The following is a 72,089-nucleotide window of genomic DNA, read 5'->3' as shown; positions in this document are numbered from 1 at the left end:
GCTTGGGAAACTTCCCTCCTGGAGGGGGAAATCGTCGCCATCGTCATCACCAACAATCCTCTCATCGGAGGGGACTCATCACCATCAAAATCTTCATCAACACCATCTCATCTCCAAACCCTAGTTCATCACTTGTAACTAATCACCGTCTCACGACTCCGATTGCTACTTGTAAGGTTGTTAGTAGTGTTAATTACTCCTTGTAGTTGATGCTAGTTGGATTACTTGGTGGAAGAGTTCATGTTCAGATCCTTGATGCTAGTCATTACCTCTCTAGTCATGAACATGATTATGCTTTATGAGTAGTTACTTTTGTTCCTGAGGACATGGGATAAGTCAAGCTAATAGTAGTCATGTGAATTTGGTATTCGTTCGGTATTTTGATGTGTTGTATGTTGTTTTTTCCTCTAGTGGTGTTATATGAACGTCGACTACATAAGACTTCACCATTATTTGGGCCTAGTGGAAGGCATTGGGAAGTAGTAAGTAGATGATGGGTTGCTAGAGTGACAGAAGCTTAAACCCTAGTTTATGCGTTGCTTCGTAAGGGGATGATTTGGATCCACTAGTTTAATGCTATGGTTAGACTTTGTCTTAATTCTTCTTTCGTAGTTGCGGATGCTTGCGGGAGGGGTTAATCATAAGTGGTATGCTTGTCCAAGTAAGGGCAGTACCCAAGCGCCGGTCCACCCACATATCAAACTATCAAAGTAACGAACGCGAATAGTATGAACATGATGAAAACTAGCATGACAGAAATTCTCGTGTGTCCTCAGGAGCGTTTTTCCTCCTATAAGACTTTGTCCAAGCTTGTCCCTTGCTACAAAAGGGATTGGGCCACTTTGCTGCACCGTTGCTACTTTTGTTACTTGTTGCTCGCTATGAATCATCTCACCACACAATCACTTGTTACCGATAATTTCAGTGCTCGCAAATTTTACCTTGCTGAAAACCACTTGTCAGATCCTTCTGCTCCTCGTTGGGTTCGACACTCTTACTTATCGAAGGACTACGATTGACCCCCTATACTTGTGGGTCATCAGGTGGCGGTGGAGCTCGTGGTTCTCCGGCAGAACTTCGCTAAGCACTACGGAGGAGGAGGTGCACGCGGGGTAGGGCTGCTGATACGTCCCAAACGTATCTATAATTTCTGCTTGTTCCATAATCTTTTGGGTGACATTGTTATATGTTTTGCTACACTTTTATATCATTTTACACATACTTGGACTAACCTACTAACTCAGTGCACCCAGTGCCAGTTTCTGTCTGCCCATGTCGATTTTGGAGGGGCTTTTACCCAATTTTCCGAAGCCCGAAAAATTCCAAGAAAAATATATAAAAAATCAGCGTAACGAAAACTTCCATATCACTGAAGATGGGCCAGAGGGGGGCCAGGGGCCTCCCAGGCGACCTGTGGGCGCGGCGTTGCCCTAGGCCGCTTCAAGAGGCCGTCTGGGTGGCTCCCACCTCCTCCGGTGCCCTCCTTCGGCCTATATTTAGTCCTCTGCGAGAAAACCCTTCCATCACATACAGAATCACGAATTTCTCCATCGTTCCGCCGCCGCAGTGCTTCCGAGATCGGGAGCGTCAGGAGACCTCTTCCCGGCACCCTGCCGGAGGGAGGATTAACCTCCGGGAGCTTCTCCACCACCATGGACACTTCCCAGACGTGTCGTGAGTAGTCCTCCTTGGACCATGGGTCCATGACCAGTAGATATGTGATGTCTTCTCACCAATCTTGTGCTTCAATGGTTAGTCCTTGTGAGCTGCCCTACATGATCAAGGCATCTATGTAATTCTCTTGCTATTTCTATGCTCGGTTTGTTGGGATCTGATGGATTATGAGATTATGTTCAGATTGTTACGAGTTATATATTTGATTATCCTTTTGTATTATGTTCCTTAGTGATTCATTCATGTTCTCCGTTGCTATTTATTGCTTTGCCCGAGTAGTAGATTGTAACTCCAAGGGGGAGCGTTATGCATGATTGTGGGTTCATGCCCCTCGATGTCTAGCTTGAGTGATAGAAACATGAGACTAGGGGATGTGCTGTTGCCACCAGGGAGAAAGCAACGGTGCTTGTGACCACGGTTGCAAAAATTGTTTACCTTACGCATAGTTCATTAATGAAGTCGTCCGTTGCTTTGAGTTTACACTTTGGGTGGGGCTCGCAACTTAATACCGGCGAGTTGGTGCAAACTCCGCCGGTGCATCCAAACCCATGACATGATACGCTCTGTCATACATAAGCCTCATCATATCTTTCTTTAAAACAGCCACCATACCTACCCATTAAGGCATTTCCATAGCCTTTCCGAGATACATGGCCATGCAACATCCACCATCTCATGACTTGATCTTCATGTCATACATGCTTTTGCTTGATCGTAGAGCCGCATGATAGTTGGGCCTTGCCCCAATTATTGCTACATGACGCACTAGTATCACTGCATATCATGCTACACTGGCAGAGGCATACATTTGCATACATCATGATAGTTTTCACTTGTCTTTATGTTGAGTACTTCTTATAAAGTGTGATGATCTTCTTTCTATTCATGTAAAACATAGAGTGTTGCCCTTAAGTGAGGAAAAGATCCCAAAGAGGACAAAACAAAAGATCCCAAAGAGGAAAAATGAGAGATAAAAAGAAAGAGCCAAAGAGGCCACACAAAAAAGAGAAAAGAAATAAAAAGAAATAAAAAGAGAGAAGGGGGAAACACTACTATTCCTTTTGAAAGATCCACACTCGTACTCCATTGCTATATTTGTACTACATAGAGATTATGATTCATGCATAACTATGTGGGAACCCTTACACTATAGAACCTGGTTTGCATATTCCAATGATGAGCCTCTTCAAATGAGCTCTAGGTCTTCATGAGCAAACAAGTTGGATGCACCCCCACTAGTTCCATTGGAGAGCTTACCTTAGCTCATTTGTGCATCCGTTCCATGGCAATCCCTACTCCTCACATCATATCTATCATTTGTCTTTCTCTCGCCTATGGTTGTCCTCATTGATGTGAGCCTTTCACACCTTTTTGTCTTCCTTCCCCATCATTATTCTATTTGCCATCCTAAGTGCCAACATATCTTACTTAAGCTCATCCATTGCATGAGTGCTCAAAGTCGAAAGGGAGAGGATCATTTTGACTTGTGCCTCACTAGTGGTCTGGGGATCAAAATAAGATTCCGAAGGAGACCAAGTGTGAGGTTTAGTAATTTGAGTTCTCAATTAAAAATATATATTTATGATCTCAAGCCATCTCCCACTTCTTGCACGCAAACACCATTTGGAGACATTCAAGTCATGGACAGCGAGAGCTCTTGCACCTTTATGTTCTTACTTTGCTAAACTCAGTACTAGATATAGACTCTTGCTTGTTATTATTTCGACTTGAGTTGCATATCTTACTTGCTTTACTTTGAAGTTCTTATATGTGTGTTAGCATGTCACCACATAAATTATTGTGTTATCATTTATCTACTCGAGGACGAGTAGAAATTAAGCTTGGGGATGTTGATACGTCCCAAACGTATCTATAACTTCTACTTGTTCCATGATCTTTTGGGTGACATTGTTAAATGTTTTGCTACACTTTTATATCATTTTACACTTATTTGGACTAACCTACTAACTCAGTGCACCCAGTGCCAGTTTCTGTGTGCTCATATCTTTTTTGCAGGGGCTTTTACCCAAATTCAAAGAAAAAAATATAAAAATCAGCGTAACGGAAGGTTCAGATCACCGAAGATGGGCCATAGGGGGCCAGGGGCCTCCTAGGTGACCTGTGGGCGCGACTTGGACCTAGGCCGCGCCGAGAGGCCACCTGGGTGGGTTCCACCTCCTCCAGTGCCCTCCTTCGGCCTATATTTCGTCCTCCGCAAGAAAACCCTTCCATCACATACATAATATTGAATTTCTCCATCTTTCCACCGCCGCAGTGCTTCCGAGATCGGGAGCATCAGGAGACCTCTTCCCGGCACCCTGTTGGAGGGAAGATTGACCTCCGGGAGCTTCTCCACCGCCATGGACGCTTCCCGGACGTGCCGTGAGTAGTCCTCCTTGGACCATGGGTCCATGACTAGTAGCTATGTGATGTCTTCTCTCCAATCTTGTGCTTCAATTGTTAGTCCTTGTGAGTTGCCCTACATGATCAAGGCATCTATGTAATTCTCTTGCTATTGCTATGCTCGGTTTGTTGGGATTCGATGGATTATGAGATTATGTTCAGATTGTTATGAATTATATATTTGATTATCCTTTATATTATGTTCCTTAGTGATTCATGCATGTTCTTCGTTGCTATTTATTGCTTTGGCCGAGTAGTAGATTGTAACTCCAAGAGGGAGCGTTATGCATGATTGTGGGTTCATGCCCCTCGATGTCTAGCTTGAGTGACAGAAACATGATACTAGGGGATGTGCTATTGCCATGAGGGAGAAAACAACGGTGCTTGTGACCATGGTTGCAAGAATTGTTTACCTTATGCATAGTTCGTTAATGCAGGTTTCCGTTGCTTTGAGTTTACACTTTGGGTGGGGCTCGCAACTTAATACCGGTGAGATGTTCTGGATAGATATCTCAAGGTGGATGATTAGTAAGTAGATGCTGATGAATAAACGGTCTACTTGTCTTGGCGTACTACCCATTACTATTGAACCTCTAACTATCAAGTAACATAATTAGCATTGTGGTGCGTTCATAATTCTGTCAATTGCCGAGCTGTAATTTGTTTACCCAAGCATAGTTGTTTATCGTCTTTTGGGAGATAGACATCACTAGTGAACATCATGTGACTCTAGTCCATATCACCATCATTACTTACACCTCCACCATTTAACGTTTTCATTTATTTTTCCGTTGTAATCACTATTACTTTCCCGCCTGTGTTTTGATCCTTTGCAAACTACAAGGCCGGAGAGATTGACAACCTCTCTGTACTCGTTGGGAGCAAAGTTATTTATTGTGTGTGCAGGACCATTTCTTCTGCTAGCGCCAGGGAGGAAGACACCTACTTGTTGATCCTAGGAGTCCTCCTGGTTCGATAAACCATACAGTCTTTGTGTGAGGGAAAACTTGCTACTGACTACATCTCAACCTTCAACTTGGGGTAACCAACGAGGTGCGAGAAGTATATGCATCATCTCGTCATCAGTTGCGCCAGGGGGAAGGGTTTCAGGTGTGCCAGAACCCTCTCACCCCTCATCTATTTATAGGGGGAAGGAGAGAGGGGGCGAGCCACCCTAGATGCCTCTAGAGGGGGCGGCGGCGGCCAAGGGGGAGGCTTGCCTTCCAAGCTGATGGGAGGAGCCCTCACGACCTAGGGTTCCCAACCCTTGGCGCCTTGGACCCTCAGGGGGGCGCACCAGCCCACTAGGGAGCTGGTTCCCACCTGTATTCAGCCCACTTGGTTCTCCGGGGCCCGTGGCCCCTCCCGGTGGACCCCCGGAACCCTTTCCGTGGTCCCGGTACAATACCGATAAACCCCAAAACTTTTCCGGTGACTTAAACTGGACTTCCCATATATAGATCTTTACCCCTAGACTATTCTGGAACTCCTTGTGATGTCCAGGATCTCATCCGGGACTCCGAACAACTTTCGGTAACCACATACAATTCCCATTCCAACTCTAGTGTGTAGATCCTACGGGTTCGGGAACCATGCAAACATGACCGAGACACCTCTCCGACCAATAACCAATAGCGGGATCTGGATACCCATATTGGCTCCCACATGTTCCACGATGATCTCATCGGATGAACCACAGTGTCGGGTATTCAATTAATCCCGTATACAATTCCCTTTGTCCATCGGTATGTTACTTGCCCGAGATTCGATCGTCGGTATCCCTATACCATGTTCAATCTCGTTACCGGCAAGTCTCTTTACTCATTCTGTAACACATGATCCCGTGACTAACTCCTTAGTCACATTGAGCTCATTATGATGATGTATTATCGAGTGGGCCCAGAGATACCTCTCCGTTACACGGAGTGACAAGTCCCAATCTCGATTCGTACCAACCCAACATACACTTTCGGAGATACCTGTAGTGCACCTTTATAGTCACCCGATTACGATGTGACGTTTGATACACCCAAAGCATTCCTACGGTATCCGGGAGTTGCACAATCTCATGGCCTAAGGAAATGATACTTGACATTATAAAAGCTCTAGCTGACGAGCTACACGATCTTGTGTTATGCTTAGGATTGGGTCTTGTCCATCACATCATTCTCCTAATGATGTGATCCCGTTATCAACGACATCCAATGTCCATGGTCAGGAAACCATGACCATCTATTGATCAATGACCTAGTCAACTAGAGGCTCACTAGGGACATGGTGTGGTCTATGTATTCACACATGTATTACGGTTTCCGGTTCATACAATTATAGCATGAACAATAGACAATTATCATGAACATGGAAATATAATAATAACCATTTTATTATTGCCTCTAGGGAATATTTCCAACAACCATGAACCACGAAGGTATGTGACTTTTGGAGAAAACTCCAAGGGTAAGGTACTAGGTCTTGCTAAGGTGGTCATATCTCATGATAGTTCTATTCAAAATGTCATGCTTCTTGAATCCCTTGGCTACAATCTTATTTCGGTATTTACACTAGTCGATTTTGGTTTCAATGTGCAATTTACTAAAGTAGATTGCCAAGTATTCCGTCAAGATAATCATAACATGGTCTTTACTGGTTTTCATAGAGGTGATCTATACATTGTCGATTTCACTAAAAGAGCCAAACGTCATACTTGTCTTATTGCAAAATCATCTAAAGGTTAGCTATGGCATAGAAGGCTAGGACATGTAGGTATGTGTAATTTAGACAAGATTATCAAAGGTTATCGTATACTTGGTGTTAAATATGTTATCTTTGACAAAGATAGACTTTCTAGTGCTTGTCAAGCAGGAAGACAAGTGGGTGGAAGTCATCCCGTAAAGAACATCATGACTACTAGGAGCCCACTCGAGCTGCTTCACATGGATATCTTTGTTCCAAATGCTTACAAGAGCCTCAATGGAAATTCTCTTGGTCTAGTTATAGTTGATGATTTTCGATATTTACATGGGTATTCTTTCTTGATGACAAGTCACGGGTTCAAAAGATCTTCAAGAACTTCACTCGCAAAGCCGAAAATCAATTTGAAGTGAAGATCAAGAAAGTTTGGAGTGACAGCGGATCGGAGTTCGGGAACACTAATGTGGATACCTTTCTTGATGAAGAAGGTATCTCACATGAGTTCTTGGCTACGTACACCCCTCAACAAAATGGAGTTGTTGAGAGGAAGAACCAAACTCTCATAGAGATGGCTAGAACGATGCTCGACGAGTACAAGATGCCAGGACACTTTTGGGCAGAAGACATGGAAACAACTTGTAATGCAACAAACCGACTCTACCTACACAAGATTCTCGGTAAAACGGCATAGAAGCTAATCACCGGTAACGAAACCCAAGTTGGATACTTTCGGGTATTTGGCTCAAAGTGTTACATTCTTCATAAGCATCATCGTTCTAAATTTGCTCCTAAATCTCATGAAGGTTTACTACTTGGTTACGGAGCAAACTCTCACACTTACCGTGTCTGCAACAACTTTAGTCGTAATGTTGAAGAGACGGTAGATGTGAAGTTTGATGAGTCTAATGGCTCGCAAGTCGAACAATTGCCAAATGATGTAAGAGATAAGGAACCTTTGGAAGCCATTCTAGACTTATCCATCCACAAGATACGTCCCAAGGAGGTGAAGGACATTACTTCATAAACACAAGTGGAAGCTCCTACCTCGTGCCAAGGCGAACCACAAAATGAAATGGATGCATCCACAAGCGGTACACGGCAAGATGAAGAGGAGGAAGAAGTACATTGTGATGATATACTTCAACCTCCTTAATTCACCACCACCTCAAGGAGATGACACCTTCAAAACAACGGAAGAAGATGATGATGAGGAAGCTCCACCATCCAACAAGCAAAAGCTACCATGTGTTCGAGCAAGAGTGCACAAGAATCATCCCGTAGAACAAATTCTTGGCGACATATAAACCGGGAGAATCACTCGCTCTAAAACTTATTTAGCAAATTTTATGAGCATTACTCATTTATCTCTACAATTGAGCCTATGAAGGTAGAAGAAGTACTTGAACACCCGGATTGGGTAAATACCATGCATGAAGAGCTACACAACATTGAGAGGAATGTAGTGTGGACACTAGTGGAGAAGCCCAAGGATGAGCACAACATCATTGGTACGAAATGGGTGTTTCGGAACAAGCAAGATGGAGATGGTAAAGTGGTATGTGCTACTGCAACAAAATACCTTCCACGGTGCCAGAAATAGGAGTGTTGCTTGATACTCCTCAACAACGGCACCAGGAATCCTTCAGCTGCGGCTACGCCTTAAGGGACTTCCTAGGCAAGTATGCAAAGGATTTCCCCGATGACCTTGGAGCCTTGCGTTGGTGTTCCCTCGAAGCGGAAAGGGTGATGTAGCGTAGTGGTGGTAAGTATTTCCCTCAGTTTGAGAACCAAGGTATCAATCCGACGGAAGAGTATCCCAAGATCCTGCACAAACACAAAAGCTTGCACCCAATGCTATGATGGGGTTGTCAATCCCTTATAGATTGTTTGCCAAGTGAGAACTGAAAGCAACAAAGTAACAAAGCAAAGTAAAAGCGGAGGTGTAAACGATGGATGTGAATAGACCCGGGGGCCGTAGCGTTTACTAGTGGCTTCTCTCATGAAAGCGAGTAGACGGAGGGTGAACAAATTACTGTCGAGCAATTGATAGAACTGTGCAGAGTCGTGACGATATCTATGCAATGATTATTTCTATAGGCATCACGTCCGAAACAAGTAGACCGATACTGTCTGCATCTACTACTATTACTCCACACATCGACCGCTATCCAGCATGCATCTAGTGTATTAAGTCCATAAGAACAGAGTAACGCCTTAAGCAAGATGACATGATGTAGAGGGATCATCTCAAACCAATGATAAAACCCCCATCTTTTTACCCTTGATGGCAACTGCTTGATGTGTGCCTTGCTGCCCCTACTGTCACTGGGAAAGGTCACCACATGGCAGAACCCAAAACCAAGCACTTCTCCCATTGCAAGAATCATAGATCTAGTTGGCCAAACAAAAACCAAGACTCGGAGAGACTTACACGGATATCAAATCATGCATATAAGAAATCAGCAAAGACTCAAATATATATCATAGATAATCTCATCACAAGTCCACAATTCATCGGATCTTGACAAACACACCGCCAAAGAAGAGTACATCGGATAGATCTCCATGAAGATCATGGAGAACTTTGTATTCAAGATCCAAGAGAGAGAAGAAGCCATCTAGCTACTAACTACGGACCCGTAGGTTTGAAGTGAACTACTCACGAGTCATTGGAGGGGCGATGATGATGATGAAGAAGCCCTCCACGTCCAAAGTCCCCTCCGGCAGGGCGCTGGGAAGGGTCTCCAGATGAGATTTCGCGGAAACGGAAGCTCGCGGCGGCGGAAAAGTATTTTCGAGGCTCCCCTGATTTTTACGGAATATTTGGGAATATATAGGCGCAAAACCTAGGTCAGGAGGCGGCCAGGGAAGCCACAAGATTGCCCACCGCCGCCTCCCCCCTGGTGGTGTGGTGCAAGCTTGTGGGCTCCCTGGGGCCCACCTGGTTTGGCCCAAAGGCTCCCTGGTCTTCTTTCGTTTGGTAAAAAAAATCTTTTCGGGGATTTTATTCCGTTTGGACTCCGTTCCAAAATCAGATCTGAAAAGAGTCAAAAACACGGAAAAATAGGAACTGGCACTTGGCACTGAATCAATAAGTTAGTCGCCAAAAAGATATAAAAAGGTACATAAAACATACAAAGAAGACAAGATAATAGCGTGAAACCATAAAAAATTATAGATACATTTGAGACGTATCAAGCATCCCCAAGCTTAACTCCTGCTCGTCCTCGAGTAGGGAAGTGATAAGAATGAATTTTTGATGCTTTCATGCTACCTAGCATAGGTGTCCTTTGTAATTCCTCTTATGTGACGTGAATGTTCAGATCCATTAGATTCAAAACAATAGTTTGCTATTGACGTGGAAACAATAATAATTCAAGCAAACTAGCAAAGTAATCATGAACTTTCAAAATAACAAGGCCAAAAGAAAGTTATCCCTACAAAAGTATATAGTCTGGCTATACTCTGTCATCATTGCAGAACGAATTTAAATCATGCACAACCCCGGTATTGGCCAAGTAATTGTTTCACACCTTTACTTTCTCAAACATTTTCAACTCTCATGCAATACATGAGCGTGAGCCATTGTTATAGCACTACAGATGGTGTGGAATGTGGTGGAGTTTGCAAGACAAAAAGGAGAAGATAGTCACATTAACTAGGCATATCAATGAGCTGTGGAGATACTCATCTATAGATATCAATGTGAATGAGTAGGGATTGCCATGCAAATGATGCACTAGAGCTATAAGTACGTGAAAGCTCTTAAAGAAAACTAGTGGGTGTGCATCCAACTTGCTTGCTCATGAAGACCTAAGGCAATTTTGAGGAAGCCTATCATTGGAATATACAAGCCAAGTTATATAATGAAAATTTCCCACTAGCTATATGATGGTGACAAAACGAGAGACTCTCAATCATGAAGATCATGGTGCTCAAAATGCACAAGTGTGGAAAAAATGGTAGCATTGTCCCTTCTCTCTTTTTCTCTCATTATTTATTTATTTATTTTATTTTGGTGTGCTCTTTGGCCTTTTTTTTATGGGCTTCTTTGGCCTCTTTTATTTCCTCACATGGGACAATGCTCCAATAATGATGATCATCACACTTTCAACTCAAAACTTAGAGCAATTATGACTCTATATGGAATGCCTTCGGTAGTGTACTGTGGCAATGATCTAGCATGGCATAGACATCAATGGAAACATCATGCTAGCTATCTTAAAATCATGGAATGGCAATGTAGACGTGGTGGCACATATCATGGTGGTAGTTGCATGGCAATATATCTCGGAATGACTTTGAAAAAGCCATAGTAGGTAGGTATGGTGGCTGTTTTGAGGGAGGCTAATGGTGGGTTTTGTGCACCGGCGAAAGTTGCACGGCACTAAGAAGATAGTGATGGTGGAAGGTGAAAGTGCATCTAAACCATGGACTCAACATTAGTCACGAAGAACTCATATACTTGTTACAAAAGTTTTATTAGTAATCGAAACAAAGCATTCAACGCATACTCCTGGGGGAAGGGTTGGTAGGTATAAACCATCGCGCGATCCCGACCGCCACGCAAAGGATGACAATCAATAGACTAATCATGATCTGATTTCATCACATAGCGGTTCACCATACGTGCATGCTACGGGAATCACTAACTTCAACACAAGTATTTCTAGATTCACAACACCTCACTAGCATGATTTCAGTATTACCATAACCACAACTCAAAACTAATTGAGATGAATCAAACTTCTCTAACTATTCAATGCACATGAAGGAGGAAGTTTTCGTATCCCTTTGGATAACTAACCCTTTTGAGACTACTTTCAAAGCATAGATCAACTACCAAGCCACGCACCGCTGCGCTCTAAAATATATAAGTGAAGCACATAGAGCAAAAGTATCTAGCTCAAAAGATATAGGTGAAGCACATGTGAGCTGAATTGTCTACCAATATATATAAGTGAAGGTCGAAAAAATCACGGTGTGTGCATGTCTCTCTCTCTAGGTGTTCAGCAAGGATGATTGTGACACATAAAAAATAAAATACTCCTACGATACAAGACGCTCCAAGCAAAAACACATAACATGTGGTGAATAAAAATATATCCCCAAGTAACGTTACCGATGGATTGAAGACGAGAGAGGGGATGCCTTCCCGGGGCATCCCCAAGCTTAGGCTTTTACGGCATCCTTGAATCTCTTGGGGTGCCTTGGGCATCCCCAAGCTTGATCTCTTGCCACTCTTTATCTTTTAGTCCATAAGAACTTCACCCAAAACTTGAAAACTTCACAACACGAAACTTAAACAGAAACTCGTGATAACATTAATACAAGAAAGCAAACCACCACTTCGTTAGGTACTGTAACAAACTTAAATTCTACTTGTGCTGATGTTGGGTTACTGTAGTTTCAATCTTCCATGGCTAATACCCCCCGATACTATCCATAGTTTCATCAAAATAAGCAACCAACACAACAAAAACAGAATCTGTTAACAGCAGACCAGTCTGTAGCAATCTGTATGTTTCGTATACCTCTGGTACTTCACAAATTCTGACAAATTAGTACAGTCTGAAGAATTTGCGTAGCAATCAGCAGCAAAAAGAATCAACTCAAAATCTCATACAGAAAAAGAATGAAAATTATTTTCGTGAGCAGAAAGTTTCTGTCTTTCCCAGCATGACCAAACGATCATCCTCAAGACTAATCATAACGGTTTTGCTTGGCGCAAATGCAAAAAGAAACACAAAAAACACAATCATAAAAGAATTATGAAAGTGTGGAAAACACAAAACATAAATAAAAAGGATAGATTCGTTGGGTTGCCTCCCAACAACCGCTTTTGTTTAACGCCCTTAGCTAGGCTTTGATTTCAATGATGCTCACATAAAAGGTAAGGATTGGAGCACAATGAGAGCATCATAAAGCATGTGAAAATCACATCTAAGTCTAACATACTTCCTATGCATAGGCATTTATAGGAAAACAGATTGTCAAGACAACCAATAGTTGCCAACATCACGAGAGGTGATTTGGTAACATGAAAGTTTCTACCAAAATATTTTCCTCTCTCATAGCAATTACATGTGGGATCATTTTCAAATTCAACAAATATCTATCCCATAGGATATTGTTTTCATGATCTACATGCATGCAAAGTTGACGCTCTTCAAAAATAGTGGGATTATCATCAAATAAAATCACGACTTCTCCAATCCCACTTTCAGTATTGTTGGAAATATCATATTCATCATGAGGTTTGAACAAATTTTCAAGATCATAAGAAAGATCATCACCCCAATCATGATTATTGCAACAAGTAGTGGACAAAGCAAAACTAGCATCCCCAAGCTTAGGGTTTTGCATATTTTTAGCATGATTGTCACTAATAGGATTTATAGTGAAATCATTGCAATCATGCTTTTCATCCAAGGAGCCCTCGTGAATCACTTCATGACTTTCTTCCTCACAATTTTCAGATTCACGCATCTTACGCAAAACTCCAAAGGAATAGGCAATTTCCCTCAACTCAATAACAATTTGTTCCACACGAGTGGGTCTCTTAAAGAGACTAGCAAGTGGATGAGGATCCATATCACTAGATTTTCAGCAGGCGAAGATGCAAGCATATTGAGGGCACATGGCACACAAAAGAACAGAAAGCAAGCGAGAGAAAAGGGCGAACGAAAAAAAACCAAATGAAAACGGAAAATGTGAAGTGGGGGAGAGGAAAACGAGAGGCAACTAGCAACAAAAGTAAATGCAAGAGATGAGTTTGTGAGACCAACTTGGATAGATCTTGATTTCTCTTCCCCGACAACGGCGCCAGAAATTCTTCTGCTACTACAACAAAAGACCTTCCACGGCGCCAGAAATAGGAGTGTTGGTTGATACTCCTCAGTAACGGCACCATGAATCCTTCAGCTGCGGCTACGCCTTAAGGGACTTCCTAGGCAAGTATGCAAAGGATTTCCCCCGTGGCCTTGGAGCCTTGCGTTGGTGTTCCCTCGAAGCGGAAAGGGTGATGTAGCATAGCGGTGGTAAGTATTTCCCTCAGTTTGAGAACCAAGGTATCAATCCGGCGGAAGAGTATCTCAAGATCCTGCACAAACACAAAAGCTTGCACCCAACGCTATGAAGGGGTTGTCAATCCCTTACAGATTGTTTGCCAAGTGAGAACTGAAAGCAACAAAGTAACAAAGCAAAGTAAAAGTGGAGGTGTAAATGATGGATGTGAATAGACCCGGGGGTCGTAGTGTTTACTAGTGGCTTCTCTCATGAAAGCAAGTAGACGGTGGGTGAACAAATTAGTGTCGAGCAATTGATAGAACTGTGCAGAGTCGTTACGATATCTATGCAATTATTATTTCTATAGGCATCACGTCCGAAACAAGTAGACCGATACTGTCTGCATCTACTACTATTACTCCACACGTCGACTCCTATCCATCATGCATCTAGTGTATTAAGTCCATAAGAACAGAGTAACGCCTTAAGCAAGATGACATGATGTAGAGGGATAATCTCAAACCAATGATAAAAACCCCATCTTTTTACCCTTGATGGCAACTGCTTGATGTGTTCCTTGCTGCCCCTACTGTCACTGGGAAAGGTCACCACATGGCAAGACCCAAAACCAAGCACTTCTCCCATTGCAAGAGTCATAGATCTAGTTGGCCAAACAAAACCCAGGACTCGGAGAGACTTACAAGGATATCAAATCATGCATATAAGAAATCAGCAAAGACTCAAATATAAATCATAGATAATCTGATCACAAGTCCACAATTCACCGGATCTCGACAAACACACCGCCAAAGAAGATTACATCGGATAGATCTCCATGAAGATCATGGAGAACTTTGTATTGAAGATCCAAGAGAGAGAAGAAGCCATCTAGCTACTAACTACGGACCCGTAGGTCTGTAGTGAACTACTCACGAGTCATTGGAGGGGCGATGATGATGATGATGAAGCCCTCCACCTCCAAAGTCCCGTCCGACAGGGCGCCGGGAAGGGTCTCCAGATGAGATCTCGCGGAAACGGAAGCTTGCGGAAGCGGAAAAGTATTTTCGAGGCTCCCCTGATTTTTTGCGGAATATTTGGGAATATATAGGCGCAAAACCTAGGTCAGGAGGCGGCCAGGGAAGCAACAAGCTTACCCACCGCCGCCTCCCCCTGGTGGCGTGGTGCAAGCTTGTGGGCTCCCTGGGGCCCACCTGGCTTGGCCCAAAGGCTCCCTGGTCTTCTTTCGTTTGGGAAAAAATCATTTCGGGGATTTTATTCCGTTTGGACTCCATTCCAAAATCAGATCTGAAAAGAGTCAAAAACACGGAAAAACAGGAACTGGCACTGAATCTATAAGTTAGTCCCCAATAAGATATAAAAAGGTACATAAAAGATACAAAGAAGACAAGATAACAGCGTGAAACCATCAAAAATTATAGATATGTTTGAGACGTATCAGTACGCAACAAGGCGTGTCTCGTAGCTCAAGGTTACACTCAAGTCGAAGGTATGGACTACGGTGAGACTTACGCCCCCGTTGCTAGACTTGAGACATTCTTATACTTCTTGCTAATGCCAATCACCATGATATTACTCTTTACCAAATGGATATCAAAAGTGCTTTTCTAAATGGTGAAATTGAGGGGTAAGTTTATGTTAAAAAACCTCCGGACTTCGTGAACCATAAGAAACATAATCATGTTTATAAACTTTGTAAAGCTATATATGGTCTTAATCAAGACCCTCGAGCTTGGTACAAATGCCTAACGAAGTTTCTCATTGAAAAGGGTTTTGAAATTGGTAAAATTGACGCAACCTTGTCCACTAAAAGAGTTAATGGTGAATTATTCATGTGCCAAATTTATGTGGATGTTATTATGTTTGGATCTACTAACCCACATTTTATTGAGAAATTTGGAAGATTGATGTCCGAGACTATGAGATGCCCATGATGGGTGAGCTAATTTTTTCCTTGGTTTGCAGATCAAGAAAACGAGAGAAGGAATATTTATCTCTCAAACCAAGTATACCAAGGACTTGATCAAGAAGTTTAACATGAGAATGCAAAGGTATGAAAACTTCCATGCCTACAAGTGGACATGTTGACCTTATTAAGGACAACAAACCGGTTGATCAAAAGGTTTATCGATCAATGGTCGGTTCAATGCTATATCTATGTGCCTCCCGTCCCGATATCATGCTAAGTGTTTGCATGGACGCCCGATCTCAAGTGGCACCCAAAGAGTGTGATCTTAAGGCCGTGAAAAGAATTCTGAGATACTTAATAAATACACCAAACTTTGGCATTTGGTATCCCAAGGGATCTTCTTTTAATCTTTTTGGCTATTTCGACTCGGACTATGGCGGAGACAAGGTTGATAGAAATTCCATCTCAGGTACTTGTCAATTTATTTGGAGATCTATTGTATCTTAGTCATGCAAGAAACAAAACTCAGTATCTCTATCCACCTTCGAAGCGGAATACATTGCCGCCGGATCGTGTTGTGCGTAATTGCTATGGATGACACAAACTATTACTATGGCATACATGTGAAACATGTTCCATTGCTTTGTGACAATGAAAGTGATATAAAGATTGCTCATAATCACATGCAAAATTCTTGAACTAAACATATTCGAGTTTGTCATCATTTCATTCGTGATCATGTTGCCAAAGGAGATATTAATCTCAAGCATGTTCGTGCTAACGAACAATTGGCCGATATCTTTACTAAGCCACTTGATGAGAAAGTGTTTTTTCACTTGAGGAGTGAGTTAAACATCATTGATGCTTCAAACTTGAGCTAGACTCACTCGGATGCATGCAAGGGCATGAGCTTACGTGATTATTCCTTGATCACATTGATATAACACTACTTTATGCCTTGGAAATCTATGGTCCCTTGTATTGCATCTAAATTTTTGTAGGTACTTGGATGAACCTTATTCCACAAGATTGCCATCAACTCACACATCATAAGAAATCTTGTCATGGCCAAGTATCAACAATCCTTCTTTGATGATGGAGGAAGAAGACAACACAAATAATATCCTTGACAACTATTTGTTGAACAATTTCACTCTTGTCATTTGGATATATGATGTTCTTCCTTTCTTTACAAACCCATGTAGGTGACTGATACGTCTCCAACGTATCTATAATTTTTGATGGTTTCATGCTATTATCTTGTCAAACTTTGGATGTTTTGTATGCCTTTTATATCTTTTTTGGGACTAACTTATTAACTCAATGAGTGCCAGTTCCTGTTTTTTCCGTTTTTTGACCCTTTTCAGAGGAGAATTTTAAATGGAGTCCAAACGGAATGAAACTTCCAAAAAGATTTTTTTCGAAACAAAAGACGATCGGGAGACTTGAGAACCAAGGCAGGGGGTCGCCAGGGACCCCACAAGCCCCCTAGCCATGGCCAAGGGAGCCCGCGCCTCCCAGGCTTGTGGGCTCCCTGAGCCTCCTCTGCCCTAGGTCTTTCATCTATATATTCCCTAAAATCCAGAAAAAATCAGGAGAGCCACGAAAATACTTTTCCGCCGCCGCAAGCTTCTGTGTCCGCAAGGTCCCATTTGGGGCACATTCTGGTGCCCTGCCGGAGGGGGGATTCGGATACAGAGAGATTCTTCATCAACACCATGACCTCTCCGATGATGCGTGAGTAGTTCACCATAGACCTACGGGTCCATAGCTAGTAGCTAGATGGCTTCTTCTCTCTCTTGGATCTTCAATACAAAGTTCTCCATGATCTTCATGGAGATCTATCCGATGTAATCTTCTTTTGCGGTGTGTTTGTCGAGATTTGATGAATTGTGGATTAATGATCAGATTATCTATGAATCTTATTTGAGTTCCTTCTGATCTCTCTTATGCATGATTTCATATCCTTGTAATTCTCTTCGAGTTGTGGGTTTTGTTTGGCCAGCTTGATCTATGATTCTTGCAATGGGAGAAGTGCTTGGTTTTGGGTTCATACCGTGCGGTGACCTCACCCAGTGACAGAAGGGGTAGTGAGGCACGCATCATGTTGTTTCCATCAAGGGTAAAAATATGGGGTTTTCATCATTGGTTTGAGTTTATCCCTCTACATCATGTCATCTTGCTTAAGGCGTTACTCTGCTCGTCATGAACTCAATACACTAGATGTATGCTGGATAGCGGTCGATGTGTGGAGTAATAGTAGTAGATGCAGAAAGTGTCGGTCTACTTGTCTCGGACGTGATGCCTATATGTATGATCATTGCCTTAGATATCGTCATGACTTTGCGCGATTCTATCAATTGCTCGACAATAATTTGTTCACCCACCATAATATTTGCTATTTTGAGAGAAGCCTCTAGTGAACACTATGGCCCCCGGGTCTACTTCACATCATATTTTCAGCCTTACACTTTTACTTCGTTGTACTTTCCACCTTCAGATCTCACTTTGCAATCAATCTTGAAGGGATTGACAACTCGTTTATAGCGTTGGGTGCAAGCTCTTTTGTGTTTGTGTAGGTACTCTGGACTTGACGCGATTCTCCTACTGGATTGATACCTTGGTTCTCAAACTAAGAGAAATACTTACTGCTCCTGTGTTGCATCACCCTTTCCACTTCAAGGGAAAAACCAACACAAGCTCCAGACATGATAGAAGATTTATGTCACCGTAGCAGAAGGATTTCTAGCGCCGTTGCCAGGGAGGATTAAGTCAAGAACTCATCCAAATAAGTGTCGCAAACTCATCTCTTGCATTTACTTTTTTTTGCCTCTCGTTTTCCTCTCCCCCACTTCTGAAAAACAAAAATTTACAAAAAAATGCCTTTTTTCCTTTGCCTTTTTCGTTCGCCCTTTTCTTTCGCTTGCTTTCTGTTTGCTTGTGTGCTATGTGCCCTCAATATGCTTGCATCTTCGCTGGCTGAAAATCTATTGATATGGATCCTCATCCACTTGCTAACCTCTTTAAGAGATCCAATTATGTTGAACCATTTGCTAGTGAGTTGAGTGCACTTGACTTTCTCTATGGAGTTTTGCTTGAGATGCGTGAATCTGAAAATTGTGATGAAGAAATTCATGAAGTGATTCACGAGGGCTCCTTGAATGAAAAACATGATTGCAATGGTTTCACTATAAATTCTATTAGTGACGATCATGCTAAAAATATGCAAAACCCTAAGCTTGGGGATGCTAGTTTTGCTATGTCCACTACTTGTTGCAATAATCATGATTGGGGTGATGATTTTTCTTATGATCTTGAAAATTTGTTTAGGCCTCATGATGAATATGATGTTTGTAATAATATTGAAAGTGGGTTTGGAGAAGTCATGACTTTAGTTGATGATAATCCCACTATGTTTGAAGAGCGTCAACTTTGCATGCATGTGGATCATGAAAAGAATATCCTTTGTGATAGCTATATTGTTGAATTTGATTATGATCCCACATGTAATTGCTATGAGAGAGGAAAATATTGTGGTAGAAACTTTCATGTTACCATATCACCTCTCATTATGTTGAGATTGACTTTGTCTCTTTCTTCTTCCTTGCATATGGTAACTATTGGTTGTCTTGACAATCTGTTCTCCTATAAAATGCCTATGCATAGGAAGTATGTTAGACTTAGATATGTTTGTCACATGTTTCATGATGCTCTCTTCGTGTCCGATTGCTATCTTTTATGTGAGCATCATTGAAATCGCCTTATGGCTAGCTAAGGGCGTTAAACAATAGCGCTTGTTGGGAGGCAACCCAATGAATTTATCTTTTTATTTCTGTTTTGTTGCGTCCACACTATCATAATTCTGTTACGATTGTGTCTTTTGTGTTTCTTTTTGTGTTTGAGCTAAGCAAAACCTTTATGACTAGTCTTGGTGATGGTTGTTTGATCCTGCTGGAAAAATACAGAAACTTTTCGCTCACGAGATTATTTTTATTTTTTATTCCAAAAGAGATTTTGAGTTGATTCTTTTTGCTGATAGTTTATATGCCTTTTTCCCAGGCAGTCGTAATTGTTCAGAATTTGTTAGGTACCAGAAGTATACAAAGTATACCGATTTCTACAGAGTGGTCTGTTTTTGACAGATTCTGTTTTTGTTGAGTTGGTTGCTTGTTTTGATGAAACTATGGATAGTATCGGGGGTACTAGCCATGGAAAAGTGAGAATACAGTAATGTAACACCAATATAAATAGAAATCAAGATTGCTACAGTACCTAGAGAGGTGGTAGTTTGTTTTCTTGTGCTAATGATATCACGAGTTTCTCTTTAAGTTTTGTGTTGTGAAGTTTTCAAGTTTTGGGTGATGTTCTCATGGACAAAGGGATAAAGAGTGGAAAGAGCTCAAGATTGGGAATGCCCAAGGCACCCAAGGAAAATTTAAGGACACCAAAAAGCCTAAGCTTGGGGATGCCCCGGGAAGGCATCCCTTCTTTCGTCTTCAATCCATCGGTAACATTACTTGGAGCTATATTTTTATTCACCACATGATATGTGTTTTTCTTGGAGCGTCTTGTATCGTAGGAGTCTTTTCTTTTTGTTGTGTCACAATCAACCTTGCTGCACACCTTTTGAGAGAGACATGCACTCATCGTGAATTTGCTAGAATGCTAATTGTGCTTCACTTATATCTTTTGAGCTAGATAATTTTGCTCTATGTGCTTCACTTAGATCTTTTAGAGCACGGCGGTGCGTGACTTGGTAGTTGGCTTGTGCTATGAAAGTAGTCCCAAAGGTGATAGGTGCCCAAAGAGGATACAAAAACTTCCATATTCATGTGCGTAGAGTAGAAAGAAAAGTTTGATTCCTCTCAATTAGTTTTGAGACGTGGATTTGGTAATATTAAGAGTTATGTTAGTAGGGTGTTGTGAATCTAGAAATACTTGTGTTGAAGTTCGTGATTCCCGTAACATGCACGTATGGTGAACCTCTATGTTAGGAAGTCGGAGCATAATTGATCTATTGATTATCATCCTTTGTGTTGCGGTCGGGATCGCGCGATGGTTAACACCTACCAACCCTTCCCCTAGGAGTATGCATTTAGCACTTTGTTTCGATTACTAATAAAAACTTCCGCAGTAAGTATGTGAGTTTTTCATGACTAATGTGAGTCCATGTTATAGATGCACTTTCACCTTCCACCATTGCTAGCCTCTGTAGTGACGCGCAATTTTGTCCGGTGCACAAACCCACCATATGCTTTCCTCAAAACAGCCACCATACCTACGTACTATGGCATTTTCATAGCCATTCCGAGATATATTGCCATGCAACTCCCACCGTTCCATCTCATGACTTGTGCCGTCACTCTCATATTTCCATTGCATGATTCTAAGATAGTTAGCAAGATGATACAATGTCATACGCCAAGCTAGATCGTTGCACATCCCGGTACACTGCCGGAGGCATTTCCTATAGAGTCATCATCGTTCTGAGCTTTGAGCTGTGAGTAAATAAAAGTGTGATGATCATCATTATTAGAGCATTTTCCCATGTGAGGAAATAAAAAAAGAGGCCAAAGAGCCCAAATAATAATAAAAAAGAGGCCAAAGAGCCCAAATAAAAAAAGGGAGAGAAAAAGAGAGAAGGGACAATGCTACTATCTTTTTCCACACTTGTGCTTCATAATAGCACCATGTTCTTCATGATTGAGAGCCTCTCGTTTCGTCACCACCATATACTAGTGGGAATCTTTATTATATAACTTGGCTTGTATATTCCAATGATGGGCTTCCTCAAAATTGCCCTAGGTCTTCGTGAGCAAGCAAGTTGGATGCACACCCACTAGTTCTCCTTTTGAGCTTTCACATACTTATAGCTCTCGTGCATCCTTTGTATGGCAATCCCTACTCATTCACATTGATATCTATTAATGGGTATCTCCATAAACCTTTGATACGCCGAGTCAATGTGACCATCTCCTTTTTTTGTCTCACAACCACCACCACACTCTATTCCACCTATAGTGCTATATTCATGGCTCACCCTCATGTATTGCGTGATAGTTGAAAAAGGTTTGAGAAAGTAAGAGTGCGAAAACAATTACTTGGCCAATACCGGGGTTGTGCATGATTTAAATTAGTTGTGTGGGGATGATGGAGCATAGCCAGACTATATGATTTTGTAGGGATAACTTTCTTTGGCCTTGATATTTCAAAAGTTCATGATTACCTTGCTAGTTTGCTTGAAGTATTATTGTTTTCATGTCAATAGCAAACTATTGTTTTGAATCTTACAAATCTGAACATGCATGTCACATGAAAGAAGTTACAAAGGACAATTATGCTAGGTAGCATTCCACATCAAAAATTCAGTCTTTATCACTTCCCTACTCGAGGACGAGCAAGAGTTAAGCTTGGGGATGCTTGATACGTCTCCAACGTATCTATAATTTTTTATGGTTTCATGCTATTATCTTGTCAAACTTTGGATGTTTCCTATGCCTTTTATATCTTTTTTGGGACTAACTTATTAACTCAGTGCCAAGTGCCAGTTCCTGTTTTTTCCGTGTTTTTGACCCTTTTCAGAGGAGGATTTTAAATGGAGTCCAAACGAAATGAAACTTCCAAAAAGATTTTTTCCGAAACAGAAGACAATCGGGAGACTTGAGAACCAAGGCAGGGGGTCGCCACGGACCCCACAAGCCCCTAGCCGCGGCCAGGGGGGCCCGCGCCTCCCAGGCTTGTGGGCTCCCTGAGCCTCCTCTGCCCTAGGTCTTTCTCCTATATATTCCCTAAAATCCCAGAAAAAATCAGGAGAGCCACGAAAATACTTTTCCGCCGCCGCAAGCTTCTGTCTCCGCAAGATCCCATCTGGAGCACGTTCTGGTGCCCTGCCGGAGGGGGGATTCGGATACGGAGGGCTACTTCATCAACACCATAACCTCTCCGATGATGCGTGAGTAGTTCACCATAGACCTACAGGTCCATAGCTAGTAGCTAGATGGCTTCTTCTCTCTCTTGGATCTTCAATACAAAGTTCTCCATGATCTTCATGGAGATCTATCCGATGTAATCTTCTTTTGCGGTGTGTTTGTCGAGATCCGATGAATTGTGGATTTATGATCAGATTATCTATGAATCTTATTTGAGTTTCTTCCGATCTCTCTTATGCATGATTTCATATCCTTGTAATTCTCTTCGAGTTGTGGGTTTTGTTTGGCCAGCTTGATCTATGATTCTTGCAATGGGAGAAGTGCTTGGTTTTGGGTTCATACCATGCGGTGACCTCACCCAGTGACAAAAGGGGTAGCAAGGCACGCATCGTGTTGTTGCCATCAAGGGTAAAAAGATGGGGGTTTCATCATTGGTTTGAGTTTATCCCTCTACATCATGTCATCTTGCTTAAGGTGTTACTCTGTTCGTCATGAACTCAATACACTAGATGCATGCTAGATAGCGATCGATGTGTGGAGTAATAGTAGTAGATGCAGAAAGTATCGGTCTACTTGTCTCGGACGTGATGCCTATATGTATGATCATTGCCTTAGATATCGTCATGACTTTGCGTGGTTCTATCAATTGCTCGACAGTAATTTGTTCACCCACCGTAATATTTGCTATTTTGAGAGAAGCCTCTAGTGAACACTATGGCCCCCGGGTCTACTTCACATCATATTTTCAGCCTTACTCTATGGCCCTCGGATCCTCGAAATTAGGAAAATCGTCTTCACCGATGCAACAAATAAACTGCTTAGAGTTACTTTGGTACAACCGACATAAAAATCTTCGGTGTCACTGATTTGTCCTACAACCCAATATTCATATCGGTTCAACTGATCTATATCAACTCGGCGCCTCCGACGTTTGCTACTTGTGTTCTTTGCCATTCTCTCAACTTTTTCAGTAGAAGTTCTCAAGGACCCTTACTCTCAAGGATTTGTTACCTTTGACCCTTTTGGACATTAATGCCAAGGGGGGAGAAATATAAAAGCGTATGCTTACCCAAAGGGGGGAATATTAAGCTCACCCAAATGGGCAGTGACACTACATTAAGGGGGAGAGGGATATCAAATCTACTACTTATCTTTAAAGTAGAGAGAAAGTGTGTTTTAGATTGCCTAAATGTCAGACTTATCTCACCCTAACTCTCGTGGTTTTGTCACGACAGATGTCCTAGTGGAAGGACTTAGGCGCGAGGAACTAGCTACTCCCAATATCTGCATGCTAAGATTCAGGGAGGAGAGGAGAAACTAATGTTCATATTCAGGGGAGAAAGTTCTAAATGCTCTTGGAGACATACCAATCTAAAGAAGTATAATTTCCTATATGTCTTATATACCTTGGTACATTTGGATTCTTTTGCATTTGGATCGGAAGAATACTCTTGTGTTATCTAACAATTGTTTTCTCAAGTATGTTCCTATTGTTAAAATGCTCAATAACCTCAATGTAAGTATATGCGTCATATCCTAGGTCAGAATGATCTCTTGGTTCTTGCACATATAGTTTGCAAGAGTGCACCTTGAACATGGAGACACCTTAGTCACATATATTTGACGCACGTAGCCAAGGTACACATGACTCATCATGTCCTCTCTACAATGTGCGTGTCCATGCATTCCAAAGCAACTGGCCTTTAAAAAGGATTGCACACATTTAGGGGGAGCTTGTATTAGTCATGTCTCCTTCAAAGCTATCATATATTACTGCCTATCTTAATTTCAAGTCTTGATTGTATGTTGTCATAAATTACCAAAAAGGGGGAGATGGAAAGCACATATCACTAGTACAGAATCAGGAAATAATCCCGGTTTGTAAGGACATTTAGTGCTGGTTCTGCAACCGGCACTAAAGGGTGGGGACTAAAGCCCCCCCTTAGTGTCGGTTCGTCACGAACCGGGACCGAATGCCCACCACGTGGAACGAACCAGCGCCGGGGGGCTGGGGGCCTTTAGTCCCAGTTGGTTACACCAACCGGGACTAAAAGGTTTAGGGGTTTTGGGTTTTTGGTTTATTTTTCCTTTTAATTTTGTGTTTTCCATTTAAATCGTTTTCATTTCAAACATATTTTACGCTACTACATATTGTACACGTTATGCATATATAAAAGTAGAATTTCTCGTAGAACCGATCATATATATATCATCGAATTTCTCGCACGACCATTCACACATACGCACATGTATATATACAATTTCTCCTACAATTTGCAGATCATTACATGGAGGCATTACAGCTTGTAATGGTGTTCTCCTTTGGGATCTATGACCTGGTTAAGCAAAAATCCTGCTATTTCCTCTTGAATTGCCCGTACGCGATCCGTTGGTAGGAGCTGATCCCACATGTTTTTCATCTAATTTATTAAATAAGAAGATCAATATGAATATATTAGTTGTGTGTGTGTGTATATTAGATCATGATAAAAAGAATTGTGAATAGTGTTCTGGCAAACGTACCCAAAATTGTCTCTCTCTTTTGGACCTTTCGGACGTCATAATGCGAATGTTCTCGTAAACTTAGTATACACATAAATTATTTCCCGAGCCGTGACTCACGCACTTTACGAGAATACAATTCAATCAGGTAATAATTATCAAGCATGATAATGATATTGAAACTAGAATTAGAGAGAATGAATTACCCTGGGTCGCACCCATATTAGTTTTTGTTTGCATTGGCCTTCAACCTGTTTGTTGAACTTTTCCCAAGCCCTGCCCATCAGCAAAGAAAATGAATAAAGGAGTTATTAATTAGTTGATATCAGGAAAATAACTAAAGACGCTGACATATAGTTCAATAATGATTGAAATTACGTGTCGACCACCCCATCACGATTGCGTAGTCTCTATCGCATTTAAGTAGTGAGTTAAGTACATGAACTTTTCCTTCGTCAACATCAATGATTAGCAGGATCTAGTAAAAACTGCATGCGCACACGTTTGTATAATTAAGCGGGCATGTGCATATATAACTCATCAACTACACTTATTAAAATCTAGTAAACAAAAATAGAATTTGTAGTACAAGACAGTGTCACTCACCGAAGTTGTAAGGAAATAGTATTTCTGGTTGGGCATTTAGTCGCACCAAGAACTCTACCAAGCTTTTATTTGTGTCTTTTCATTCCCATTTACGTGTCCATACCTCTTCACTAATGGTATTTGGGTCAATGAACCCAACGCCATAGCGTCCAACGTTTTCCATTTCATACATCTTCATTATGCATAATACCATAGAAAGGAATATATAGTGAGGATAATTACAGGTAATGAACAAGCACTACAGCTAGCTAGAGACTTAAATTACAGAAAGGAATCACTTACACACAATAACAACTCACGATAGATTTGTCGAGTGTGTCTTGATTGGGTAACTCAAACATTTCTTGATACTCAACCCACAAATCGTTTTATGGTAGTAATGCTCTTCCTCGATTTTCACCATGAGGGACTCTCGACCATAGTCTTTACTACTCTCGGGTACCATTAATGCAATTCATACATTCTTGTTGATAGAAGCAATATCTCCTCAGGCTTGACCATAGGTTGGTCGAGGACATATTTCCATGTTAGTTCCTTCTCTTTAAAAGTTTGGAAGTCCTCGATGCCTAGGATTTGTTCTACAGTGACATCGGCCTATTTATCCTCCTTTCTATGATCGTCGGTTATTGCCAGCTGCTGATCGACGGTACTCACATGTATTTGTAGTGGGGGGTCGATTGCACTGCGTGTTCTCCTAGCTGGGGAACAATTTTCCCATAATTTTTGCCAGCTGCTTGGCTCGAGCTTGAGCTCCACTCCTTCCTTTTTTGTGCTCGATATGACTTCTTGATAGAGCGGTCATAGTATGAGTCGACATGCTTGACAATTGGTTAAGCATTATCAATAAAGTGTTGTATGGCATGCTCACGTATGATCTCCTTTGCGGCGGGGGCAGTTTCGGTCCAAACTGGGCCTTCACTTGGTCTTCCACTTCGGATGTATTTTCCTCGGGAGTCAGCTGGTAAGGCAACCTCGAAAGAGGCTTAAGGCATGGAGCATATTTGAATTTCTTGCCTCCTGTTGTAACGCTAGCCGACGTAGCTACGATGCCTCTTTTCCGCTGAGGCGGCGGAGCCCGTTGTGGCAGCGGAGACGGCTGACGCAGTGCTTGACTTGGAGGAGGAGTCGGTTGACGCGGTGCCGGGCTTGGAGGAGGAGGAGGAGTCGGCTAATGTAGTGCCGGACTTGGAGGAGGAGGAGTCGGTCGGCTCAGTGCCGAACTTGGAAGAGGAGGAGTCGGTTGACGCGTTGCCGAACTTGGAGAAGGAGGAGTGGGCTGACGCGGTGCCGTACTTGGAGGAGGAGGAGTCATCTAACGCGATGCCGGACTTGGAGGAGGAGGAGTGGGCTGACGCGGTGCCGGACTTGGATGAGGAGCCGACTAACGCGGTGCTAGTGGCCTTGGAAAGACGATGCAATCCTTTCTCCATAGAATGATATGATGTATGGCCTCTCCGAGTGTGTTCTCGTCGTCACCTCTAGGAATGTCAATCACTAGCCCTGAATATCCTGCCACCATTTCATCAACCCCAACACAAGCATAGCCAACTGGAATCAGATTGCAATGGAAGGTTGGTTCACGGTGATTTGTATAAGCATAGCCATCCGCCACCTTCATGGATATGTTCTTCACTTTTATGTGTAGCTGATAACCTACAAGTATAGGGGATCACAACAGTTTTCTAGGGTAGAGTATTCAATCCAAATTTATTGATTCGACTCAAGGGGAAGCCAAAGAATATTCTCAAGTATTAGCAGATGATATTACTCATGAACGGTGAAGAGCATCATGGAATTGGCGCTAAAGGAAGGTTGATGATGACGATGGCGACGATCTCCCCTCTCCGGAGCCCAAAACGGACTACAGATCTGCCCTCTAGATGAAGAATAGGAGGTGGCGGCGCCTCCATATCGTAAAACGCGATGAACTCTTCTCCTTTATTTTTTTCCGGGCGAGATGGACTAAATAGAGCTGGATTTGGAGGCGGTGGAGCGTCGTGGGCTCCACAAGCATGCCAGGCACGGCCAGGGGGGGCCACGCGTGGTGGGCTTGTGGGCTCCACACTCCACATCCTCCGCTGATTCTTGCGCCAGTATTTTTCATAAATTCCAGAAAAATTCTCCGTAAATTTTCAGGTCATTCCGAGAACTTTTATTTCTCCGCAAAAACAACACCATGGCAATTCTGCTGAAAACAACGTTAGTCCGGGTTAGTTTCATTCAAATCATGCAAATTAGAGTCCAAAACAAGGGCAAAAGAGTTTGGAAAAGTAGATACGACGGAGATGTATCAGTAGCTCACAAGGTGTCGTATCTATGATATCATCCACGGGGTATCTATCGAGGGCAACATCGCCCGGGGCGGAACCGACGCTGCTCCTCGGAATGGATGGGACGGTGTTATATAATGCTGGATCCGCTAGGTGCTGCCGCTGCTGAGACCCCCTTTCCTAGTGAAGTGAGTCGATCTGCTACTGCTGCCGCTTGAAAGCGATTTCCAACTCCGTGTGCTTTGATTCTACAATGCGAAGGCGGTCTACTTCCTGCTTCATGTCCTCCTCCTCCTCCAGCTTCATCTTCTGCTCCTCCTGCTGCTTCTTTCTCACAGGCTTCTGTAGTCGGCGTTCCAGTCCGCAAAGCCCTCAAACCATGGAACAACACCTTTGCCTCGTGTTCTCCCCGGGTGTTTAGGATTCTTCAGGGCGCGTGTAAGCTCATCGTTCTCTGTGTTGGGCGCGAACACCCCCGTTCGAGCATGTGACAACCCGAGACGGACGCCCTAGAAGATCCCCCCTTTATTACATTTCCATCGTGTGATTATTTTTAATTGTCGCATCATCATTGCATCATTCGCATCAGCTGCATTACATCGGCATCTCCATTGCCGCCAGTTTTAAAATTTCCATCCGTTATTAGTTGTCGGTTCTCTCCGTGTTCGTCATTGCCCGTTCTGAGCCCGATCACACCCGCACGCTCCCGCGGCATCGTTCGAATCTTGTTTTTAAAAGTGTGTGTAAAACTTTCTCTGATTGGGTTAAAACTTGGCAGCCGGTCTTATTTTAACATAGGTAGGACGTCTTCCAAATTTCGTCGCAATCGGAGTCCGTCTGGTACCCGAACGGTCGACCGTAGCGGCGCCGTATTCGGTCTATCGTCGGACGTTTTTTGGTATTTTAAATCTCGTTGCCGGGTGCCCGTTTTCCCTCTCGCCTCTGCCTAGCCACTCTACACAACCACCTAGTCTTTCCCGCGTTCGTGGGCGTTTGATCGCGATCACGTGGTCGAAAACGGGGCCAGATTCGGATAACCCTATCCCTGTGTCTATAAATAGACAACCTCCCCTTCCTAATCTACCCCTAACCCTAGTCCACCTCGGGATTTGCGCCACCCCAAACCCCCCAGCCGTAGCTCCTCTCTACTGTCTCCTCCCCCAGTGTGCAGGGCCCCCCGAAGCCCATCGCCGGCCCTCTCGGGCCCATATGGAGCCGCGTTGCCTGCCCGAGACGCCCGTGCATGCCGAGCCCGCGCCCCTGCAGCTCGATCTAGCTGTCACTCCCGATCTGGAGCGCTCGTTCCCCGCGCCTCCGGCGATCTGCTATCGTCGGCGACCTCTGAGGCCAGCCCGCCGACGCGCCTTCCCTCTCCACCATCTCTCTTTTCCCTCTCTCCTCTAACCTCTCTCTCTCCCGTTCTCTGGTCTGGCAGGAGCCCCATGGCAGGCCCGAAGCTTGTCGCCGACGGGAATGGGCACATCCCCCTTGGATCCGGCGAGATCCGCCCCCTGCCGGAGTTTCCCTGCCGTTTTGCCCTGATCTGGCTGGAGCCGCCGCCGCCCTGCCTGCCTCGATCCAATCGGGATCGGGGAGGACGACTGCGCCTCACCCCTCATGTCGCCTGCATGGGCCGGCCTCCCCCCGCGGCCTAGCAACTCCATTGGACAGCGCCAGGCGTCACCCGGGCCAGCGGCGTGTCGCCCGCGTGGGCCCGATGCAGAGCCGGCCCACATCCTCCTCCTTTCGGCCGCTGCAGCCTCGGCACCGACCTGGGCCGAGCCCAGCTAGGTAAGCACCGATGGTCCTATTCCCCGCACGGGGCGCAGTTTAGCTATCCCACACCATGCCTCTCTTTCGGCCTAGTAGCTAGATTTGGCCTGTTTAGTAATTTAGGAATTTCTGTGGGATTTAGTTAATTTTAGAAAAATGCTATAATTTAAAACGCCCGTAGAATTCTAACCGTGTGCTGGATCGCGAAGTGTTGTATATGGATCTTGTGTAGATTTTCACGTAGATTCGTAATTTACAACTTGCATGCATATTTGAATTAGTTTGACCCGCCGAATGCCTAGTTTTGCGTGTTGTCCTAATAGGGATTTATTTTGTAGTTATTTTCGTGCGTGTCCGGATTGATCGGATCCCGTAGTTTAAATGCTCATGTCTTAGGAACCCTTTTGCCATGTATTTTAGAGTATTTGGTATTTTTGCATGTAGGATTCCGTCGCTAGTTTATTATACCGTGTTTAGGACATATTCTCGCATATTTGTGTGGCGATATTTTTTGTGTTGCAACCCCACATGTTATACATGTTTTCGGGGTAGAAAAATCCATAGAATTTAACTGTGCATTTAGTTTTAGCTTTTGAGCAAGTTAGTGCGCGTGATATTTTTCCATGTTGCCCTTTTGTTTATTTTGTGGGATTTAATCCGTGCATGAGATGAAGGGTTGTCAACTAGAGAGTTGCTCTTGGATGTTTAGTCTAGCCCCTGGTATTTTGGTTGCAATAGAAATGCATGTTTAGGTGTGGTTTGCTTGCTCTCAACTTGCTAGGAAATAGTACTGATTTGGAGATGCTGAAATATTTCTAAGTCTGAAGTCTATTATATTTTGTTGCTGTCTTTGCATGAGTTTATCTCGTGATCTATAGCTCTTTTGAGGTTGATGCAATGGAGTTAGTTGTAGACTTTAGGATTATATAGCATGCTATGAATTTTCATGCCATTTGGAGTCCTGTATCTTATGGTTTTGTTGTTGTCAATATGCCTTCAGATCGAAAACTGCAGTTGCATATTCTATTATTTTCACTAAGTCTGAAACTATGTGCGAGAAGTCATTTTGTGACTTCTTTTCCTAGTGATCCATGCTTCCATGCTAGGTGTTATAAGTTGCATGTGGTAGTGCATCTTGCCCTCTATCGTCTCATGCCTTGGTTGAGCATTTTGGATTTGTGTAGCTCGTAGTTGTGGGGTGTAGAAAATGGTATGTGGCTGATTTTGGCATATTGTAGTGATTTCTTGTTTAGCTCGTAGTTGTTGAACCGTCGCTCCGTTTTGATCGTGTCCTACATGAAACTTGGTTAGAATCTCGTGTAGTTTATATTATCTTTCTGGTTGCGTGTTTTGAAATGTTGTGGATGCCATTTGCACAGATATTGCATTCATGCCATCATATCTTGTGGTGTTCGTATCTTTTGATCCGTAGCTCCGTTGGAGATGTTCTCTATGTGTAAATTGCTTGTAACGACGCGTAAAATCACGTGAACCTATTTATTTTGCTGAGTAACGAATATTTAAACGTGTTAGTTCAGATCTGGACAGAATTGTAAATTAACATGTGAGGTCGTCTCAGAGATGCTATATGTCATTTCCGACCTCATTTAAAATGTCTAGATAGGTAGTTTAATTACGCTTCGCCTCTTGCCATGTTTAACAACATTTAGTATTGACGTGTACCTAATCGGGATAGAACCAAATAATACGTATGTGGAGTTTCGTCAATATGCAACTCATTGCATATTGAACTTCACTTAATGTGTAGTAGTTGATTGTTGTGAGTTGATATGCCATGTCTTGCATACATTCTTCTGATCATGCATCATATATGGATTGCATCTTGTTGTGCTGGTGCCGTGGTGAATATCATGTGTTGATTCTTGTTCCGGTTTGCTTTGTATCGATAGAGTCCGCAAGCGTTGAGAAAGTGAGGACCCGTTCGACTACATCGGTTCGTCTGCTTCACGGAGTCGTTATTCTTCCAAGCGGGATCTCAGGCAAGATGACCATTTCCCCAGATACCATTACTATCACTGCCATGCTAGTATTATCGTTTCTGTCGCTATGTCTCGTTGCCTACTACATGTTAAATATCAGCCTCTCAACATTGCCATGAAAACGTTCAACATGTTCACAACCTAGCAAACAACTCATTGGCTATTTTACTGCTTGCTTAACCATGTGTTAGCGTTGCTAGTTATAGGTGCAGTTGTTTCCATGTGACAACATGGGTTCATTGTTATATCACCATATTAATTTCTATTTAGTTTAATGAACCTATATACTTGGTAAATGGTGGAAGGCTCGGCCTTTCTAGCCTGGTGTTTTGTTCCACCTTTGCCCCCTTAGTTTCGGCTACCGGTGTAATGTTTCATAATTGAGCGCTCCTAACACGATCAGGGTTCTTATGGGGACCCCTTGATAATTCGTCTTAGATTAAAGCTGGTCTGGCAAGGCCCAACTTTGGTTCTACATTTGCTTAATAACCTAATAATAATGCATAGGGACCCGCCGGCACCCGCGGAGTAATTTAATCAACCCCCGGGCCAGTGGTCCTCATGAGTGTTGGTCCCACCTAAGCGATGTCTGGCGCCCCCTGGTCATCTAGGGCTTAGCGATCCCGACGTCTAGCTCATCCATCGTGTCCTCAGAACGAGATACACGGCTCCTATCGGGATCGTCGACACGTCGGGCGGCCTTGCTGGATTAGTTTTACCTTTTACGAGATATCTTGTGCATCGGGATCCCGGTGATGCTTTGGGTAATCTCAGAGTTGAGGTTTTCCACTAAGGAGTCCGACGAGATCGCAAGCTTCGTGATCGAGGATTTCTATGCGGCTTGTGGTAATTTGTGATGGACTAGTTGGACCACCCCTACAGGGTTAAATCTTTCGGAAAGCTGTGCCCGCGGTTATGTGCCAATGTGGAAACTTTATTTAACACTCGTTCTAGATAACTTGAAGTTAACTTAATTAAAATATGCCAACTGAGTGCGTAACCATGACTGTCTCTTTCATGAGTTCCTTCTCCGATCGAGGACATGGTGGGGTTATGTTTGACGTAAGTAGGTGTTCAGGATCATTCTTTTGATCATCAGTACTTCACGTTCGTTATGCGTAGATCATCCCCCTCTTTATTATTGTACTCGTAAGTTAGCCACCAAATAATGCTTAGCCGCTTGCTTCAACCTCACCACTTAACCATACCTCACCCATTAAGCTTTGCTAGTCTTGATACCTTTGGAAATGAGATTGTTGAGCCCCCTGTGGCTCACAGATTACTACAACACCAGTTGCACGTACAAGTAAATGTTACTTGATGCGAGCGCGTTGATTGTTCATTTGGAGTTGCTTCTTGTTCTTCTTCTTCATCAATCTAGGATGTGTTCCAGGCCGGCAGCCTGGGATAGCAAGGATGGACGTCGTTCTTCTTTTCTCGTTTGTTTTCGTCCGTAGTCGGACCCTGCACTTCTTCGTGTTATTTATGTATTGTACTGATGTGACCCTGATGTAGCTTGTGGCGAGTGTAAGCCAATTCTATATATCTCATCTTTTCAGTACACGTACTTGTAATGATATCCATTCTTGCGAAACGACAAGATGCGCTTCTATCCTTGACGAGGCCCTCGTGCCAAATTGAGGATAGGATCGCATCTTGGGTGTGACAAGTTTGTATCAGAGCAATACCGACCTAGGAGCCCCCTTGACTGATCGAACTTGGCCGAGTCGAGTCTAGTGAAAAACTGCTTTGAGTCTAGTTATACATCGGAGAGTAGGATTATTTTTTTCTCCTCTTCTATGCTCTGGTGAGGAATCTTGACGTAATAATTTTAATTCCACTCCTCTTCTCACTTAATTTTTTTAGGATCACGCGGATATTCTTGGAATCTATATGATGTCGATGTGACGGAGTTCTGTCTTGGTGCCTCCTGTCTGACTTGATTTCTTCCGGGGAGTTGAGCTCCAGGGGATTCTTGAGCACATCGCTATCATTCAGATTTCTTAATATCTCAGGACTAAGGATGTTCGAAATTGCTTCAACACTAGTAGTGGCGAGAGGAGTCCGGCTTCCCCAGTACTGGTGCATAGAGTTCCGGATGTATCGACATACTTTGTATCGTTGTGATTATGAGTGTCTGAGATAGATGAAGTTCCGAGATTCTGGTTATGTGTTGACGGATGTGATACACTGGACGGGTTAGTATAGGAGTTGTGTGAAATATTACTCCTTGTATCCGTGAACTAGATTGCATGACCATATATTTCGGAAGTTCTTAGGTGGGAATTCAAGTAGTTACTTATAGGACAATCTTCCAACAAATGCATGATGTTAGGTTGGGGTTCAATGTTGGCGAACGTCGCATGGGAAACAAAAAATTTCCTACGCGCACGAAGACCTATCATGGTGATGTCCATCTACGAGAGGGGATGAGTGATCTACGTACCCTTGTAGACCGTACAACAGAAGCGTTAGTGAACGCGATTGATGTAGTGGAACGTCCTCACGTCCCTCGATCCGCCCCGCGAACTATCCCGCGATCAGTCTCACGATCTAGTGCCGAACGGACGGCACCTCCGCGTTCAGCACACGTACAGCTCGACGATGATCTCGGCCTTCTTGATCCAGCAAGAGAGACGGAGAGGTAGAAGAGTTCTCCGGCAGCGTGACGGCGCTCCGGAGGTTGGTGATGATCTCGTCTTAGCAGGGCTCCGCCCGAGCTCCGTAGAAACGCGATCTAGAGGAAAAACCGTGGAGGTATATGGTCGGGCTGCCCTGGAAAACTCGTCTCAAATCAGCCCTAAAACCTCCGTATCTATAGGTGGGAGAGGGGGGACCTTGCCTTGGGGCTCAAGGAGCCCCAAGGGGGTCGGCCGAGCCAAAGGGGGAAGGACCCCCCCCCCCCAAACCGAGTCCTACTTGGTTTGGTGGGTGGAGTCCTTCTTTCCTTTCCCACCTCCTCCTTTTTTTTCTTTTCTCTTTGATTTTTCTTCCAATGCGCATAGTGCGAAGGATTCATATAATCCCGTATGTCATTCCCTTAGTCTTTCGGTATGTTACTTGCCCGAGATTCGATCGTCAGTATCTGCATACCTATTTCAATCTCGTTTACCGGCAAGTCTCTTTACTCGTTCCGTAATACAAGATCCCGCAACTTACACTAAGTCACATTGCTTGCAAGGCTTGTGTGTGATGTTGTATTACCAATTGGGCCCCGAGATACCTCTCCGTCACACGGAGAGACAAATCCCAGCCTCGATCCATACTAACTCAACTAACACCTTCGGAGATACCTGTAGAGCATCTTTATAGTCACCTAGTTACGTTGCGACATTTGATACACACAAAGTATTCCTCCGGTGTTAGTAAGTTATCTGATCTCATGGTCATAGGAACAAATACTTGACACGCAGAAAACAGTAGCAACAAAATGACACGATCAACATGCTACGTCTATTAGTTTGGGTCTAGTCTATCACATGATTCTCCTAATGATGTGATCCCGTTATCAAGTAACAACACTTGCCTATGGCCAGGAAACCTTGACCATCAGTGATCAACGAGCTAGTCAACTAGAGGCTTACTAGGGACAGTGTTTTGTCTATGTATCCACACAGGTATTGTGTTTCCAATCAATACAATTATAGCATGGATAATAAATGATTATCATGAACAACGAAATATAATAATAACTAATTTATTATTGCCTCTAGGGAAAATTTCCAACAGTCTCCCACTTGCCCTAGAGTCAATAATCTAGTTCACATCACCATGTGATTCCAACGAATCCAACACCCATATAGTCATGGGGTCTGATCACGTCTTGCTCATGAGAGAGGTTTTAGTCAACGGTTCTGAAATTTTCAGATCCGTGTGTTCTTTACAAATCTTTATGTCATCTTATAGATGCTGCTACTATGTGCTATTCGGAAATACTCCAAATACCTACTCTACTATACGAATCCGTTTCACTACTCATAGTTATTCGGATTAGTGTCAAAGCTTACATCGACGTAACCCTTTACGACGAACTCTTTAACCACCTCCATAATCGAGAAAAATTTCTTAGTCCATCAGTTACTAAGGATAAATTTTGACCGCTGCTAGTGATTCAATCATGGATCACTCTCTGTACCTCTCAACAGACTTGCTGCAAGGCACACATCAGGTGCGGTACTCAGCATGGCATACTTTAGAGTCTACGGCTAAGGCATAGAAGACGACCTTCGTCTATTCTCTTTATTCTGCCGTGGTCGGGTTTTGAGTCTTACTCAAATTCACACCTTACAACGCAACCAAGAACTCCTTCTTTGCTGATCTATTTTGAACTCCTTCAAAACTTGTCAAGGCATGCATCTTGTTGAAACTTCCATTAAGCGCTTTCGATCTATCTCCATAGATCTTTGATGCTCAACGTTCAAGTAGCTCAATCCAGGTATTCCTTTGAAAACTCCTTTCAAACAACCTTGTATGCTTTACAGAAATTTTACATTACTTCTGATCCACAATATGTCAACCACATATACTTATCATAAATTCTATAGTGCTCCCACTCACTTCTTTGGAAATACAAGTTTCTCACAAACTTTGTACAAACCCAAAATCTTTGATCATCTCATCAAAGTGTATATTCCAACTCCGAGATGCTTGCACCAGTCCATTTAAGGATCGCTGGAGCTTGCATACTTGCTAGTATCTTTAGGATCGAAAAAACCTCATGGTTGTATCTCATACAATGTTTGCTCAAGGAAACCGTCGAGGAAACAATGTTTTGACATCCTACATGCAATATTTGATAAATAATGCAGCAACTACTAACATAATTCTAACAGACTTTTAGCATCACTACGAGTGAGAAAGTCTCATCATAGTCAACTATTTGATCTTGTCGGAAACATCTTTGCGACAAGTCGAGCTTTTCTTAATAGTGACTTATCACTATCATCATCTGTCTTCCTTTTAAAGATCCATCTTTACTCAATAGTCCTATGACCATCAAGTAGTTCTTCCAAAGTCTACACTCTGTTTTCATACATGGATCCTCTCTCGGATTTCATGGCTTCCAGCCATTTGTCGGAATCTGGGCCCACCATTGCTTTCTCCATAACTCGTAGGTTCACTGTTACTCAACAACATGACCTCCAAGACAGGGTTACCGTACCACTCTGTAGTAGTACGCGACCTTGTCAACCTACGAGGCTTGTAGTAACTTGATCCGATGCTCGATGATCACCATCATCAGCTTTCACTTCAATTGGTGTAGGCGCCACAGGAACAACTTCATGCGCCCTGCTACACACTGGTCGAAGTGATGGTTCAATAACCTCATCAAGTTCTACCACCCTCCCACTCAATTCTTTCGAGAGAAACCTTTCCTCGAGAAAGGATCCATTTCTAGAAACAAACACTTTGCTTTCGGATCTGAGATAGGAGATGTACCCAACTGTTTTGGATATCCTATGAAGATGCATTTATCCGCTTTGGGTTCGAGCTTATCAGACTGAAACTTTTTCACATAAGTGTCGAAGCCGCAAACTTTCAAGAAACGACAGTTTAGATTTCTCTAAACCTCAGTCTATACTGTGTCATCTCAACGGAATTACGCGGTGCCCTATTTAAAGTGAATGCGGTTGTCTCTAATGCATAACCCATAAATGATAGTGGTAATTCGATAAGAGACATCATAGCATGGACTATACCAAATAGTGCGTGGCTATGACGTTCAGACACATCATCACACTATGATGTTCTAGGTGGCATGAACCGCGAAACAATTTCCACATTGTCTTAACTGCGTACCAAAACTCGTAACTCAGATATTCATTTCTATGATCATATCGTAGACAGTTTATCCTCTTGTTACGACGAACTTCACTCCGAAACAAAATTGAACTTTTCAATATTTCAGACTTGTGATTCATTAAGAAAATACTCTAGTATCTACTCAAATCGTCATTGAAGTAAGAACATAATGATATCCACTGCGTGCCTCAGCACCCATTGGACTGCATACATCAAAATGTATCACTTCCAACAAGTTACTATCTTATTTCATCTCAATGAAAACAAGGCCTTGCTCATGTGGTATGATTTGCATGTCACTAGTGATTCAAAATCAAGTGAGTATAAAGATCCATTAGCATGGAGCCTCTTCATGCAATTTATACCAACATGACTCAAGCGGCAGTGCCACAAGTAAGTGGTACTATCATCATTACCTCGTATCTTTTGGCACCAATATCATGAACATGTGTAACACTACGATCGAGATTCAATAAACCATTGAAGGTGATTATTCAAGAAAATAGAGTAACCATTATTCTCTTTAAATGGATAATCGTATTGCAATAAACACGATCCAATCATGTTCATGCTTAACGCAAGCACCAAATAACAATTATTTAGGTTTAACACCAATCCCGATGGTAGAGGGAGCGTGCGACATTTGATCATATCAACCTTGGAAACACTTCCAACACGTATCGTCACCTCGCCTTTAGCTAGTCTCCGTTTATGCCGTAGCTTTCATTTCGTGTTACTAATCACTTAGCAACTGAACCGGTATCCAATACCCTCATGCTACTAGGAGTACTAGTAAAGTACACATCAACATCATGTATATCAAATATACTTCTTTTGACTTTTGCCAGCCTTCTTATCTACCAAGTATCTAGAGTTGCTCCGCCTCAGTGACTGTTCCCCTCATTACAGAAGCACTTAGTCTCGGGTTTGGGTTTAATCTTGGGTCTCTTCATTAGTGCAACAACTGTTTTGCCGTTTCACGAAGTATCCCTTCTAGCCCTTGCCTTTCTTTAAACTTAGTGGTTTTACAAACCATCAACTATTGATGCTCCTTCTTGATTTCTACTTTCGCAGTGTCAAACATCGCGAATCGCTCAAGGATCATTTTATCTATCCTTGATATGTTATAGTTCATCACGAAGCTCTCACAGCTTGGTGGCAGTGACTTTGGAGAACCATCACTATCTCATCTGGAAGATTAACTCCCACTTGATTCTAGTGATTGTCGTACTCAGACAATCTGAGCACACGCTCAACGATTGAGCTTTTCTCCTTTACTTTGTGGACAAAGAATCTTGTCGGACGTCTCGTACCTCTTAACAAGGGCACGAGCATGAAATCACAGTTTCATCTCTTTAGAACATCACTTATGTTTCGTGATGTTTCAAAACGTCTTCGGTGCCTTGCTTCTAAGACATTAAGTATTTTGCACTGAACTATCGTGTAGTCATCAGAAACGTGTATGTCGGATGTTCACAGCATCCACAGACGACGCTCGAGGTGCAGCACACCGAGTGGTGCATTAAGGACATAAGCCTTCTACGCAGCAACGAGGACAATCCTCTTCAAAGTTTTCTACTATCAACTTTCAACTAAATTTTCTCTAGGAACATATAAAAACAGTAGAGCTATAGCGCAAGCTACATCGTAATTCGCAAAGACCATTAGACTATGTTCATGACAATTAGTTCAATTAATCATATTACTTAAGAACTCCCTCTCAAAAAGTACATCTCTCTAGTCATTTGAGTGGTTCATGATCCACTTACACTAGCTCAAGTCCGATCATCACGTGAGTTGAGTATAGTTTCAGTGGTAAGCATCCCTATGCTAATCATATCATCTATATGATTCATGATCGACCTTTCGGTCTCATGTGTTCCGAGGCCATGTCTGCACATGCTAGGCTCGTCAAGCTTAACCCGAGTGTTCCGCGTGCGCAACTGTTTTGCACCCGTTGTATGTGAACGTTGAGTCTATCACACCCGATCATCACGTGGTGTCTCGAAACGACGAACTGTAGCAACGGTGCACAGTCGGGGAGAACACAATTTCGTCTTGAAATTTTAGTGAGAGATCACCTCATAATGCTACTGTCGTTCTAAGCAAAATAAGGTGCATAAAAGGATTAACATCACATGCAATTCATAAGTGACATGATATGGCCATCATCACGTGCTTCTTGATCTCCATCACCAAAGCACCGGCACGATCTTCTTGTCACCGGCGCCACACCATGATCTCCATCAACCTGTCGCCATCGGGGTTGTCGTGCTACTCATGCTATTACTACTAAAGCTACATACTAGCAAAATAGTAAACGCATCTGCAAGCACAAACATTAGTATAAAGACAACCCTATGGCTCCTGCCGGTTGCCGTACCATCGACGTGCAAGTCGATATTTTCTATTACAACATGATCATCTCATACATCCAATATATCACATCACATCGTTGGCCATATCACATCACAAGCATACCCTGCAAAAACAAGTTAGACGTCCTCTAATTTTGTTGTTGCATGTTTTACATGGTGACCATGGGTATCTAGTAGGATCGCATCTTACTTACGCAAACACCACAACGAAGATATATGAGTTGCTATTTAACCTCATCCAAGGACCTCCTCGGTCAAATCCGATTCAACTAAAGTTGGAGAAACCGACGCTTGCCAGTCATCTTTGAGCAACGGGGTTACTCGTAGCGATGAAACCAGTCTCTCGTAAGCGTACGAGTAATGTCGGTCCAAGCCGCTTCAATCCAACCATACCGCGGAATCAAGAAAATACTAAGGAGGGCAGCAAAACGCACATCACCGCCCACAAAAACTTTTGTGTTCTACTCGAGAAGACATCTACGCATGAACCTAGCTCATGATGCCACTGTTGGGGAACGTCGCATGGGAAACAAAAAATTTCCTACGCGCACGAAGACCTATCATGGTGATGTCCATCTATGAGAGGGGATGAGTGATCTACGTACCCTTGTAGACCATACAGCAGAAGCATTAGTGAATGCGGTTGATGTAGTGGAACGTCCTCACGTCCCTTGATCCGCCCCGCGAACTATCTCGCGATCAGTCCCACGATCTAATGCCGAACGGACGGCACCTCCGTGTTCAGCACACGTACAGCTCGACGATGATCTCGGCCTTCTTGATCCAGCAAGAGAGACGGAGAGGTAGAAGAGTTCTCCGGCAGCATGACGGCGCTCCGGAGGTTGGTGATGATCTCATCTCAGCAGGGCTCCGCCCGAGCTCCGCAGAAACGCGATCTAGAGGAAAAACCGTGGAGGTATGTGGTCGGGCTGCCGTGGAAAAGTCGTCTCAAATCAGCCCTAAAACCTCCGTATATATAGGTGGGAGAGGGGGGACCTTTCCTTGGGGCTCAAGGAGCACCAAGGGAGTCGGCCGAGCCAAAGGGGGGAAGGACCCCCCCCCCCCAAACCGAGTCCTACTTGGTTTGGTGGGTGGAGTCCTTCTTTCCTTTCCCACCTCCTCCTTTTTTTCTTTTCTCTTTGATTTTTCTTCCATTGCGCATAGGGCCCTTTTGGGCTGTCCCACCAGCCCACTAAGGGCTGATGCGCCACCCTCAAGGCCTATGGGCTTCCCCGGGGTGGGTTGCCCCCCCCGGTGAACACCCGGAACCCATTCGTCATTCCCGATACATTCTCGGTAACTCCGAAAACCTTCCGGTAATCAAATGAGGTCATCCTATATATCAATCTTCGTTTCCGGACCATTCCGGAAACCTTCGTGACGTCTGTGATCTCATCCGGGACTCCGAACAACATTCGGTAACCAACCATATAACTCAAATACGCATAAACCAACGTCGAACCTTAAGTGTGCAGACCCTGCGGGTTCGAGAACTATGTAGACATGACCCGAGAGACTCCTCGGTAAATATCCAATAGCGGGACCTGGATGCCCATATTGGGTCCTACATATTCTACGAAGATCTTATCGTTTGAACCTCAGTGCCAAGGATTCATATAATCCCTTATGTCATTCCCTTTGTCCTTCGGTATGTTACTTGCCCGAGATTCGATCGTCAGTATCTGCATACCAATTTCAATCTCGTTTACCGGCAAGTCTCTTTACTCGTTACGTAATACAAGATCCCGCAACTTACACTAAGTCACATTGCTTGCAAGGCTTGTGTGTGATGTTGTATTACCGAGTGGTCCCCGAGATACCTCTCCGTCACATGGAGTGACAAATCCCAGTCTCGATCCATACTAACTCAACTAACACCTTCGGAAATACCTGTAGAGCATCTTTATAGTCACCCAGTTACGTTGCGACGTTTGATACACACAAAGTATTCCTCCGGTGTTAGTAAGTTATATGATCTCATGGTCATAGGAACAAATACTTGACATGCAGAAAACAGTAGCAACAAAATGACACGATCAACATGCTACGTCTATTAGTTTGGGTCTAGTCCATCACATGATTCTCCTAATGATGTGATCCTATTATCAAGTAACAACACTTGCCTATGGCCAGGAAACCTTGACCATCAGTGATCAACGAGCTAGTCAACTAGAGGCTTACTAGGGACAGTGTTTTGTGTATGTATCCACACAAGTATTGTGTTTCCAATCAATACAATTATAGCATGGATAATAAACGATTATCATGAACAACAAAATATAATAATAACTAATTTATTATTGCCTCTAGGGCATATTTCCAACATTCAACATCTAGTGGATTCGTTTGTTCACGGTCGACTTACAGCGGTTCTCGTTGTGTCTCAAAGAGTCCTTGTAGCTTGCTACGACTCGGGGTCGCTTCGTATGTCGTCTGCACTACCTTGCACAGGATGGCTACTGTAAGGATCGAGCCCGTGCGATCCTGTCCACGAAAATATCGGACGAAATCTCTCTCACGAGTTTGTTCTGGCTTGTTTCATAAGCCTCATCCCTTTATTTTGTTGGAGTATGGTAATTCGAGTTGCTTCGATGTCAAGTGATGATTTCAGATCTTTCCTAAGTGGTGTTCTCATATTTTTATGGGAATGCTAATCCGTTTGCTTAATCAATTGTCATATAAATTCTTTTCCAACCAGAGTCATCTTGTCAATTATTTTCCAACTGGTGAGCTTCTCTTCAAGTGAATTCTATCCTCTCTAATTTTTGCAAGATCGATCTATCATTTTCTTCCGGAGTTCTTCTCATCTATCCCAAGTTGTCTTTGTTTTCCCTGCCCTCCCTCCCTTTTCTTCTGTGATTCAATTTTCATCCAAATATCTTTCTTTCATTGATGCTTCTGCTATCTTCTCTTTCGTATTATATCTGGTGATTCATTGTGAAGATTCTGAGGAGGTTCGACTTCATCATTCTTCATTCTTGTCATCTTGTCCGGTGAATTCAATTCAGTCATCCGTGTCATCATATCCTTTTCTTCCTTTAAATTCTTTCCCATGTTGGAAATTCTTATCAGCCTATCTTGGTTATTTATTCCTCTCTTTTCCATCCGGAGCATCAAAGCTATCTCAGAAGTTCTTGTTTCCAATCTTTTCAATTATTTCGAGGTTCTCAATCTCACCTAGTTTTCATTTGTACCGGTGCAATATCTCTCTTTCTAAGCAATCTTTCATCGGTGGTTTCTTTCAGTGGGCCCATAACCCACATGTTCTTTCCGAGGATCTTATGTGGCTCTTGTAATCTTTTCCGGAGTTCTCTTATTTTTTTCAACTATGACGTAAGTATGAATTTCATTTGTCATATTCCTTCTCCAAGATCGCTTCAAACTTATTTTTCGTCATTGCCTCAACCTTTGCATATTCTTTATTCCGGAGTGTCTTAGTAATTCTAGGTGGTGTTTCTCGTCATCATTCTCAACTCGGAAGACCGAAGGAGTGTTTCTCTCAAATCTTGCTCCATTCTGGTGAAGATTGTCATCTCAGCTTTGTGTTATCTTCTTAATTGTTGTCAATCATGAGTAGACCTTCCATATCTATCTGGTGCATTTCAATATTGTTTTCATTCTCGATCCTTCGAAGGCCATCATTTTAGAAGATTCTTCGTTCTTAGCTTCTAGCTTTCATCCTCAATTCTTCTCAATAGTTGTCTCTTCGTTCGTCTCTCAATTATTCCCATGCTTTGTTCAAGTGTTTTTTTTTCTCAGGTGGCTCATGATCTTTTCATTCTCATGAATCTTCATTCATTCATGTTCGTCTCATTCGTTTCAAGTCTTACCGGTGCTTCGTTGAAGATTTCGTCAATTTGGGCTCTATCTTTATCTCCTCAATCATTTCTAGAAGAATAAATGGTACACTAAATCCGTTGCTTGTCATCAATTAAACTTGATGAACGATAAGATAAACATAATTCTTATACTTGTTCATAGTGGTTTGAATTCTTGTTCGGGAGTGTCTCATGATATCAATTCTTCGTTCTCAAGATGTTCTTCAATGATTCTTGTGGTAGTAGTTCTCAATTTATTCTTCGTTCTCTTCTTGCAAAGATCTAGTAGCTATTATTTCTAACGGAGGCCTTGTGATGTTGCCATCTTCAATATATCTTGTTGTTCTATCAAGATCATGTTGTTCCCTTGTTCAATTTAGTTAGTTTGTTGTGAATTGTCTCAACATCTGTCCATCTTATCGAATTTTTGTCCCATTTTCCTACCAAAGTGTTGTCGAAATTTTCCGTGAATTCTTGCTTGTTTCTCTTATCATTCTTCATCTCTTTGCAACCTTCAAGGATCGTTGGTTTCACTCGTTGTCAAATAAGCAATTAAGTTTTACCTCTTGCTCTTTCTCTTCCTCTTCCCCTTTCATTCTTGGATCTCAGGTCGAGATCCTCTTGTAGTGTAGGAGAGTTGTGACAACCCGAGACCGACGCCCCAGAAGATCCCCCCTTTATTCCGTTTTCGTCGTGTGATTATTTTTAATTGTCGCATCATTTGCATCATCTGCATTGCATCGGCATCTCCATTGCCGCCAGTTTTAAAATTTGCATCCGTTATTAGTTGTTGGTTCTCTCCGTGTTCGTCTTGCCCTTCTGAGCCCGATCACACTCGCACGCTCGCGCGGCAACGTTTGAATCTTGTTTTTAAAAGTGTGTGTAAAACTTTCTCTGATTGGGTTGAAACTTGGCCTCCGGTCTTATTTTAACATAGGTAGGCCGCTTGCCAAATTTCGTCGCAATCGGAGTCCGTCTGGTACCCGAACGATCGATCGTAGCGGCGCCGTATTCGGTCTATCGTCGGACGTTTTTTGGTATTTTTAATCTCATTGCGGGGTGCCCGTTTTCCCTCTCGCCTTCGCCTAGCCACTCTACACAGCCACCTAGTCTTTCCCGCGTCCGTGGGCGTTTGATCGCGATCACGTGGTCGAAAACGGGGCCGGATTCGGATAACCCTAGCCCCGTGTCTATAAATAGACAACCTCCCCTTCCTAATCTAGGCCTAACCCTAGTCTACCTCGGGATCGGCGCCACCCCAAACCCCCCAGCCGTAGCTCCTCTCTCATGTCTCCTCCCCCAACGCACAGGGCCCGCCGAAGCCCATCGTCGGCCCTCTCGGGCCCATCTGGAGCCGCGTTGCCTGCCCCAGACGATCGTGCCTGCCGGGCCCGCGCCCCTGCAACTCGATCTAGCTATCGCTCCCGATCTGGAGCGCTCGTTCCTCGCGCCTCCGGCGAGCTGTTGTCATCGGCGACCTCTGAGGCCAGCCCGCCGACGCGCCTTCCCTCTCGACCATCTCTCTTTTCCCTCTCTCCTCTAACCTCTCTCTACCCCATTCCGTGGTCTGGCAGGAGCCCCATGGGATGCCCGAAGCTTGTCGCCGGTGGGAATGGGCACATCCCCCTTGGACCCGGCGAGATCCGCGCACTGCCCGAGCTTCCCCGCCGTTTTGCCCTGATCTGGCCAGAGCCGCCGCCGCCCTGCCTGCCTTGATCCAGTCATGATCGGGGGACGACTGCGCCTCACCCTTATGTCGCCTGCATGGGCCGGCCTCCCCATGCAGCCCGGCAACTCCGTTGGACAGCGCCAGGCGTCGCCCCGCCCAGCTACGCTTCGCCCTCGTGGGCCCGATGCAGAGCCAACCCACCGCCTCCTCCTTTCGGACGCTGCAGCCTCGGCACCGACCTGGGCCGAGCCCAGCTAGGTAAGCACCGATGGCCCTATTCCTCGCACGGGGCGCAGTTTAGCTATCCCGCACCATGCCTCTCTTTCGGCCTAGTAGCTAGATTCGGCCTGTTTAGTAATTTAGGAATTTCTCTGGGATTTAGTTAATTTCAGAAAAATGCTATAATATAAAACGCCCGTAGAATTCTAACCGTGTGTCGGATCCCGAAGTGTTGTATATGGATCTTGTGTAGATTTTCGCATAGATTCGTAATTTACAACCTGCATGCATGTTTGAATTAGTTTGACCCGCCCAATGCTTAGTTTTGCGTGTTGTCCTAATAGGGATTTATTTTGTAGTTATTTTCGTGCGTGTCCGGATTGCTCGGATCCCGTAGTTTAAATGATCATGTTTTAGGAACCCTTTTGTCATGTATTTTAGAGTAGTTGTTGGTATTTTTGCATGTAGCATTCCGTCGCTAGTTTATTATACCGTGTTTAGGACATATTCTCGCATATTTGTGTGGCGATATCTTTTGTGTTGCAACCCCACATGTTATACATGTTTTCGGGGTAGAAAAATCCATAGAATTTAACTGTGCATTTATTTTAGCTTTTGAGCAAGTTAGTGTGTGTGATATTTTGCCATGTTGCCCTTTTGTTTATTTTGTGGGATTTAATCCGTGCATGAGATGAAGGGTTCTCAACTAGAGAGTTGCTCTTGGATGTTTAGTCTAGCCCTGGTATTTTGGTTGCAATAGAAATGCATGTTTAGGTGTGGTTTGCTTGCTCCCAAATTGCTAGGAAATAGTGCTGATTTGGAGATGCTGAAATATTTCTAAGTCTGAAGTCTGTTATATTTTGTTGTTGTCTTTGCATGAGTTTATCTGGTGATCTATAGCTCTTTTGAGGTTGATGCAATGGAGTTAGTTGTAGACTTTAGGATTCTATAGCATGTTGTGAGTTTTCATGCCATTTGGAGTCCTGTATCTTATGGTTTTGCTGCTGTCAATATGCCTTCAGATCAAAAACTACAGTTTCATAAACTGTTATTTTCACCAAGTCTGAAACTGTGTGTGAGAAGTCATTTTGTGACTTCTTTTCCTAGTGATCCATGCTTCCATGCTAGGTGTTATAAGTTGCATGTGTTAATGCATCTTTCCCTCTATCGTCTCATGCCTTGGTTGAGCATTTTGGATTTGTGTAGCTCGTAGTTGTGGGGTGTAGAAAATGGTATGTGGCTGATTTTGGCAGATTGTAGTGATTTCTTGTTTAGCTCGTAGTTGTTGAACCGTTGCTCCGTTTTGATCGTGTCCTACATGAAACTTGCTTAGAATCTCGTGTAGTTTATATTATCTTTCTGGTTGTGTGTTTTGAATTGTTGTGGATGTCATTTGCACACATATTGCACTCATGCCATCATATCTTGCGGTGTTCGTATCTTTTGATCCGTAGCTCCGTTGGAGATGTTCTCTATGTGCAAATTGCTTGTAACGACGCGTAGAATCACGTGAACTTATTTATTTTTCAATTTAACAAATATTTAAACGTGTTAGTTCAGATCTGGACAGAATTGTAAATTAACATGTGAGGTCGTCTCGGAGATGCTATATGTCACTTCCGACCTCATTTAAAATGTCTAGATAGGTAGTTTAAATACGCTTCACCTCTTTCCATGTTTAACAACATTTAGTATTGCTGTGTACCTAATCGGGATAGAACCAAATAATCCGTATGTGGAGTTTCATCAATATGCAACTCGTTGCATATTGAACTTCACTTAGCGTGTAGTAGTTGATTGTTGTCAGTTGATATGCCATGTCTTGCATACATTCTTCTGATCATGCATCATATGTGGATTGCATCTTGTCATGCTGGTGTCGTGGTGAATATCGTGTGTTGATTCTTGTTCTGGTTTGCTTTGTCTCGATAGTGTCCTCAAGCGTGTCGGAAAGTGAGGACCCGTTCGACTACATCGGTTCGTCTGCTTCACGGAGTCGTTCTTCTTCCAAGAGGGATCTCAGGCAAGATGACCATTTCCCCAGATACCATAACTATCACTGCCATGCTAGTATTATCGTTTCGGTCACTATGTCTCGTTGCCTACCACCTGTTAAATATCAGCCTCTCAACATTGCCATGAAAACCTTCAACCTGTTCACAACCTAGCAAACCACTGATTGGCTATGTTACTGCTTGCTTAACCATGTGTTAGCGTTGCTAGTTGCAGGTGCAGTTGTTTCCATGTGACAACATGGGTTCATTGTTATATCACCATATTGATTGCTATTTAGTTTAATGGACCTATATACTTGGTAAAAGGTGGAAGGCTCGGCCTTTCTAGCCTGGTGTTTTGTTCCACCTTTGCCCCCTTAGTTTCGGCTACCAGTGCAATGTTCCATAATTGAGCGCTCCTAACACGATCGGGGTAGTTATGGGGACCCCCTTGATAATTCGTCTTAGATTAAAGCTGGTCTGGCAAGGCCCAACTTTGGTTCTACATTTGCCTAATAACCTAATAATAATGCATAGGGACCCGCCGGCACCCGCGAAGTAATTTAATCAACCCCCGGGCCAGTGCTCCTCATGAGTGTTGGTCCCACCTGAGCGATATCCGACGCCCCCTGGTCACCCAGGGTTTAGCGATCCCGACGTCTAGCTCATCTGTCGTGTCCTGAGAACGAGATACGCGGCTCCTATCGGGATCGTCGACATGTCGGGCGGCCTTGCTGGATTAGTTTTACCTTTTACGAGATATCTTGTGCATCGGGATCCCGGTGATGCTTTGGGTAATCTTAGAGTTGAGGTTTTCCACTAAGGAGTCCGACGAGATCGCGAGCTTCGTGATCGAGGATTTCTATGCGGCTTGTGGTAATTTGTGATGGACTAGTTGGAGCACCCCTGCAGGGTTAAATCTTTCAGAAAGCCGTGCCCGTGGTTATGTGGCAACGTGGAAACTTTGTTTAACACTCGTTCTAGATAACTTGAACTTAACTTAATTAAAATATGCCAACTGAGTGCGTAACCGTGACTGTCTCTTTCGTGAGTTCCTTCTCCGGTCGACGACACGGTGGGGTTATGTTTGACGTAAGTAGGTGTTCAGGATCATTCACTTGATCATCAGTACTTCACGTTCGTTATGCGTAGATGATTCCCCTCTTTATTCTTGTACTCGTAAGTTAGCCACCAAATAATGCTTAGCCGCTTGCTGCAACCTCACCACTTAACCATATCTCACCCATTAAGCTTTGCTAGTCTTGATACCTTTGGAAATGAGATTGCTGAGTCCCCTATGGCTCACAGATTACTACAACACCAGTTGCAGGTGCAGGTAAAGGTTACTTGACGCAAGCGCGTTAATTGGTCATTTGGAGTTGCTTCTTCTTCTTCATCATCGATCTGGGATGGGTTCCAGGTCGGTAGCCTGGGATAGCAAGGATGGACGTCGTTCTTCTTTTCTCGTTTTTTTCGTCCGTAGTCGGACCCTGCTCTTCTTCGTGTTATTTATGTATTGTACTGATGTGACTCTGATGTAGCTTGTGGCGAGTGTAAGCCAATTCTATATATCTCATCTTTTCAGTACACGTACTTGTAACGATATCCATTCTTGCGAAACGACAAGATGCGCTTCTATCCCTGACGAGGCCCTGGTGCCAAATTGAGGTTAGGACCGCATCTTGGGTGTGACAGAGCCCCTTCTATTGCAACAAGTAAACTTACATCGGCTCCGTTAAGACATGTCCGCTCCAAAACATCACATGTCTTTGGGTCCAACGTCCCCCCGTTCCCATAGAACCAAGCCCTACACCTGGGGGGCCAGCTCCTTGTAACTAGAGTGACCCTTGCATCCAGCATCTCTTGCTCAGCGAGATCCCACTTAGGCCGGACCACCTCGTAGCCACCTGGCACCAGCTTATGGTGCCACTTCTTGTTTTTTCTCGACCGTTCCTGAGCTACTTCTGATTCCTTGAAGTTCACGAAAGCTTCCCAGTGATCTCTTGCCTTCTCCAGTGTTCCCTTGAATTCTGGAGTCTCCTTTCCTGCATTGACATACGCAACCCATATAGTTTTCTTGTGGTTGTTAAATGCTATCACCATCTTCTTAAGAGCACTGTTCTTGACTTTTTCCAGATCTGCATCTGTCAAATTATCTGGTAGGGTGAAATGTGACATGAGCGATTCCCAAAGAATTTTTTTTGCTCTTTGGTCGACAAAACTAACATTTGGATCTCCCTTTGATGGCCTTTTCCATTCTTGAACGAAGATCGGGATTTGGTCCCTGATAATAACTCTGCATTAACGAATGAACTTCTTCGCATTCTTCTTAGGTTCATCAGGTTCTCCATTAGTTTTGATGGCATCGATGTTGTACTTTATGCCAGCCGACAACATTTTGGCCGGGCTTCGAACTACCCTGTTGCTCATAGAAGATTTGTCGATCTCGAGGTGTTTGTTATTTGAAGAACAACATTTCCTTCGTTATCATTGTTCCGGACTTCATCTATTCGTTCGTCTTCATTAAACATCATACCATCACCGGTATTGTTCAGATATTGCGAGCCGTCATCTTCTTCACTCTCATCTGGTATCGAGGAGCGTATGATCTCGAACATGGCCTCTTCTCCTTCTCTGTCGGTATTGTCCACAGCATTCGAGAACAAATTCTATGCAAGTTTAACATTTATTAAATGCTTGGATTGTGATTTTCACTTGCTGCCATTTCCAACAGAATAGAAACTTTGACAAGGACTAAAACTATGATGCAAAGTCCTATGAGCAAACTTGTGGCAACAAGTTGTGGCACAAAGTCAAATGAAAAAATGCCACCTCATCACAAAATGACATTGTTAGAAACTTGCGCAAAAGTAAATTCTAATGCCACCATTGGATTCCTTGGGTTTTTCTACCCCAAATCCATATATTACACTAACGTACTTGCATGCATAAAATTGCAACAAAACATATAAGCAAATCAACTCTAAAACCTAAATAACTTATATGTCAAATGAAAACCTAAACCAAAATCTTCTTTTTTGCACTAATAACCTACTTAACCTAAACTAACAATAACCTATTTGACACTAACTGTGACCTAAACTAACAATAATAGAGCCCTAAACTAACTTAATTAACATAATGGATGCAATGAAATGAAAAAAGCAAAAAAAAAAAAGAACTCATATTATTGGAGGAGGCGCCGGCTATGGGTAAGGGGGGTGGCGCCACGGGGATGGGGGCGCTGCTGTGCGGAAGGGGCTGTCGCCGCGGGGATGGGGGCACCGCGGTGGGGAAAGGGATGGCGTCGGTGGTGGGGAAAGGGGAGTGGCGCCGGCGGTGGCACCGCGGGGATGCGGGGCGCCATGGTGGGGAAGCGGGGTGGCGTCGCGGGGATGCGGGCCGCCGCGGTGGGGGTGGAGGGTGTCGGCGAGGGCTTCACGGGGCATCGCGGGCGACACCTTTGCAGCGGCGTGTTCAGCTTCGGGGCGTCGGGGCAGTGTGCGTCGTCGCGTGGGATCGAAAACGGAGAAGTTTGGGGAGGAAGAAGGGCGTGCTTATATAGCCCATCTTTTTAGTCCTAGTTGATGGCTCCAACCGGGACTAAAGGCCCCCCTTTAGTCCCGGTTGGAGCCACCAACCGGAATAAAGGTAAATTTGGTGAGCCCAAAGGGCGGGAAACTGCCAGCCCCCGCCACCCCTTTAGTCCTAGTTGGTGGATCCAACCCATACGAAAGGGGCCCTTTAGTACCGGTTGGTTCCAACAACCGGGACTAAAGGGTGGCGGGGATTGGCGAGGGGCGCGGGGGATGTTTAGTCCCACCTCGCTAGTTGAGGCGAGCAAGCACCGGCACTGCATCGAGCTCCTCTCTAATGCACGCCTTGTCGCCTACCTCATGTGTGCTGCCTTGTGGGCCTACTCGGCCTTGCGGGCCTGCATCCTGGCCCAACTACAGGTTGGGTTTCTAGTCGTATGCACGCCGTTGTGGTCGAATAGGAGGGCTTTATTTATTTATTTATTTATTTTCTCTGCTTTATTTATTTTCTTTTATGTCTGAGTTGTTTTTTTCTTTATTTAGAATTTCTTTGTGAATCTTTTTTCTTTAGGTAAATTTTTTTATAAACTTTCTGTTAGTGCGAGTATTTTTCAATTTTGAATTATTTAAAATTTGTGTGAATCACTAGTTTGTAGTTCTTTTCAATTTCAGAGTCATTTAGCTCAAAAAATCAGTAAATGCATGAAAAATAGCAAATGGTGTCAGAAAGGGTTGAAAATTAGTGACGTGGCTTCGAATGGTGCATACTGAACGCACAAAAAGTCTGGAGTTGAAATAAGTTTCAAAAATGAAATGCCTTTGTAACACATGAGTTTTGTCCGAAACCCTCATACTTCGGAAGAGATTGTCCATTTTTTACACGAAGTGCATCCTTTTTTTGCCGTAACACTCTCAACTTTTTTGCACATGCTATGTGGGTGAAATGATGTTACCATGCCAAATTTCAACCTTTTCAGAGTTCATTTGTAGTTCTTTTTAATTTCAGGTTCACTTAGCTAAAAAAATCAGTAAATACATACAAAATAGCAAATGATGTCAGAAAGGGTTGAGAATTGGTGACGTGGCTTCGAATGGTGCATACTGAATGCACAAAAATTCTGGAGTTAAAATAAGTTTTAAAAAATGAAATGCCTTTGTAACACATGAGTTTTCGTCCAAAACCCTCATATTTCGGAAGAGATTGTTCATTTTGTACACGAAGTGCATCCTTTTTTGTCGTAACCCTTTCAACTTTTTTTCACATGCTATGTGGGTGAAATTATGATACCATGCCAACTTTCAACCTTTTCAGAGTTCATTTGTAGTTCTTTTCAATTTCAGGGTCATTTAGCTAAAAAACAGTAAATGCATGAAAAATAGCAAATGATGTAAGAAATTAATCACAAATAAGTACTCTAACTATTACAAAGATTCCCTCCGGTTTGTGCGAAGTGGGACTTTCCAGATATATAAGTCCGGAAATTCACTAGAGAAGAAAGTGATGATAGTGAAGTCGCTCACATCCCAGAGTGGCATCTTTGGGTGTAAAACTTTTTCTTCGCGTGTGTCCCTTTGCGCCGTAACCATGGAAAATCTTCATCATTTAACTGGATGCTCGGGTCAATATTCAGTGTGAAGGGAGCAATTTCATGAAACTTTTCATAATCTTGTGACATGTCTGTCTTGTCCTCCACTCCCACGATGTTTCTTTTCCTTGAAAGAACTATGTGGCGCTTTGGCTCATCGTATGATGTATTCGCTTCCTTATCTTTTCTTTTCCTCGACTTCATAGACATGTACTTCACATAGAAAACCTGCACCGCATCATTGGCTAGGACGAATGGTTCGTCTACGTACCCAAGATTGTTGAGGTCCACTATTGTCATTCTATATTGCATGTCTTCCGTTACACCACCTCCCATCAGATTTACCCATTTGCACCGAAACAAAGGGACTTTCAAATCATGTCCATAGTCAAGTTCCCATATCTCCTCTATGTAACCATAATATGTGTTCTTTGTCCTATTGGTGTTTGCTGCATCAAAGCGGACACCACTGTTTTGGTTGGTGCTCTTTTTATCTTGGGCGATCGTGTAAAATGTATTCCCATTTATCTCGTACCATTTGAAAATCAATATATTCAAAGATGGTTACTTGGACAGCAAGTACAACTCATCTTCAACAAGGTCGTCATGCATGAGACGTATCCGCAACCAACCGGCTAAAGTCCCCGTTTGTTCACGTGCAATCATATCGTCACACTACTCCGGGTATTTGGAGCGTAGAATGTTCTTGTGTTCCTTGATATACAAAGCCACCAAGGAGGAATTTTGTTGAACTATGTAGTGTGCTTGAGTGAGATAATGCTCGTCCATACATATTATTGCTTTTAGTCCTAGCATGCCTTTTCCACCCAGTCTGCCCTCATGCCGCGATTCAGGAACACCAATCGACTTAAGGTCAGGAATAAAGTCAACACAAAACTCAATGACCTCCTCATTTTCATGGCCCTTGGAGATGCTTCCTTCTCACCTAGCATGGTTACAAACATATTCTTTAAGACTCCCATGAACCTCTCAAAGGGGGACATATTGCGTAGAAATACATGACCCAAAATGGCAATCTCTTCGGCTAGGTGAACTAGGACGTGCATCATGATATTGAAGAAGGATGGTGGGAACACCAACTCGAAACTGACAAGACATTGCACCAAATCATTCTCTAACCTTGGTATGATTTCAGGATTGATTGCCTTCTGAGAGATTGCATTGAGGAATGCACATAGCTTCACAATGGCTAATCGAACATTTTCCGGTAGAAGGCCCCTCAATGCAACCAGAAGCAGTTGCGTCATAATCATGTGGCAGTCACGAGACTTTAGGTTTTGGAACTTTTTCTCTGCCATATTAATTATTCCCTTTATATTCGACGAGAAGCCAAACGAGACCTTCATACTGAGGAGGCATTCAAAGAATATTTCCTTCTCTTCTTTGGTAAGAGCATAGCTCACACGACCCTGATGTATGACGTCTTTTCCGTGCATACGTTGCTGGTCCTCCCGTGCCTCCGGTGTATCTTTTGTCTTCCCATACACGCCCAACCAACCTAGCAGGTTCACGCAAAGATTCTTCGTCACATGCATCACGTCAATTGCAGAGCGGACCTCTAGGTCTTTACAATAGGGTAGGTCCCAAAATATAGATTTCTTCTTCCACATGGGTGCGCGTCCGTCAGTGTCATAAGGAACAGTTTGTTCGCTAGGACCCTTTCCAAAGATTACTTTTAAATCCTTGACCATATCAAGTACATCCTCACTAGTACGGTGGCGAGGCTTATTCCGGTGATCTGCCTCACCTACGAAATGCTTGCCTTTCTTTCTTACGGGATGCCTGCTCGGAAGAAATCGACGATGTCCCAGGTAAACATTCTTCTTACAATTATCCAAATATATACTGTCGGTATCATCCAAACAGTGTGTGCATGCGTGGTATCCATTTTTTGTCTGTCCTGAAAGCTTATTGAGAGCAGGCCAATCATTCATGGTCACAAACAACAACGCATGTAGGTCAAATTCCTCTTGTGCGTGCTCATCCCACGCACGTACACCATTTTCATTCCACAACTATAAGATTTCTTCAACTAATGGCCTTAGGTACACATCAATGTCGTTGTCGGGTTGCTTAGGGCCTTGGATGAGCACTGGCATCATAATGTACTTCCGCTTCCTGCACAACCAAGGAGGAAGGTGTTGGAAATATGCCCTAGAGGCAATAATAAATTAGTTATTATTATATTTCCTTGTTCATAATAATCGTTTATTATTCATGCTAGAATTGTATTGATTGGAAACTCAAATACATGTGTGGACACATAGACAACACACTGTCCCTAGTGAGCCTCTAGTTGACTAATTCGTTGATCAAAGATGGTCAAGGTTTCCTGACCATAGGCAAGTGCTGTCACTTGATAACGGGATCACATCATTGGGAGAATCATGTGATGGACAAGACCCAAATTATATACGTAGCATATTGATCGTGTCATTTTATTGCTATTGTTTTCTGCGTGTCAAGTATTTGTTCCTATGACCATGAGATCATATAACTCACTGGCACTGGAGGAATGCCTTGTGTGTATCAAACGTCACAACGTAACTGGGTGACTATAAAGGTGCTCTACAGGTATCTCCGAAGGTGTCCATTGAGTTAGTATGGATCCAGACTGGGATTTGTCACTCCGTGTGACAGAGAGGTATCTCGGGGCCCACTCGGTGATACAACATCACACACAAGCCTTGCAAGCAATGTGACTAAGTGTAAGTCACGGGATCTTGTATTATGGAATGAGTAAAGAGACTTGCCGGTAACGAGATTGAAATAGGTATGTGGATACCGACGATCAAATCTCGGGCAAGTAACATACCGAAGGACAAAGGGAATGACATACGGGATTATATGAATCCTTGACACTGAGGTTCAACCGATAAGATCTTCGGAGAATATGTAGGATCCAATATGGGCATCCAGGTCCCGCTATTGGATATTGACCGAGGAGAACCTCGGGGCATGTCTACATAGTTCTCGAACCCGCAGGGTCTGCACGCTTAAGGTTCGGCGATGTTTTAGTATAGTTGAGTTATATGCGTGGTTACCAAATGTTGTTTGGAATCCCGGATGAGATCATGGACGTCACGAGGGTTTCCGAAATGGTCCAGAGACGAAGATTGATATATAGGATGACTTCATTTGGTTACCGGTTTTCGGGCATTACCGGGAATGTACCGGGAGTGACGAATGGGTTCCAGAAGTTCACCGGGAGTTGGGAAACCGTCCCGGGGGAAGCCCAAAGGACTTATGGGTGGCGCACCAGCCCTTAGTGGGCTGGTATGACAGCCCAATAAGGCTTATGCACCATAAGCAAAAAAAACAAATAAAGAAAAAAAATGTGGGAAGGAAGAGAAGGACTCCACTTTCCAATCCTATTTTGAGTAGGATTGGAGTAGGAGTCCTACTCCTCCCCTTGGCTGGTGCAACTTGAGAGCTTAGCCCTCAAGGAAAGTCCCTCCCCCTCCCTCCTATATATACTGGTGTTTCAGGACTGATTTGAGACAACTTTTGCCACAGCAGCCCGACCACAAACACCATGGTTTTTCCTCTAGATCGTATTTCTGCGGAGCTCGGGCGGAGCCCTGCAGGAGTAGATCCTTCACCACCACTAGAGCGTTGTCACGCTGCCGGAGAACTCATATACTTCTCCGTCTTTCTTTCTGGATCAAGAAGGCCGAGATCATCGTCGAGTTGTACGTGTGCTGAACACGGAGGTGTCGTCCGTTCGGCACTAGATCATGGGACGGATCGTGGGACGGTTCACGGGGCGGATCGAGGGACGTGAGGACGTTCCACTACATGAACCGCGTTTCTTAACGCTTCATGTTGTGCGATCTACAAGGGTACGTGGATCCAAATCTCCTCTCATAGATGGACATCACCATGATAGGTCTTCGTGCGCGTAGGAAATTTTTTGTTTCCCATGCGACGTTCCCCAACAGTGGCATCATGAGCTAGGTTCATGCGTAGATGTAATCTCGAGTAGAACACAAAGGGTTTTTGTGGATGGTGATGTTCAATGTGCTTCCCTCCTTAATCTTTTCTCGGTTAGGTGGTATTGTTGGATTGCAGCGGCTCGGACCGACATTATTCGTACGCTTATGAAAGACTGGTTTCATCGCTCGACATGCAACCTCGTTGCATAAAGATGAGTGGCGGGTGTCGGTTTCTTCAACTTTAGTTGAATTGGTTTTGACCGAGGCGGTCCTTGGAGAGGTTAAATAGCAATTTGCACATCCCCGTTGTGGTTTTTGCGTAAGTAAGATGCGATCTACTAGATACCCATAGCAGCCACGTAAAACATGCAACAATAATTAGACGACGTCTAACTTGTTTTTGCAGGGTATGCTTGTGATATGATATGGCCAATGACTTGATGTGATATCTTGGATGCATGAGATGATCATGTTGTAAAAGTTAATATTGACTTGCACGTCGATGGTACGGCAACCGGCAGGAGCCATAGTGTTGTCTTTAAACTAACGTTTGTGCTTGAAGATGCGTTTACTATATTGCTAGGACGTAGCTTTAGTAGTAATAGCATGAGTAGCACGACAACCCCGATGGCGACATGTTGATGTAGATCATGATGATGGAGATCATGGTGTGGCGCCGGTGACAAGAAGATCGTGTCGGTGCTTTGGTGATTGAGATCAAGAAGCACATGATGATGGCCATATCATGTCACTTATGAATTTAATGTGATGTTAATCCTTTTATGCACCTTATTTTGCTTAGAACGATGGTAGCATTATGAGGTGATCTCTCACTAAAATTTCAAGACGAAATTGTGTTCTCCCCGAGTGTGGACCGTTGCTACAGTTCGTCGTTTCGAGACACCACGTGATGATCGGGTGTGATAGACTCAACGTTCACATACAACGGGCGCAAAACAGTTGCACACGCGGAACACTCGGGTTAAACTTGACGAGCCTAGCATGTGCTGACATGGCCTCGGAACACAAAAGACCGAAAGGTCGAGCATGAATCGTATAGTTGATATGATTAGCATAGAGATGCTTACCACTGAAACTATTCTCGACTCACGTGATGATCGGACTTGAGATAGTGGAATTGGATCATGTGCCACTCAAATGACTAGAGAGATGTACTTTTTGAGTGGGAGTTCTTAAGTAATATGAATTAATTGAACTAATTATCATGACATAGTCTAATGGTCTTTGCGAATTACGATGTAGCTTGCGTTATAGCTCTACTGTTTTTATATGTTCATAGAGAAAATTTAGTTGAAAGTTGATAGTAGCAACTTTGCGGACTGAGTCCGTAAAACCGAGGATTGTCCTCATTGCCGCGCAGAAGGCTTATGTCCTTAATGCACCACTCGGTGTGCTGCACCTCGGGCGTCGTCTGTGGATATTGCGAACATCTGACATACACGTATTTGATGACTAAATGATAGTTCAGTGCGCAATACTTAATGGCTTAGAAGCAAGGTGCCGAAGATGTTTTGAAAACGTCGCAGAACATAAGAGATGTTCAAAGAGATGAAATTGAGATTTCATGCTCGTGCCCTTGTTGAGAGGTATAAGACTCCGACAAGACTCTTTGCCTACAAAGTAAAGGAGAAAATCTCAAATCATTGAGCATGTTCTCAGATTGTCTGAGTACAACAATCGCTTGAATCAAGTGGGAGTTAATCTTCCAGATGAGATAGTGATGGTTCTCCAAAGTCGCTGGCACTAAGCTGCTAGAGCTTCATGATTAACTATAAACAAATCAAGGATAGATATGATGATCCTTGAGTGATTCGCAATGTTTGACACTTCGAAAGTAGAAAACAAGAAGGAGCATCAATTGTTGATGGTTGGTAAAACCACTAGTTTCAAGAAGGGCAAGGGCTAGAAGGGATACTTCATAAAACGGCAAACCAGTTGCTGCTCTAATGAAGAAACCCAAAAATAATTGAACCCAAACCCAAGACTAAGTGTTTCTGTTATCATGGGAACGGTCACTGAGGCGGAGCTACCTAGATACTTGGTAGATAAGAAGGCTGGCAAAATCGACAGAAGTATATTTGATATACATGATATTGATGTGGACTTTACTAGTACTCCTAATAGCACGAGGGTATTGGATACCGGTTCAGTTGCTAAGTGATTAGTAACTCGAAATGAAAGCTATGGTATAAACGGAGACTAGCTAAAGGCGAGGTGACGATACGTGTTGGAAGTGTTTCCAAGGTTGATGTGATCAAACATCGCACGCTCCCTCTATCATCGGGATTGGTGGTAAAACCTAAATAATTGTTCTTTGGTGTTTGCGTTGAGCATGAACATGATTGGATCGTGTTTATTGCAATACGATTATTCATTTAAAGAGAATAATAGTTATTCTATTTGCTTGAATAATTACCCTTAATGGTTTATTGAATCTCGATCGTAGTGTTACACATGTTCATAATATTGGTGCCAAAAGATAAAAAGTAATAATGATAGTACCACTTAGTTGTGGCACTGCCACTTGAGTCATGTTGGTATAAAATGCATGAAGAAGCTCCATGTCGATGGATCTTTGTACTCACTCATTTTTGAAACGTTTGAGACATGCAAACCATACCTGTTGGTATAAATGCATGAAGAATTTCCATAGAGATGGATCGTTTGGACTCACTTGATTTTGAATCACTTGAAAACATACAAATCATGCCACATGAAACAAGAGAGTAACTTGTTGGGAGTAATACATTTTTGATGTGTGCAGTCCGATGAGTGCTAAAGCACGAAGTGGATATCGTTATGTTCTTACTTCACTGACGATTTGAGTAGATACGGGAGTATTTACTTGATGAATCACAAGTCTGAAATATTGAAAAGTTCAAAGCTATTTCAGAGTGAAGATCATCGTGACAAGAGGATAAACTGTCTACGATATGATCATAGAGATGAATATCTGAGTTACGAGTTTTTGGTACACAGTTAAGACAATGTGTAAATTGTTTCGCAATACATGCCACCTGGAAGACCATAGTGTGATGGTGTGTCCGAACATCATAACCACGCTCTATTAGATATGGTGCATACTGTGATGTCTCTTATCGAATTAGCACTATCGTTTATAGGTTATGCATTAGAGAAAACCGCATTCACTTTAAATAGGGCACCACGCATTTCCATTGAGATGACACGGTATAGACTTTGGTTTGGAGAAACCTAAGTTGTCGTTTCTTGAAAGTTTGGGGCTGCGATGCTTATGTGAAAAAGTTTTAGTCTTATAAGCTCGAACCCAAAGCAGATAAATGCATCTTCATAGGATATCCAAAACAGTTGGATGCATCTCCTATCTCGGATCTGGAAGCAAAGTGTTTGTTTCTAGAAACAGGTCCTTTCTCGAGGAAAGGTTTCTCTCGAAAGAATTGAGTGGGAGGGTGGTGGAACTTGATGAGGTTAGTGAACCGTCACTTCAACCAGTGTGTAGCAGGGCGCAGGAAGATGATCATGTGGCGCCTACACCAATTGAAGTGGAAACCGATGATGGTGATCATTGAGCTTCGGATCAAGTTACTACAAACCTCGTAGGTCGACAAGGTCGCGTACTGCTGCAGAGTGGTACAGTAATCATGTCTTGGAGGTCATGTTGTTGAACAACAATGAACCTACGAGCTATGGAGAAGCGATGGTGGGCCCGGATTCCGACAAATGGCTGGAGGCCTTGAAATCCGAGAGAGGATCCATGTAAGAAAACAAAGTGTAGACTTTGGAAGAACTACTTGATGGTCATAGGACTATTGAGTAAAGATGGATCTTTAAAAGAAAGAAAGACGATGATGGTGATAAGTCACTATTAAGAAAAGATCGACTTGTCGCAAAGATGTTTGCGACAAGATCAAATAGTTGACTATGGTGAGACTTTCTCACTCGTAGCGATGCTAAAAGTCTGTTAGAATTATGTTAGTAGTTGCTGCATTATTTATGAAATATTGCACATAGGATGTCAACACATTGTTTCCTCGATGGTTTCCTTGAGGAAAGATTGTATGTGATACAACCAGAAGGTTTTGTCGATCCTAAGGATACTAACAAGTATGCAAGCTCGAGCGATCCTTTTATGGACTGGTGCAAGCATCTCGGAGTTGGAATATATGCTTTGATGAGATGATCAAAGCTTTTGGGTTTATGCAAGGTTTATGAGAAACATGTATTTCCAAAGAAGTGAGTGGGAGCACTATAGTATTTCTGATAAAGTATATATGGCTGACATATTGTTGATCGGAAGTAATGTAGAATTTCAGTAAAAGCATAAAGGTTGTTTGAAAGGGTTTTTTCAAAGGAAGACCTGGATAGAGCTACTTGAACATTGAGCATCAATATCTATGGAGATAGATCAAAATGCTAAACAAAACTTTCAAATGAAATGCATGCCTTGACAAGTTTTTGAAGGAGTTCAGAATAGATCAGCAAAGAAGGAGTTCTTGGCTGTGTTGTAAGGTGTGAATATGAGTAAGACCCAAAAGCCCGACCATGGCAGAAGAAAGATAAAGGATGAAGGTCGTCCCCTATGTCTTAGCCGTAGACTCTACAGTATGCCATGATGTGTGCCGCACCTGATGTGTGCCTTGCCACAAGTCTGTTAAGAGGTACAGAGAGTGATCCAGGATTGAGTCATTGAACAACGGTCAAAGTTATCCTTAGTAACTAATGGACTAAGGAAATTTTTCTCGATTATGGAGGTGGTTCAAGAGTTCGTCGTAAAAGGTTACGTTGATGCAAGCTTTGACACTAATCCGAATAACTATGAGTAGTGAAACGGATTCGTATAGTAGACTAGATATTTGGAGTATTTCCGAATAGCACGTAGTAGCAGCATCTATAAGATGACATAAAGATTTGTAAAGCACACACGGATGAAAGCTTCAGAACCGTTGACTAAAACCTCTCTCACGAGCAAGACGTGATCAGACCCCAGAACTATATGGGTGTTGGATTTTTTAAAATCACATGGTGATGTGAACTAGATTATTGACTCTAGTGCAAGTGGGAGACTGTTGGAAATATGCCCTAGAGGCAATAATAAATTAGTTATTATTATATTTCCTTGTTCATAATAATCGTTTATTATCCATGCTAAAATTGTATTGATTGGAAACTCAAATACATGTGTGGATACATAGACAACACATTGTCCCTAGTGAGCCTCTAGTTGACTAGTTCGTTCATCAAAGATGGTCAAGGTTTCCTGACCATAGGCAAGTGTTGTCACTTGATAACGGGATCACATCATTGGGAGAATCATGTGATGGACAAGACCCAAATTATATACGTAGCATATTGATCGTGTCATTTTATTGCTATTGTTTTCTGCGTGTCAAGTATTTGTTCCTATGACAATGAGATCATATAAGTCACTGGCACCGGAGGAATGCCTTGTGTGTATCAAACGTCACAACATAACTACGTGACTATAAAGTGCTCTACAGGTATCGCCGAAGGTGTCCGTTGAGTTAGTATGGATCAAGACTGGGATTTGTCACTCCGTGTGACGGAGAGGTATCTCGGGGCCCACTCGGTGATACAACATCACACACAAGCCTTGCAAGAAATATGACTAAGTGTAAGTCACGGGATCTTGTATTACACAATGAGTAAAGGGACTTGCCGGTAACGAGATTGAAATAGGTATGCGAATACCGACGATCGAATCTCGGGCAAGTAACATACCGAAGGACAAAGGGAATGACATACGGGATTATATGAATCCTTGACTCTGAGGTTCAACCGATAAGACCTTTAGAGAATATGTAGGATCCAATATGGGCATCCAGGTCCCGCTATTGGATATTGACCGAGGAGAACCTCGGGGCATGTCTACATAGTTCTCGAACCCGCAGGCTCTGCACACTTAAGGTCGGTGATGTTTTAGTATAGTTGAGTTATATGCGTGGTTACCGAATGTTGTTCGGAGTCCCGGATGAGAGCATGAACATCAAGAGGGTTTCTGGAATGGTTCGGAGACAAAGATTGATATATAGGATGACTTCATTTTGTTACCAGAAAGTTTTCGGGCATCATCGGGAATGTACCGGGAGTGACGAATGGGTTCCGGAAGTTCACCTGGAGGGGGGCAACCCTCCCGGGGGAAGCCCAAAGGACTTATGGGTGGCGCACCAGCCCTTAGTGGGCTGGTAGGACAGCCCAATAATGCCGATGTGCCATAAGCAAAAAACCAAAGAAAGAAAAAAAAGGTGGGAAGGAAGAGAAGGACTCCACTTTCCAATCCTATTTTGAGTAGGATTGGAGTAGGAGTCCTACTCCTCCCCTTGGCCGGCGCACCTTGAGGGCTTGGCCCTCAAGGCAAGTCCCTCCCCCTCCCTCCTATATATACCGGTGTTTTAGGGATGATATGAGACAACTTTTGTCACGGCAGCCCGACCACAAACACCACGGTTTTTCCTCTAGATCGTATTTCTGCGGAGCTCGGGCTGAGCCCTGCAGGAGTAGATCCTTCACCACCACCAGAGCGTCGTCACGCTGCCGGAGAACTCATCTACTTCTCTGTCTTGCTTGCTGGATCAAGAAGGCCGAGATCATCGTCGAGTTGTACGTGTGCTGAACGCGGAGGTGCCGTCCGTTTGGCACTAGATCGGAGCGGATCGGGGGACGGATCGTGGGACGGTTCGTGGGATGGTTCGCGGAGCGGATCGAGGGACGTGAGGACGCTCCACTACATCAACCGCGTTTCTTAACCCTTCCTGCTGTGCGATCTACAAGGGTACGTAGATCGAAATATCCTCTCGTAGATGGACATCACCATGATAGGTCTTCGTGCGCGTAGGAAATTTTTTGTTTCCCATGCGACATTCCCCAACAGAAGGTTATACATACATAGAGTCACAGGCCAGGTGCTATGATTTCTGCTCTGCTCTCCAAAACGATTAATGCCATCTGTGCTTAGACCAAACTATACGTTCCTTGCGTCAGCTGCAACGTCCCGCCACTTTCACTCGATTTTTCTCCACTGTGACCCGTCAGCGGGTACTCTCAGCTTCCCGTCTTTCTTACGGTCTTCTCTGTGCCATCGCATCAACTCAGCATGCTCGTTGTTTTGGAACAAACGTTTCAACCGTGGTATTATAGGAGCATACCACATCACCTTGGCAGGAATCTTCTTCCTGGGACGCTCGCCCTCAACATCACCATGGTCATCGCGGCTGATCTTATAGCGCATTGCACCGCATACATGGCATGCATTCAAATCCTCGTACTCACCACGGTAGAGAATGCAGTCATTAGGGTATGCATGTATCTTCTGCACCTCTAATCCTAGAGGTCGGGAAATTCGTTGTCCTTTGGAAGCATCTTTAACATTATCAACAACTTTTCAAATCCCTTGTCAGATACACCATTCTTTGCCTTCCATTGCAGCAATTCCAGTGTGGTGCCGAGCTTTCTCTTGTCAGCTTTGCAATTTTGGTACAACAATTTCTTGTGATCCTCTAGCGTGTGATGCAACTTCAGCCTCTCCTTTTCACTTGCGCAGTTTCTCTTTGCATTGGCAATGTCCCGACCAAGATCATCACCGGGCTCATCTGATGTCTCTTCTTCAGCTTCTTCCCGCATTGTCGTCTCAGCTTCTTCCCCCATTGTTGTACCATCGTATCCGGGGAACCCATGGCCAGGATAGCTGTCGTCGTCCTCTTCTTCATTGTCTTCCATCATAACCCCTCTTTCTCCGTGCTTGGTCCAAACATTATAGTGGGGCATGAAACCAGACTCAAACAGGTGGATGTGAATGATTCTTGACCTAGAGTAATTCTGATCATTCTTACAGATAGCACATGGACAACACATAAAGCCATACGCCCGCTTGGTTGCCTCGGCCGCAATCAGAAAAGTATTCACGACTCTAACAAATCGGGGAGAGCATCGGTCATTGTACATCCATTGCCGGCTCATCTTCATTACACAACACCGAAAAGACCAAATTAATACAAGCTCATACACACTTATTCTCACAACATACAAACTCTCTAGCTAAAGCATTTAAATGCAACAACAAATGCGATCAAGATCGCAACTAAGGTAACAATTGATCCAACATCATAATGATACCAAGCCTCACTATCAATGACATATTTTCTAATCTTTCTAATCTTCAAGCGCATTTTCTCCATTTTGATCTTGTGATCATCGACGACATCGACAACATACAACTCCAGTTTCATCTTCTCTTCTTCAATTCTTTTCAATTTTTCTTTCAAATACTCATTTTCTTTTTCAACTAAATTTAACCTGTCGACAAGACGGTCGGTTGGAATTTCCGGTTCACATACCTCCTAGATAAAAATATCTATGTCAACTTGATGGGCATAATTTGTCATAAACACGAAATGCAACAAATAGTTATAAAAGAGAATATACCACATCCGAATCATAAACCAGATGAGGGCCGACGGGGACGGATATCAAAACCATGCCACTATGTATAACAAACAACGTACGGGTAAGAAAATTATACAAGTAACCATATATCTAAATCACATAAACGTGATTTTTTTATAAAAAATATAATAAGAACAAGAGCCTCGCCAAGGTGGTGCCGTCGATGGGACGGTGCGGGGGATCAACGGTGGTTAGTACGGGGATGGGAAAGCACTAAGTAAACCACACCTACATATGCAAACTAAGAGTTAATTTGAGCTCAAATTGCATATAAATCAAATAAACTACAACATATATTTACTCCCAAAGTAGAACCCACAAATCACTATACTTATAGAGCATTGCAAGAGCTAATCTAGCAATGAGAGATAAAAGGACAAAGTTGCTAACCTTTGTGATCACTTGGATGGATGAGGGGCCTTCAAATCTTGACAAATTTTGGGCAAAATGAAGGATGAGCTCGATCTTTGGGGAAGAACAGAGAGGAGAGGAAAGGGGAAGAAGAGAGAGCTCGAAAGCGGGCTGGACGAAGGGTTATATAGGGAAACCTTTAGTCCCGGTTCATGACACAAACCGGTTCTAAATGTGACCTTCTAGTATCGGTTCGTGCCATGAACCGGGATTAAAGGTTCTAGTGGGGCCCCAACCTGACACCAGCCTGCCACCACCCCTTTAGTCCCGGTTCGTGTCACAAACCGGTACTAGAGGTTCAACACGAACCGGGACTAATGATGCCCGCCTCCCTAGCTGTTGGAACCGGCACTAATGGTCACATTAGTGCCGTTCCATTTACAAACCGGGACTAATGTATCTCACATAAAGTAGTTTTTCTACTAGTGTATGATCCCTTAGTGGTTTTGATAATTCATGACAAGATACATTGTCTCTTGGACTAATAGTTACATCTAGTTTATTTCAGATGAAGTTCACATAGAGAATTGGCTGGATTGTGAGGAGAAGCCCCAAGGAAGGAGAAGAATAGGAATGACCAAGCTTCAAGCTTCAAGACTCTAAATTGTGCTTTTATGTGAGACATCACAATTGAGTCCGTAGCAAAGACAATACTATTAAAAGTGGATGAGGTATCTATGATGATCCGGTTGCTCAAGTGCTTAAAGTTAGCCACCAAAACTCCTCATGAAATTCTCCCACATAAACATTTTGTCCAAACCCTAACACTCAAATTCGGTGCCACCAACTATTCCAAACTGACATTGCCGAGTTTCATCCTAGACACATCCAGAGCCAAACCCCACCTTCTCGGTGACACCAAGTTTGATTTCGGTGCAACCGAAATCAATGACCAACTTTCTGTTAACCAATTTCTCAGAATCGTAAATTTTGAATTTCAAGAATCGATGACACCGAAACTGGAAACTGACTAGGCCAGCCAAAATCAGACTCATCGAGAATTATATATCAATCTCACCAAAACGCCAAAAGTTGCCACATTTTGCACTAGTCGGTGCAACCGAGTTTTTGCTTCGGTTTCACTGAGTTGGGCTATAATGTTGTAACGACTGGATTTTTGGAGATGCCTATATATACCCATCCACCTCCCTCTCATTCGAAGAAAGAGCACTCAGAACAAGCCAACACTTGTCCCATCTATTTTCTTAGAGGGACATACTCATGTGTTGAGATCAAGATATTCCACTCCTACCATATGAATCTTGATTTCTAGCATCCCCAAGTTGCTTTCCACCCAATCAATCTCTTTTACCAAGCCAAATATGCGAGAGAGTGATTGAGTGTGGAGGAGACTATCTTTTGAAGCACAAGAGCATTCATCATACATATCACATCTATTACCTTCTCGAGAGTGGTGTCTCCTAGATTGGTTAGCTGTCGCCCATGTTCAAGAATTCGTCCGATTAACAAGTTAACTTGCCGATTAATCCCTACTCGTAGGATCACCGAGTAGCTGATTAACTAATAAATCAGCCGATTAATTAATTAAATGACCGATTAACTAGCCGATTAGCCTATTAATCCCCTACTCCCCAACCAACCGAGCAGCTACCAGTTAACGATTTCTTGAACAATGTTCGCTTGGGAGCCTTCGACTTTATGTGAAGTTGAACCAAGAAGTTTGTAGGGGCAAGGAGATCGCCTACTTCGTGAAGATCTACCCCAAGTGAGGCTAGTCCTTCATGGATGTAAGCCATGATGGAATATACAAAGTTGCTTCTTTGTGGAACCCTTGTGGATGCAACCCTCCGTGGACTCTCGCGCCGTTACCCTCTATGGGTTGAGGTCTCCATCAACGTGGACATGCGATGCATCGCAGGTCGAGGAAAATTATGATCAAACTCCATCGAATGGCTCAATGCGTGACTAATGCGGGTGACTAAATCAGTCGGTTATTTTGAAGCTTTTTCCCTAACAAAAGCAACACAGAAACGAGAGAAACAACGACACATACTATATCACATATAGATGTGTCCTAAAGCAAATCTCCGCTATCCAAACAACAACCGGAAGAGACTTGATATTGTCATTAATGGAGTGCATACATTCAGGAACCGAGATACATTCGGAAGGACTTACGATGAACAAGAACTCTTGTCAAGTTGTAATTGGTTGAAGAAAACGAGTGAAACTCAATTGGTTTCATCCGATTGTGTGAAATAGGTAGTCTTTTTTAAAAGGTTAAGTAAGTTTATGGGTGTGTCTAGGACATATCTAGATGTGACATAATCATTACACATTTAAATAACTAAATCATACATAAAAAAGGAAAAAATATCCATACGAATCTTCACGTAAGATCAATGATATAGAATCTAGATATGCAATATTTATATCACATCTAGATGTCTACTAGTATAGTACCCGTGCGTTGCCACGGGATAATAAAATGTGTGTATCAAGAAAAATGTAATGTGAGATGAGGAATAGACTATGCACATATGATATCTCATGGTCCTAAAATGGTAGATAAATACATCTCATCGTCATCCTCTCCCCTCCCTCTTCTGGAGAGGAAATCTTCAATCCTTGTGTCTCGCGAGAGATTAAAATTTACGACGATATCTAATTTGATTGTATAGTATCAAATTTCAAGAAATTTTTTTATAGCTTCTATAAAGATTGTCACACGGACAAAAAGGCCCGTGCGTTGCAACGGGAGAGAAAAAATGCCTACACCCTCCCGCGAGGCTTAAGAATGAGACTCTGCCTTTCCCAATGGAAGACTCATTCATCGTGAATGGAAAAGTAATTTCCGAGGTGGATGCACGATTATAAACACAAAATTAACTCATTCTAGATTAATTTTGTGGTTTTTGAATTAGATATATACAAATACATCAATGCACCTGTCAATATGTGAATACATATCACTATATCACATTCGAGAAAACAAAATATAGTTGCTCCTTTTGGGTAGGGACTGCACGAAGATGATGCTTAATGGCCTAAAATTGCTCAAATCACATCCATGCGCTAGATGGGAAGGTATGTGTAGGGCCTTGCATTGGATTTTGCCCTCTGGTCCTCTAATTATAAATCGACAATGTAGTACTGATTGAGAGTTACAAAAGAATGTATTCAAAAAGATTTATATGTTCAACCATTGGACTTGTTGCCATGAATTTTCAAGACAGTAATAATGTTCCGCCAAAGCTCCAATCCATCATTTTCTCCTCTCCTTTTCCCAAATGGAAATGCAATAATCCGTTCTCAACTTAATATTGAAAGAAAATTAAAATAAACAGTGGTACGTACCATTTGACATCGCTTCTGAATAATTAAAAGACCTTGTCTGAATGGACCAAAAACTTACATGTGAAACATCATCAACAAGGCGATAATGGTTCATGAAGACTAATTCTGGTGTTCTTCAGCATATGCTTCTATGAATTCAAACTTTATGGCCTCATAATACTCTTTGCTTTTTTCCTTACGGTGACAAGGGTTAGATCTCTGAAGAGGGTGAGTCCAGTTGGTAAACATAGAGAATGACACTTCCCGACTGTACAAATACTATTGCATCCTTTAGCATTCACTATACACGGGAAGCCCAGTATGACTTTTGCATCCTTCCAGAAAACTAATAAAATACTATTTAGACGGCATAAATCTCATAGAAAAAAAACTGCAAGGGCAAAATAACAACTTTTAGCATAGGAACACTCTGATTAGGGAACAGTGGATGCATGGTAGGGACTGCAACAATTCTCAAGCAGTAAGAATAGACGAGAAAAATAATGAAGAGAGCTTTTCAGAAAATAAAAGGACTGACTTTTGTTTTCATGAACTCTCCTTTCCAAATATCTTCTAGGAAATTCCATATTTCTAGTAATCAGATCTTCTAAAAGGTTATTGTGGTACTAATCATAAAATAAGAGATTCCTCGTGAGTAGGTAGTACAATTACATGTCCAAGAGCCTGCAACTATTTTTACGCAAAAATATTCAGTTTCATTCATGTATCTAGCGTACCAACAAATCTCCAGCGAGCCCTCCACCCTCCAGGAGGCCTTTGGTTTGCGCCTTTCGTCACTGCAGAGGTCACGTAGGGTGGTGCTCTGGCATTGTAGACTCCGCCTTGCCGGAGACATGGTCGGAGTAATGGCAGGGCTTCCGTACATGTAACGATCTAGTTTACCCTGCAGCTGAAGGCTTCGCATCCACCAGAACAGGGAGATCGATCCAAGACAAGATAGCACAGTTGGAGACTTACAAGCACGCATATTCTCTGTCTTCACTAACAAAATAGCACAGAAGTAGAACATGTATTAGCAAGTGAACAGGTAATAGACGAAGAGGTAGTAGCAAGCTAAAAATTTAGTACGTTAGAACAGGTAGTACCAACAGGATAAGCAAATGATTTGATGATTACTCGACTGAAATTTAAGTACTTTCTAAACATAGATGAACTTGCGGTTCTCTAGTTGAGCAGCCAAGCAAATGCAGTAGATGGGAATCACGTTATATATGCAGATCCTGGATGGATCTAGAGAAGTAGACTGAATCTAGAGAAGTAGACAGTAGACGTGTCATTTGGAACTTTAGACTGCACGGTCAATCAACAAAAAGAAGCAAAAAAACAGGGCCAAGAAGCAACTCAGGCATACGCGTACCAGATTTTGGAAATCGGGAATCTGTCCAAAACGGCAAATTTGCACCACGCCATACACATCACTTGTCCTCCGGAACAGATTGGACTCACTGCATCATACCCCCGTCTTCCTTGGTCGTACGTCGCCGCCGGAGCACAACCCCATAACATGGAAGAAAACCTGAACAGGATGAGAAGCCCGCCGAGTGCTGAGGACCTCAAAAGGTGGCTAGCAATCTTGTCGAGCTCGGGGATGTAGGACTCTGGAGGCGGTTGGAACCTAGCGCCGCCACCCAGCTCTCCATCGGGATCATCCAGATCCAAGCTCGCAACCGCCCGCTTCGGGAGAGCCAAGACTCGATCCCGAGGAACCAGCACGCACCGAGCCCCGCCGCCTCAACAGGAGCTCGCCGCCTTGCCCGCTCACTGGTCATCGGAGGCACCACCGCTAGCGACTGCCTCGTCGCCACATCTTTCTCTGTGGGCGATTAGTTCCAGCAGCGCCGTTGCGCTCCTCCCTCTCTCCTAGCTCTCCCTCTTTCTCGACGGGCGGAAGACATGGGACAGTGAACGATCTTCCAGAACCTATACGTACATGGGGTAACAGGATGAGAAATCAACTGAATAAAATGATATTTCTAAAATGCTGAGAGAAGAAAGCAAGTTCATCATAATTAAGAAGGGATAACTATAGATGACAAATTCTTGACCTTTATCTACGTGTCTTAATAGATGGAGTAGCGAGTCGGTGAACAGATTGTTTACAAACTAAGAGGGATACAACCTACATATTCACTTGTGCTTTGAAGCGATTAGCAATGCAATTTTACCAGTCGAATAATACAGGGTAAGCAATCTAAGGAACTAAACATGGATAAAATGTATTAAGTGGACGTGGCGATCAGAAGTCATGCAAAGAATATTTATGTTGTATTCCACTTGACCGTGATTAACAAGCTGAAAATGCATACGTCTCACACTCCATGTCTAGGATGAGGTGCTACCGCTAATTACCCCGGTGAACCATCACATTCCCAAAGTCTTTTCACAGGTACTGCTTGACCTAACAACACAAATAATACATCAGAAAAGATGCCAAGTGCGATGGTCACAGACTCAAAGTTATTCAAATCTGGGCAAAGATGCATAGATCAAGTGTAAGCAACTCAAATTTTGTAAATCTTCTCATTAAAGCAGTGCTACTGCCTTCATCCGAAAAAACGTGCAAGTACACCTGCAGATCATGAGGGCATTGGCTGACGGGTAATGGGTTGACCTTGACCACCAAAATCCCTTGTGCTGATAACAAAACCATGTTTCCAGCCTTGAAGCATAAGAAAGAATATGTATGCTCAGTACTTCCAGCGATAAATTTGTTGATCCCAACTTTTTACTGATGCCCATGTGAAAAAATAGATCTGAAAAAGAATAAAAAGAGCACATACCTTGGTGGCAGCTATTGCCACGAAATAATAAACTTAAAATGAGAGATTGATAAAAAGGAATCAAATATAATTCCATGCATATATGTTTCGAGAACAGAGTTGTGGGTACTATAGATGTATTTATTGCAATCAATTCAAAACCAATCAAACATATTTCCCTTCCATGTTGTTTTTTGGGAAGTTAATTAATTGCATGCTAGAGTATTAGAAGACTCTCACACAGTACATATTGGACACAAAAGCACACAAAGTTTTCCGGCAACGCACCTATGTCTTTTCTCTTACTCTTTTCTCTCGTCTCAAATGACACAATGGAACGACATGGGCTTAAGTAGCCAGAGATACACGGCCATCAGGTAGTCACTCACCCACTAACTCC

This window comes from Hordeum vulgare, chromosome 7H (assembly GCF_904849725.1).
Source record: "Hordeum vulgare subsp. vulgare chromosome 7H, MorexV3_pseudomolecules_assembly, whole genome shotgun sequence".
Lineage (NCBI taxonomy): Eukaryota > Viridiplantae > Streptophyta > Magnoliopsida > Poales > Poaceae > Hordeum > Hordeum vulgare.
This window is presented reverse-complemented; position numbering follows the sequence as displayed.